The sequence below is a fragment of the Rutidosis leptorrhynchoides genome, chromosome 3 (assembly GCF_046630445.1).
Source record: "Rutidosis leptorrhynchoides isolate AG116_Rl617_1_P2 chromosome 3, CSIRO_AGI_Rlap_v1, whole genome shotgun sequence".
NCBI classification, from domain to species: Eukaryota; Viridiplantae; Streptophyta; class Magnoliopsida; order Asterales; family Asteraceae; genus Rutidosis; species Rutidosis leptorrhynchoides.
Window position 1 is genome coordinate 437,474,657 of NC_092335.1, and position 72,089 is coordinate 437,546,745.

General features: G+C 33.9%; 6 protein-coding genes and 1 long non-coding RNA gene across 8 annotated transcripts; 2 read left to right on the forward strand and 5 right to left on the reverse strand.

Annotated features, from left to right (window-relative positions):
* Positions 1–1,381: 1,381 nt before the first annotated feature.
* On the reverse strand, positions 1,382–2,722 carry LOC139901498 (malonyl-coenzyme A:anthocyanin 3-O-glucoside-6''-O-malonyltransferase-like). Its single transcript, XM_071884205.1, has one exon. The coding sequence runs from the start codon at positions 2,720–2,722 to the stop codon at positions 1,382–1,384; it is 1,341 nt and encodes a 446-aa protein (XP_071740306.1).
* Positions 2,723–3,741: 1,019 nt separating this feature from the next.
* On the reverse strand, positions 3,742–8,765 carry LOC139897906 (uncharacterized). The gene is made up of 11 exons (XM_071880619.1): positions 8,590–8,765; positions 8,104–8,237; positions 7,831–7,912; positions 5,590–5,660; positions 5,360–5,461; positions 5,177–5,266; positions 4,875–4,949; positions 4,694–4,726; positions 4,507–4,587; positions 4,343–4,402; positions 3,742–4,247 (listed from the first exon to the last, which is right to left on the reverse strand). Exons 1-11 carry the CDS (start codon positions 8,642–8,644, stop codon positions 4,086–4,088), a joined length of 945 nt encoding a protein of 314 aa, XP_071736720.1. The 5' UTR covers positions 8,645–8,765; the 3' UTR covers positions 3,742–4,085.
* A 1,672-nt stretch (positions 8,766–10,437) lies between these two features.
* On the forward strand, positions 10,438–15,913 carry LOC139897907 (probable lipid-A-disaccharide synthase, mitochondrial). Of its 2 annotated transcripts, none has more exons than XM_071880620.1 (9): positions 10,438–10,499; positions 11,225–11,462; positions 11,573–11,672; positions 13,246–13,351; positions 13,459–13,688; positions 14,090–14,159; positions 14,302–14,540; positions 14,981–15,207; positions 15,402–15,913. In XM_071880620.1, the coding sequence occupies exons 2-9, from the start codon at positions 11,236–11,238 to the stop codon at positions 15,589–15,591; spliced, it is 1,389 nt and encodes a 462-aa protein (XP_071736721.1). In that variant the 5' UTR covers positions 10,438–10,499; positions 11,225–11,235; the 3' UTR covers positions 15,592–15,913. The 2 variants fall into 2 exon arrangements, with proteins under 2 accessions (XP_071736721.1, XP_071736722.1); XM_071880621.1 differs by having other exon boundaries at positions 13,459–13,682.
* Positions 15,914–18,085: 2,172 nt separating this feature from the next.
* On the reverse strand, positions 18,086–19,539 carry LOC139898592 (uncharacterized). Its single transcript, XR_011777066.1, has 4 exons — positions 19,413–19,539; positions 19,241–19,315; positions 18,912–19,025; positions 18,086–18,151 (listed from the first exon to the last, which is right to left on the reverse strand). It is a non-coding gene; the product is annotated as an uncharacterized lncRNA (long non-coding RNA).
* A 21,763-nt stretch (positions 19,540–41,302) lies between these two features.
* LOC139901499 (malonyl-coenzyme A:anthocyanin 3-O-glucoside-6''-O-malonyltransferase-like) lies at positions 41,303–42,643 on the reverse strand. The gene has a single exon (XM_071884206.1). It carries the CDS (start codon positions 42,641–42,643, stop codon positions 41,303–41,305), a length of 1,341 nt encoding a protein of 446 aa, XP_071740307.1.
* A 1,019-nt stretch (positions 42,644–43,662) lies between these two features.
* Positions 43,663–48,687, reverse strand: LOC139897908 (uncharacterized). Its single transcript, XM_071880622.1, has 11 exons — positions 48,512–48,687; positions 48,026–48,159; positions 47,753–47,834; positions 45,512–45,582; positions 45,282–45,383; positions 45,099–45,188; positions 44,797–44,871; positions 44,615–44,647; positions 44,428–44,508; positions 44,264–44,323; positions 43,663–44,168 (listed from the first exon to the last, which is right to left on the reverse strand). Exons 1-11 carry the CDS (start codon positions 48,564–48,566, stop codon positions 44,007–44,009), a joined length of 945 nt encoding a protein of 314 aa, XP_071736723.1. The 5' UTR covers positions 48,567–48,687; the 3' UTR covers positions 43,663–44,006.
* A 1,672-nt stretch (positions 48,688–50,359) lies between these two features.
* On the forward strand, positions 50,360–55,575 carry LOC139897909 (probable lipid-A-disaccharide synthase, mitochondrial). The gene is made up of 9 exons (XM_071880623.1): positions 50,360–50,421; positions 51,147–51,384; positions 51,495–51,594; positions 53,168–53,273; positions 53,381–53,604; positions 54,012–54,081; positions 54,224–54,462; positions 54,902–55,128; positions 55,323–55,575. Exons 2-9 carry the CDS (start codon positions 51,158–51,160, stop codon positions 55,510–55,512), a joined length of 1,383 nt encoding a protein of 460 aa, XP_071736724.1. The 5' UTR covers positions 50,360–50,421; positions 51,147–51,157; the 3' UTR covers positions 55,513–55,575.
* The last annotated feature ends 16,514 nt before the right edge of the window (positions 55,576–72,089 follow it).

Here is a 72,089-nt window from a genome sequence, read left to right on the forward strand (position 1 = left end):
TTGTTTTCTTGGTTCGTTTAACAATCTATTGGGAATAAGTTCGATCAGAATGTGCCGAAGCTATCAAAAGAGAGGGGAAAAAACCGTTGGTAGATTGAAGGTGTACCTTCAATCGCAATTCACCCGGTACCAGGTCTCGCGCTTGGGGGGCTTGATTACCCGAAGTTTTACCTTCTATGGGGGAGCCAAGGTGCTCGTTCATAGTAGGGTTTCCTTGCTTACCAAAAAAAAAAAAAAAAAAAAAAAATGGGGTACAATAAGATTACAAAATGAACCGAGAAGCTGGAGGACATTTAGGTGGAAACCGGAGGTTGCAAGCCCAGATAAGTCATGACAAAAAAGAAACCGTCGTAAAAAACCAATCCTGCCCACAAGGCGGAAACCGGATCTCCATCGTCGCGTGAAACAACCCCGACGGTACTACCAAAAAAAAGACTGATCGAGGCATGAACACCAACGTTCACCAGCACCACCCGCTACACGCTCCGCCTTCGTTCTGGTCAGGTAGCACAGTTTAAGCCATTTCCATGATCACCACGTTTACGTTTCGACTACCGCAATCTATTTCACTCTTTACGAACGTGTACTCCACACTTCACCGAATCTGATTTAGAGTATCAATAGATTACTATAATCTCTACTTAGAAAATCCAATTACACCAAAATGATTCATTAAATCACACTAAAATCACGAACATAACAAAAATCTAGGCCCGGATATTGGGATGTGCAACCTGTGCACTTGCACAGGGCCCATTATCCGGAGGGGCCCAAAACAGTATAGTCAATAATAATAGTCCACTATATATCTATGCCCATTTAGTATTAGTTGTGCAAAATGTGAATGTAGTTTATTTATAAAATTATGAATATCAATCATAAGAAATGAAATCTCTATGTACCTTACATTTTTTCCTAACTCCACACGCATAATTTGTCTTACAGAGACAAACCCACCTCTTTTAACAAGAGAATACATATCTCATCTTCCGCTATAATGTCACGGTAAGCTGGAAGAAAACGTACCTCTTGAGTAGACAATAAGTCATGATTGTGATCTATCGCGCATTTTGTGCCTTTCCATTCTTCTGAAAAAATTTCATTAATTCTCCTCATTTTTATATGCATATGAACTTTGCAATCATATCTTATCGAACCTCGATTTATTTTTTATTTTTTTTGAGTAATCAACCATTTTAACCCTAGACTTTGCTTCACGGTGACGATAAAGTCGTGTCTGTCTTTTTCTCCTGTTTTATTCTCAAACCTTCCTTTACGAATTGAAAATCCAATCATTCTTGCATAATTTTTATAGAAAATAAATTCCTCCTCTTCACTAAGAAAATACTTGACAGATAGATTCAACATGATAAAGCAACAACTATATCTTCTCTTCTAATCCATCATTAAAGATGCGAGCAAAAGCTTGCATCTCAGTAGTCGAAAGACATATACCAAACTCCATATTTTCATTTGATTCTTTACAAGCATTCATTGATATTGATCCTTCATAATCGATCGAGATTAGTTCTTGCTTTTTGGGATTTCCCCATCCGAAATTCATGTTGTAAAAGTTCATTTTTGGTGATCCGGCGACACTCGTCTTCGTCCTTAACCTCACCTCGGATAACGGTGCCTTTGCCATCAACACACCACCCTCATTAGTTAACATTTTATGAAGCTCCTCTCCAATCAATTTAGCAATAGCAATAAAACTTCCATTTTTTAAAACAATGGTATCCAATCTGCATATACATGGCTTACCACAGTTGCCAAAGTAGGTTGCAGGGATAGGCGGATTCATACGCGCCCTGCAATCGATAGCAAAAACAAGCATTTCTAACTCACTTTTGCACGATTTAGCGAGACAACTCCAGATATAAGCACACGATACCGTAAAAGATGATACATAAGTTAGACTTGGCAAATGAGTTGAAACCAAACTCTTCAACCGAGTGATCTCACTTCGAGTCATGATAAATGTAGCCCTAACTTTATTGGTCGGTCCACAAAGGTGTGGAACGTGATACTCTCGGTTCATTAAAGATTCTACATTTGTTACTACAAGAGCCTCCACATCTTGTATTGGGTAACTAATCACTCTATCGTAAAAAGGGAACGTGTTTCTAGACAGAAATAATTCATCCGTACCAAATTGAGAAATCGATGCCCAAGCGTTTAAGAAACCAATCTGCGTGGAAGCATCGGCGAGACTATGATGAACAGTAAACCCTAATGAGAAACCATGGTTCCGAAAGAGCGTTACTTGGACAGAAAAAACAGGGATTTTTGTGTAATCATCATCTATTTTAGCACACGGTCCAAGTGAAGGTATAAGATGGTAAAACTTATCACAATTTCGAGGATGGTTACCAGTAAGATCGTTAAAATGAAGATTACATTCTGAATATGTGACATTGACATGATCACCTTGGACGTAACGAATTTCAGGTTTTTTAGTACGAGTTGGAAATATGATGAGATTACCTGCATAAGGGAAAAAGTATTGAAGGGTGGTCGATAGTGAAGTATTAAGAGTGGGAATGATAGTGTTAACGAAGTGATGCGTTGTGAGGTTGGTTACCTCGTAGAAAAAAACATGATGAATCGGATGTTTGAGTAGCCAGAAGATGTCAAAGAACGTTAGCGGTAGTGACTGGTTTTTTAAGGTGGAAGGTGGTGATACTTTGAACACTTGAACAACATTCAACATGGGAGACATTGTTGGTTTAGTGCTAAACTTTTTGAGCTCACGTTTGCACATATAATTAGATTTTTACAAGTAATACATGGATTTGGTTTATGTGTGTAACTTGCAGTTTACGTTGACTTAACTATCAAGTACAACCCTTGAAAATATAATATTAAATATTAATTAATAAACGCAAATAATGAATTGCACTAAAAATTTTAGATTAACAGCAAACATATTATTAATAGATCATAATTATCTAAATATACTAATCCAAAAAGTTAGTACTTTTCCCTAACTGTTCCCTTCGTCCTTAAAAGTCCTTTCACAATATTTTTGGATTTGGTTTATGTGTGTAACTTGCAGTTTACGTTGGCTTAACTATCAAGTACAACCCTTGAAAATATAATATTATATATTAATTAATAAACGCAAATAATGAATTGCACTAAAAATTTTAGATTAACAGCAAACATATTATTAATAGATCATAATTATATACTATTGCTTGAGCAAACCAAGGTACAAAGCAACCTATAAGTACAGCAATACAAGGAACAAACTGCAACGTGATGTATTAGACCAAAACAAAATCTACGCGGGTCAAGCCCAATACAACCATAAGAATAATGTACTACTCTAGAAAACATAGTAGGAATCGCGAGTCACTGTGGACAGGTTTTAGTTATAGAGCACATTTACTTTTTTTGGCTAAAAAACAAGCAACTTATATAGAACCTGGGCCGTTCAAAACAAAATACAACAGGATCTCAGACCGTTTCGCACCTAGACAGCATAGCAAAAAACCTCTGACAACCAACGAGAAAAACCTAAAACTATCTAGTATTTACCAAGGCGTTCCCATTATAGCAACACCAATGCAATATGACCAACTTCACAATGCAAGTCTAAAAGTTTTCAAGCGTAACGGACCAGCTACTCTAAAAAACATACTTCATACAATTCCGGCCAAGAAAAAACGGCATGGCATATAGTAATAGATGGTATAAACATAACGAAAGTCAATAATAAAAAGCATGTGAGGTCCTTCAGGTAGTTTTACAAAACAACTCCTGTGATATAGTTATACATAATTCAATTCAACTTAAACTGTTAAACATTACAAGAATCAATTTGTGTAAGGTTCATCATTCACAGTTCATATACAAATCTGATGACCATAATATTTTCATTTTAATTAATCTATTATTGTTCAGTGAGCTATATACCACCCACATTTTAGAAGTATTTAACTATGTTTGAAGCCCAATTTTATAGCTTGCAAATATAAACCAAAAACCAAACTTATGCATCATGTAGGGCACGAACAAATGAACGAATGCAACCAATGTTTGCAAGTTCAATAACACAAACTTTTAGGGGTTACAACCCTTTAACCCATTATATGTTTGGTTACTGATAGCCCCACTGAGTAAGGCCAGTGAAATGTTGATTCAGATTTATCGTGACCTTTATTTACCTTCGTACTCGTTTTGCTTAACACAGACTTCTCTTTTAGACCCAAATCATTGGTTTCTGTAAGAAACTGAAGACCCTGAATGATTGAAGTTGCACAATATCAACCGTGAAAAATGAACGATGAATGTATGAACTGTATGATGATAAAGCGTTTAAAGACTATTCACGAACCTTCAAAGAAGACTCCTCATATGTAATTCGCGATTGTTCTCCTATCTTACCTTCGATATTCTAACGCAAGTTGAAGAAACATAAATACCATGTATATTAAAGTTGACAACAAGATTAACAATGTCTCTCGAAGTTGGCATGGTTATCATAGATTAATATCTGACCTGAAAGTGCTTAGCATTTACGCCTTCGTTGATCCCTCCAGCTACTTGACATAAATAGTATAGACCTGAATTGGTCATATCCTGTTAAGCAAACCCAAGTATATGGTAAATGATTAATATTTAATTAGTCATATAATATAATGAACACATAAAAAACAACACGCAATCACAGTTGAACGTTTCTCACCTGCTTTCCTTCGATAAGATCTATTTTTCCTTCCTGTATATCAGTCATCATTTGTTACATTAGTAAAATTGGACAGAGAACAAAAAAAAAAAAAAAAAATTGAAATACATTACATTACTATTTCACTATTATAATTATGAATTATAAATAAATTATAATATAATAACAGTGAGAAACTTACCAACCCAGACACCATCTGATGGATCATATTTATGTCACAACCTATCTGATTAAGATTGGACTTCACATCATTTACCTGCATACAATTCAGATTTTGGAGATGTTTAAGCATCAACGATAATTTTAGATCACATATCAGTTACACTAACATAATATAATAGATCAGTTACACAGATAATAGTTAGTAAACATGGTTTTAAAAATTACCAAACACTTAGAATAAATAACATTTCTATACTATACCAATAATGTCCATTATTATAAATAAATAAATAATACTTGTAAAAGAAAAAGGTGGTTTACATCATCTGCAATCAGTTTACTTATTTCCTTCTGCTCATCGATTTTCCAGTCCAAGTTTTCAAGTCTCTTTGATAAATGTCTCTTTGTAGACTGCGATTTTCAAACAAAAAGAGAAGAAAGACAGAATTAACAAAAATAACGAGCATGAAAATAACAAGAATTTAACTATTTGGTATCACTCACAGCTAATGCATCAGACACATTCTCTAATTGTTTTGAGACCGATGATACAGCATTTGCCATATTGTGTTTAGTAACGAACATAACATCAGAAAATGACATACCCTGAAGATAAAAAGTATACGCAAAAATAAATGCAATGAAACATACATCAATTAGCTTAGGAAAAAATACATCAATTCAAGTAATGTATTGAGTTATGTATTGAGTTATACAAATAGTATGAGTGTTACCTTCCACCACAAATAACAATATCCCATTGCTCCTACTGCTGCAGCTGGTATCAAGTATGACGATAAACCCCCTGCATGACGATTTGTAAATAAGAAGGTGCTTTTTCTAAAACTTTGATGTATTTCATAGTTATTAAATCTGCCTCACTTCATATAAGTTATTAATAAATTTTAATTGCATCAAGAAAAAGATGATTGCATTTTTGGTATGCTCTGTAAAAGCCAAACCGAAAGAAAATCCCTGGAGAGCATAAAAACTCTCTACTTTCCGTATAAAAAATAATAATAAAAGAAATTTCAAAGCTAAACATATGACGTTTTCCTGGTTACGGACATGGCTGCAAAATAACGATAATCGGGGAGTAATAGGTCGAACCTTGGAAGGAGTAATCAGAAAGATAGGGATTAATCGAGGATTTATCGGATGTTGAGGAAGTTTGATTTCAACCAATTTTGGCCGATTAATCTCCAATTTATAAAGTAGACCGATTAATCTCCGTTGACTTGGTGTTGACCATTTTATTATCGGTTTTGATTAATCAGATAGACATAGAAGTATAGAAAATCCCCAAGAACCAAGTAATCGTTGATTAATTCCGAGTTTTACAACAATGGCTACGAATAACCGGGAGGGCAAGTGTTTTTACTCGGATGTATGCAGCTTATCTCGTGACTATTTGTTTTACTAGTTTAAATTCCAATACGATATTAATGGCCAGATAGATCTCGTCAACACTAATTATATCCACTTATACATCAGGAGTATACTTACGTACTTGATCATGATTATAGTTTAAATAGATCAATTTCGTTAAAAAAAACTCGGGTTACGAACATAAATCCAGAAGATGTCAAAGAACGTTAGCTGCAGCGACCGGTTTTTTAAGGTGGAAGGTGGTGATACTTTGGACACTTGAACAACATTCAACATGGGAGACTGAAATTGCATATATAATAAGATTACAAGTAATATATGGATTTGGTTTATGTGTGTAACTTGCTGTTTACGTTGACTTCACTATTAAGTACAACCACTAAAAAGATATAATATTACTATTAATTAACCAACACATTTACAAATACATATATATGACGCTAAAATCATATATGTAAGCAAAAACATATAAGTCAGATTGAGCTTTTGGTAAAGTGAAAACTAACCTTGATAGTATGGTTTGCCCAATCGATCGATAAAGAATTTAGTGATTCGACTTATGAGGTGGGTTAGGGTTTTGTAGAGGAGGGAATGACTAGTTTAGGGGAAAATATGTAAAGATATTTTTTTGTAATTACATGTATAGTATATCAATAATAATCTGGGTGATCTAAATGACAAATGGGAGGGAATCCGAAAATTTGGATAAATATTACCACGGAAAAATAATAATATAAAGTATTATTAATTTGAATTCAGTTTTGAATAAGGTTTTCGGTTTAACCGAATTCAATATTTTCAAAACAGAAAACCAAACCGAAAACCAAACCAAAAACCGAATTACAAATACGGTTCGGTTTTGATCAATCCGAAAACCGTGTTTTAGATTCGGTTGGTATTTTCCAGTTTGGTTTCGGTTTGATTGTCGGGTTAAACGGTTTGAAACCAAATCATGAACACCCCTAATAGGTAATGAGTAGACAAACTCTCCTGGAACACCCCTAATAGGTAATGAGTACGTTGACATCAATTTAAAAAGGAATGATAAGATGCAAGTGATGTGGTAGTTCTTAATAAGAAAAATGTATGTACATATTATGTTCATGTATCTAAAGATGTGTATGATGGTGCGATATAAAATATGATTGCATTAATCACAACTATAAAAAAAACTTACCGATTGCTCTAGTGTTTCACCAAATGTCAATAGTTATATAGAAAAATCAACTCAAACACTCAAGTATCTAAAGAGTAAAGAGACCCGAACTTACAAACTAAATAGTATTAAAGAGCTCAATAGGCACCTTTAGGCCAAACACTATTTTAGCATACGGTACTTGTTGACTTCCTCCCTAAGTTATTGATGGGTTAACAACATTTAACTAAAAATAAGGAGTGAATGCATGATAAGGGATATGTAGAAATGCAATTGAATCATATATGATGATCATTATTCAAAACTCGAACATAGATTCAATATTCAGACTTTCAAAGTACGTAATACTGTAAGTGTCTATCAAAAATAATCCTAAGATGAGCATGAGTAACAAGCACATAGAGGTATTTAACGAGGTTAAATGACATACCACTGGAGCTAGTATTTCCATTAAAAATGGTAACAGGCCGAGAGAGCGACAACTCCCGAATCTCTTGTGCCAATTGTTTAATCTGATGTGATGCCAAAGAAAGACATTAAAAAAAAAGGGTCCAAACATATAAACATTACAGCCTGGGTATAGACAATAGACCATAAAAAGTTTGTTTAATTGACTACTTGAAAGAAATTTGCTATTATGGATCTAACATCGGCAATAATATAACTATCACATTCAAAATTCTCCAAGTAGGTTTCTAAATACCTGCGCAGCAAGAGCAGCACTATCATATTTTCCCGGTTGAATTTCAATATCATTAACACCTTTCATCAACTCCTGAAGTTCTGATAATAAATCTGAGAGTTTTCCACTCCTCAATATGACAGAACTAGACAAACCTATTCAAATATACAAAAATACAACAAATGCAAGTCAAGCCACTATACAAAGAAAACAGAATACAGAATACACAAGAATGATATCAACATAGATACATACAATTCTACAATAGCATTTAACTTATACATATAGCATTTCAAATCAAATTAGGAAACCAAAATTAGTTACGATCACCAACAGCAGCAATAAAATCATATATATCCAACGATAAGTAACGGAACTGAATTACATAGGTGATCATAAAATTTGTAACATTTAAATTAATAGTAGATATATACTAATATAAGAAACATACGAATTCGAATTCTAGGGTTTGTAAATATTAAAATACAAAATTAAGATGCAAAAAACCTGCTCCAACTAGAATGAGAACTTTGGAAGTGCTAACTCCTGTTTGCATCGCCATTGCTAGACGATTTGCACTCTGTAGTTTTCTGGATCAGTCGGAAATTAACACGAATTTTAAGTTCTAGGGTTTTTTGATATCCTAATTGGGGACAAATATATGGTCACGTAAGATATTTTGACCAAATTCGAAGGAGGCTTTGTTTGAAGTCAACGAGGCCACGTGGGTATATAACGATTTTTAGTGGCACCAGTAAATATTTTATTTTATTTTTTACTAAAATCAATTATACAATACCGGCATATTTTAGAAAATTAACTAGTGAAACAACTCGTGGAACTATGGTTTTGTTTAAACGAAAGAGTTTAATGATATATTTTAGGTATTAAGTGAATGTAAATGCTAAAGCCATTTAGTTTAATGACCCGTGAAATCACAGAGTCCGACTAAGAAACTCGTCAGCCGAACATCTCATCAAACACCTAAAATGCATATTAAACAATCCTCATTCAATCATAAGAGATAATATTGATTGTTATTTTATTTTAAAATTATAAATTAAAATATAAATATAGAATTATTTCCTTCTGCCTAGCTTTTATACATTCTCGTACTTAATTCATAATAATTAATTAAAATAATTATTAATAAAATTTAATAATAATAATAAAATTAATAAGATTTAATTTTAAATTAAAATTATTTAGATTAATGACATCACCTATTATGCTTAGATTTTATTCTTTTGTTTTTTTTAATTTTTTTAACAAAAAAATTAGCCTAATAATGACATCATCATTATACAATTTTAATAGAAACCATAGATAACAATAAATCCAATGAATTTTTTTTACTAACAACAGTCTTGTTGTCATTAACATGCATTAAAATATTGTATTCGCATGTTTCAATAATCACTGTTACAAAGTTAATATGTAATCGTCATATACTATCATTTTAAGCAGATTAACAACAGCTTTTAAGGTTGTCGTTAGCAAAATTCATAGAAAACTTTTCCTTTTTTCATTTATCTTATTTAAATTAAACAAACCTAACTATATGTCACTATAAAGTGAATTTTTCTAACAACCGTCTTCGTAAAATATTTCATATTTTCATTCCAAATATTTATTTCTGTTGTTATGAACTTTTCATTCATGCTAGTAATGAAATCATCCCATGTTTCACGCTTGTACATTTGGTGATATGTAGTATTCCTATATCAATATTGCATAGTATAATGTTGAAATTATGTTATCCGAACAATTTTTGTGATGCTTGTATATTGTTATTGGGTGTGATTTTTAAGTTACAAAATAGTGAGATTGGAGAACAATATAGTTTAATGAAAATTTGATTTTTAATCAGATTCTAAACTATTTCTTGATTTTTAGTCGAATTCTGAAATTATTTCTTGATTTTTAATCAATTTCTGAACTATTTTTTTGCTTTTAAAACAAATTATATGAGTTGTTAGTATTTGAGGTGAGAAGGATGGAAAAAAAAAGTCGTCTGTATACATTGCAACGGTCTCGGCGTTTTAATAGCGCTAATATCAAATTCTGTTATTAATTAGTGATGATCTACTGATAGAAGACATAGGTGAGACAATCCAAGTCAATTTAAGTCATCAAATAAAGTTCAATGATCAAATGAATTAGGACAATCCTAAATTTCATTAATCTATTTGCAAATGCAAATTATCATTTTTTTTATATTATTAACGTAAAAAAAAAAAGTATGGGAAGTAAAATGTGAGAAAAATAAGTAATGGGATCAAAATCATAAGTTAGGTTAAAATTAAAAGACCGAGTTGAGCTTCAAATAGACATCTCTCCTTTCTTTGCTGCAACTGTGAAGTCGCCTGCCGTCGTTTACCCTAATCTCCGGCCAATCTCCGCCGGCATCAAATCAGGTACAAATCCTGTTTATTCACATCTTCATATTTTATCAATCAATTTACAACACTATGTACAGACATATATACATACTCTTACATATATAGTATCTCAAATTTTAGCTTTCATTTTCCAGATTGTTAGCCTAACCGAAAATTTAAACAAGAAATGAAATAAAATTCTGAGTTTTAAGGTAAATGTTAAAGTTCCGCGCCAGTTTGGTTGTTATGTGCGAGACATTTAAAATTGAAATTCTGTTAAATATTTTAAGTTTTGTGTGAGTTTTAAGATTTGTGCGATATTTTTACGCTTGGTGCTTTATTTTTAATAGTTGAGTACAGGGAGTAATATGAAGGTAATTTCTACCTGTAAAAAAATATATTTATTCTTCATATATGTTATGTTTTGAGTACATACATTGCAATATAAGGAGCTTAAAGATGAGTATGATATTAATGGTTATGGAGTAGAAATTTCTGATTATGAAAGTATGTGTAGATCAATAAATATATCAAGCAAAACTATAATAGTATGTGTTAATGTGTATAGTACTAGTTAACCGAAATTTATTATTACAGAATTAAGAGCAGAAAAAAGCATAATAATTTAGCTGTTCTTATTGTACATAAAGAAAATTTAGAATTGTCTACTAGGATCATTGTTATTAGTATTTTTCATTCAGTAAGTAAATATATGTGTTGTGCTGTGTTCAGAATTTTAATCAATTTGAGTTTATGTGCAGTGAACATCGAGATGCTTCTAAAGAGTATTCAGAGTTCAAATAAAAGAACATATTTGTCATCAGTAAGACGATTTTTCTCTACTTGTAGACAATGTGCAGTTGACGGGGCATCTAAAGATGGAGAAATGAGGATATTTTTGGTTGCAGGAGAAGTTTCTGGAGACGTTATCGGTTCTCGTCTTATAGCTGCTCTCAAGAAGCTTTCCCCATACCCTATACGCGTTGCTGGTGTTGGAGGGTAATGCATTTTAGCCATATATGTATTTGTGTATGCATTTTTAGTTGTGGTATTACTCTCACAATTTTCTTTAGTAAATAATCATAGAAATTGATTGTGTCATTTGTCAGATCTCTGATGTCAAAGCATGGACTGAAATCCCTTTTTCCCATTGAAGATATTGCTATCATGGGGATATGGGAGTTGTTGCCGCATCTACATAAGCTTCAAGTAAGCTATTACAACTTTTTTTACAAAGAAAAAAAGGCTCCATTTTTTATAAAGATGGGATACGTTGTGATTAAATTGTTGGAGAGTATATCCTGAACTTTTTCTAAAGAAAGGTAATAACTGTAACAAATCCGTCCAGATGTGTGAAATTCTTTCGTGAGAATACAACAACAACAATACCCAATTCCACTAAAGTGGAGTATGGGGGAGGTTAGATGTAGACAGTCTTTCCTCTACCCTAGAGTAAAAGGGCAGTCATTCCTCCCCCCACGGATACCTATCGGTCCGCGGGTAAAAGAAGTCGTCCCTCCCTATACTATAGGGCAGAGAGGCTGCTTCCCAAGGACCTCCGGCCAGAAGAACCATGAAATCCGTTAAGTGAAGTAACTAAATGCAAGTAAAGTAAAGTAGATAAAAGGAACCTTACCATGGAAAATGTAAAGGTAAATATGGCATGTAACAAAGTAAAGTAAAAGAACATATAAGTGAAAAAAGTAAGTGTCAAATATGCAAGTATAACAAGCCATGTAAGTTTAAAATGTGTATGTAAGCATGTAGGTATAAAGCATGTAGTTATAATATGCAGTATAAAACATATAAGTATACTATGTAAGCATAAAGACATGTAGCATGTAAATACGTGTAATTTAAATGCGATATAATGTAATGCAACATGTAACGGTATAGTGCAATAAGGCATGTAAATAAGTATAATGTAATGCACACAACATGTTGGGATATGCTACAATAAGTATTAGTATGTTAAAAAAAAAAAAAAAAAAAAAAATTATACCGTTAGTGTGTGTTTGGATTACATTATAAGTATTGGCATGTAAATAAGGAACCTCTTTCGTGAGAATAGAGGAAGTAAATAAATTAATAACTACTTAGTGTGTGTTTGGATGAAACTTGCTGGAGCTGGAACTCATGGACTAGAGCTGGAGCTTAGAGCTTATTTTTGAAGATGGTAGCTGGAGCTTATTATTTTATATAAGTGTTTTGTAAACTAGTTGGAGCTTATTTTTCAATTCATAAGCTCTACTTCATAAGCTACTATGAAGAGCTTATTTTTAAGAGCTTGTAAGTTTCATAAACTCTACTTTTATGTCTACCAAACAAAACTTATGACTTTGAGCTTATTAAAATCATAAGCTCAAGCTCCTATAAGCTCCCATAAGCTCCAGTAAGCTCTAATAAGTTGGTGCGCCAAACACACCCTTAAGCATGGTTGCAAACGGTGGTTGCGGCAGTTTGGTTACTAGCCCGTCCCGTTTTGCACAAAAACGTCTAATTAGTCGGTAAATGCTAAAAAGTCAAGTCAAAGTCGGTCAACTTCAGTCAAAAGTTAATAAATACTCAATAATTATTAAAAACATTATATAAGCCTATAGATCATTTAAACTAACACCACATCATCTTATGAGTTAATCATTTATTTATAAAATATGTAAGTTTAATATATTTTTACTTAAAAGTCAACGTTGGTTAACGTCCGTCTCGACCTTGTACATAATACATTATAAACATTCTATATTACTCAGAGCTACGTATTAAATTAATTATAATTTTCCAGGTCAGACTGAAGGAAACAATTGAGGCTGCAATTTCATTTCGTCCTCACGTTGTAGTCACAATCGATTCCAAAGGATTTTCATTTCGTCTTTTACAGAAATTAAAGGGTAATTCTCTTACATTGTTCCATAATTCAATGCAACATTTTTTTAAATTTTCTTTAAATCTATAATAATAACTATGGTGTAGGAAAATATGGGAATAATTTTTGCAGCTAGATATGGCGATCAAGAAGCTACAACTCCATTACACTTTCATTATGTTGCACCGTCTTTTTGGGCTTGGAATGGGGGTGAAGGAAGACTTAATGGACTTTCTAAATTTGTTGATCATATTTTGTGCATTCTACCGTTTGAGGAGGAAATATGCAAATCTCATGGACTAGATGCAACTTTTGTGGGCCATCCCGTACTAGAAGACGTACTAGAGCTTAATCCGGTACAAGTATTTGACCAATCTCATTTATATTCTTTCTTTCATGTTATACTTAAATGCAAGGTTTCAAAACTTGCTACTCGGGCAGTACTCGGTTGGGACTTCTTAAGGAGTACTTGGGAACTCGGGGAGTACTCGGATGCTGACCAAGTTAGACTTTGACCTATGTTGACCCATTTTGACCTCTTTTTCTAGAAATTCCAAGTTTGATTTGGTTTGACCTTTTAGCCACTTCTACCTTTAATATGTCCCGTTTGACATGCCGAGATAAAACCCAACTCAAATCAACTCATTTCAAATTTAATGAGTCGAATTTACCACTCTTGTATCTCGTAGTATTAAACTAAATATACAGTTGATTGGCCAAATGTCTAAATAGACCAGACTTTGACTTTGACTTTTATGTCCAGGCAATAGAAAAGGAATGGAAGGTGCACGGAAATGCTGACTTGTTCCGGAGTACATACGGAATTTCTTCAGGTGATTTTCATTTAAGCTAATTTTTGTAACCGTTTGACCCGTTAAAACTAAAACATAACCTGAACTTACACATTGATAATTATATGATCAACACAATTTGACACCTCTAATAATATTTTTCTAATGTGTATGTTTTCTTAAGGGTCAACAATCTTGACCTTGCTTCCCGGGAGCAGATTACAAGAAGTGACTCGTATGCTTCCAATTTACTCGAAAACCGTGAATCTCTTAAACAACTCTTTTAAAGACTTGACCACTGTAATTCACGTGGCACCTAATAAACATGTAGCAGACTATATTAATAGTGAAGTCAACGAGTGGTCAACACCTGTTGTACTCATTCCAGGTGGATCAGCACGCACCAAGTATGATGCATTTAGTGTAAGTGTTTGTTTTTGCAATTTCGTTACCATTTGATTACTGTCACACCATTAAAAATCTTATTGCTGCATCATGTTTTCAAAATTTAATACAATAAGCTTAATTAATTATCTCTTACATCGTCAAGATCTAAAGAAAATATATTATTTTCTGTCATAGTACAATCCATTTTATTGTGATAGTTTGTTCTTAATTATAGGCAGAATTGGTAAAATTAGACCTTCTTAAATGACTTAGGAGGTATTATGCTTTAAAAAAAAAAAAGGCTATGGGAGTTTCTTTACTCATTTGACCCATTTCCCACTAAGCTAATTTGATAAACATACATATGTAATTGGATCAAAATTGCAGCCTCTAGTTACATGAACGATTTAGCATTCAGTTTTGAACGATTCAAATTAAGAGGCAATTTCAGTAATAGAGTGTGAACATTTATGCAGGCAAGCACGGTAGGGTTATGTACATCAGGGACAGTAGCAATGGAGCTGCAACTTGCACGATTACCATGTGTTGTTGCTTATCGAGCCCATTTCATAACAGAATGGTTTATACGTTATAAAGCTAAAATACCTTACATATCTCTCCCCAATATTCTTCTAGATTCACCTGTGATTCCCGAAGCTTTATTTCGTGAATGCACACCAACCAGACTTGCACAATCTCTCATGTAAGATCTTCTTGGGTTTTCAGATGAAACGGGTTGGGTTATGGGTCAAAATAACTTTTCTTAGACTATACAACATGTGCTAATATTGGTACCAAAATAATCTACCTCTTACTAATAGAGCGATATAATATATGTTTCTTTTTATATATCCATTTGAATTTGATTTGATACAAATGAGTTATGGTTTATTTTAGGGATTTAATAAATAATGAAGTAGCTCGTGAAGAACAGATAGTTGCGGCTGACAAGGTTACACAACTATTATCTCCTCCATCGGCTTTTGTTATTAGTCGCAACTTGGATTGCAAAGATCTGAGGTTTGATAACACGTCGAGTTCAATAGCTGCTTTGACTATTTTATACCATCGAATCGGTAAGCTTTAACGTCTAAGGGAATGTTTCGTTAACACCTACAATTTTTTGTTTTTTATAAGTCAGTTGTTGTTTTAATGTAAAGGTTAGTATTGAGAGGGAGGACTTTCTCTACTCTTAGGGTGTTTCACTCTGGGTAGAGAAATGACTTTTCTTTATTCTAGGATAGAAGAAATATCGTCTACATCTTACCTCCCTCATACCCTACTTAAGTGGGATTGAGTTTTGTTGTGTTGTTAGTATTGTTACCTGTTAGTTACAATAGCGTTATTTTAATGTAAAGGTTGGTATTGTTTTTTTTATAAGCTTTATGAAATATGAAATATTTGTAGTTGCCTTCTACAAAGCTTTGTTAGTTCCATTTTTGGTTTCCTAATAGCATTGGTTTGTGATAAATCTACTTTAACTTTATCAATTAATTTATTTTTGGCAAACCGCATTTTCGAGCCGCGTTTTTGACGCGCCGTTTTTGAGCCGCGTGTTTTCGACGCGTGTTTTCGACGCATGTTCGGAAGAGATACATCAAAAAATACAAACAAGAACAATTTTACTAGCTCGACCCAACCCATCCGGGTCTTAACCCAACCCGACCTGGGGTCTCAACTCAACCCGTTCGACCCATTTTAATTCTGACACACCTATGACCCGTTTCGACTTGAACCCATTTGATCTTTGACCCAACCCGACCCATATCGACCCGTTTGTCAGGTATAGTACTATTGTTTGTTTTGATAATACCTAGCCCACCTCGATCCTTCAACTTACGAACAATTTTGCAAGTAAGCCACGTCTTTTGATTCAGAATTCAGAGACTATGGAGCGTTTTGCAACGCGATTGCCCAATTATGCTTATTTGGCGCGTTCACTTTTAGTACTAACTAGAAAAGTGGCCCGCGCGATGCCGCGGTGCTTTTCGGGTTACATAATCATATTCATAGTTAACGTAGCGTTATGTATTTACGGAAATAAAAACGCTTTGCTACGGGTGTTTTTGGATACACATCGTTAGTACCTAGTATATCTAATGGCATATGCATTTTTAACGTCGGGAAGATTGTGTAAAAAATAGAAACATCACCATCGATATGATGTAGGCAGTTTGGGTTTATTATAAGTGTATGGATATGTATTGAAGATAGCCCAAGGTGTTTAGCGTTTTTTGAGAAGTGTTCGTTTCGCTTGTAGTTAGTCCCGTTGGGTTCGTTAGATTTTTTCGAGTTGAACGGTGGTCTCGGAAAAATTTAACTCACACCGAGCGAGAAGATAGGGCCCGTTATAAATTTGGGTGGAATTAGTTTCTTTTATTTTAATAAAATTATATATTTACACTTTCTAACCCTGGAAAAGTGTAAACTTGAGGGACCGTTGTGTAAATTGAGCCGAAGTTGAGGGCCGATTGCAGTGTGAACGCAAACTAAAAACCACAATCTAAAACAATTGAAACGATAAAATTAAGGTGTGTTTTAGTATGTAGGTATAAATATAAATATAATATAATATAATATAATAATAATATAACTAGTTAAAAGACCCGTGATTTCACGAATTAGTTAAAGCAAACATGTAAATTACGAAATTTTTTAGCGACTTAAATAATATGTCTTAGTTGAAACATATAATTGAACCAACATGTAGATATTATATAAATGCACTGTATCTATAATATAATAAGTACGGAGTACGTAACTGTAAAATAAACGCGTCTGAAATTCATCAAACCCTGCCATTTAGTGCAAAAATAGCATCAACTGATATCCATTGATATCCATTCTTGCACACAAACTTTTCTTTTGAAATATACATACATGAGCAAAAAAAACTGTAAATGGTTATTTGAATATCCGAGCTTAAAAAAATACCCATATATTTTAATTGTTTAAATTTTTTTAGTGAGAACATTAAAAGAAGTTCATAAAAATTTCTGAATGATGGGTCAAGCTATACAGGAGTCAAACATGATTCCACATAAGTAGTATAGGAGTCAAACATGTTTCCACATAAGTCATAGAGCAGTCAAACATGGTTCCACAAAAGTCATATAGGAGTCAAAACATCTACACCTGCATATTTTAAAGACAAAAGATTGTGTTTAGTGAAGATGGTCATAACAGATGTCAATATACACTCAAATATTGAAAAAAAAAAAAAAAAAATTCTCATAACTATTCCAAAATAAAGGTTTTCAAACACAAATCCTATAGATAGTATTTCATATATTGCAATATGATTAAAAAAAAAAAATATTCAAAGTTGTTAATATTCACCCATTTCTAGTATCCCCAAACTCATGTTATACATCAAAAGAACAGAATATTTGTACATCACCACTTTTAATATTTGTACATCACCACTTTTAAATTGTAAAAAGAACATATGAAGAATGTAATTAGAGAAAAGCTTACCAAATGAAACTGATGAGGTCCTAGCCACTCCAATGACTTTAACTTTCATAGTTGGTACTATATAATTACAACAACTCACTACTTGATAGCTGATTGTATATTAACATACCATCATCTTCTCGAGTAAGTTTTACACCACACAACCTACGCTCCTCAAATCTTATTAACATCTACAGTTATCAACAAATAATTCAAAACGAAGTGAGTTTACATAAGTTGGTATAGAGTATTATTCAACAAAATAGCACATAACAACTTAAAACATGTATGTAACCTTAAAAGAAAGAACATTAGCTCTTTATCAAATAATAATTCAATACCATTGTATATATGATGTCCATTAGCTTTGGGACCAACAAATTTTTGTTCAAAACGTTCAACTAATAGCTAAAATTTAATAAATATAAAAAATAATACATGTAACCTCTAGTTAGGGATTCGATTTTCTCAACATTTTTGAAATATAGGAGCTCAATATGGGAAGTTAAGCTTCACATGGCTGCAATGTCCACCTCTAACTATGCCATATCATGACCCATGTGAACACTTGTTAAAATGTTTACCAACCTGTTCAGTGACTTAAAATTTGGGAAAATGGAAAGTAGTTTCATCATTGATAACTTTTGAAAACTTTTAATCAAGAGCACCTTAATATCACAATTCAACACACATTAGTGAATATGCAATTATTTCAAAACAAAAAGCTTCAATACAACTCATTAATTTAAAAATAGCATTTCCATGTAATACATATATAACTATAGCAACGATTATATAAGAAAAAGAACTTAATTTCCTAGGTACATCCCTACTCATCACATTTAATCTATTTCAACAACAGCTAATATAAATTTGATTAACACATTGTAACAGTTACAAAACAAAGTTAAACCAAAATCAGCTTATATACCAATAACAATAGTGAAATACCTTTTCCACTTAAGTTGTTGTATTCTTTTGCTTTATTATCACAAACCACCTGTTTCATATGGACGCCTTGCACCTTCTTATAATTATTTTCGCCTTTGTCATTTCGTCAAACACCTGGTGTGCACTCACGAAGTTGCATATTATTAAACCAAACACTATACTAACAAAATCATTTTTCATTCAAGCATTTCATCAAATAGTTTATATGCATGAAAGACCATACTCATATCAAAGTATTAAAACGCGAGTAACAACAAAGTTAAAAGTAGCGCTACATAACTTTTATTGTTTATGTAAATAATAAAGACAATATTATCTGCAAATATTACCTTAATCTGCTCCGAATTATTCAGTTTCATCCAACTGATTTTGTATAAATCCCCGTGAAAGCGGTTCACCAAAAGCTAAAGAAAAAAGCAACTGAAATTAGATAATCATAATCGAAACAAACATAACTGTGAAGTGAAAACTCTAAAGATTGTGTGGAGCAAACGATATTACTTGGAAGAATAAGAAAAATCATTGTAAGTTCATGGAGAAAGATAGTTTCACAATTCAATTGCATTGTACAGTAATAGTTTAGGGAATTAGGGAATGGAAACAGGACATATTTCTAATTTGATTTTTGAATTCAAAAGCATTTGGATAAGGAGTGGAATTGAATGCAAATGGAGTAGGAGTAGGAGTATGGAGTACCCCGTATTATTTTAATGACGGTGGTGAACAGCTCGAGGCTCGCGTGGTTTTTTGACAGAAAATTTTAAGTTAAGAATATTTTATCTTTTCAATCTAAAACTAGTTAAAGACCCGCAGTTTTACGGGGCTTTTGTATGGGACAAATCAAATATCTAATTCTCCTAGTAATATAATTAACGAATAAATAAAAAAACAAAAATTTGATTCAAATTAAATAAATCATCTCCGATATCATGATGTAGTTTTAGGCGATCGAATTAAAAATTGTAGATGGTTATCTCAGATTTCGTTGTATTTTCTCACATATTTGACAATGTAGTTATTCTTGTTAGATGATCATGAATTGTGAATTTGTCTTGTTGTTAGTACTTTGTGCATCCCTGATAAAGTCTTCTGTCATAATTCGTCAGCCTATAATGTGTTGAAACATTATATTTGTAATAAAATGCATAATATTATAATATTTTTTTAATTAGAAGATGTATGAAGTTAATGATTTAGTATACCTCATCCATAAAGTTGTGCATAATAGTAACATTTCCAACTAAAAATGACATAGAATTGTGATAACTTGACATTGCCGCTTCGTCTCCTTTATTCACAAAATCTTTCCATGTTAAAGTATTTGATATTGTGGCTTCTAAATTTCTAAAGTTTGTAGTAAGTGCAATATCTTCGTTCGTAATCTCATATGTTAAAGATTTCATTTTTTCAAGTTTAGGTCAAAAACTTCAATATGATTGTTGATTAACTGTCACAATCAAGATTAAGTTAATTTATATTAATCTCGAAATTGAAATATGAAAAAGTAGTTAATATAAAACCAATAATAATAAATAAGGTAAAGAAATAGTTTCATGTACTTGCTTGTAGCATATCAGTTGAAAGTAATTCACATTATACACCGCTGAGTAGGACACATCCAAGTACCATATGTAATACTAAAGACATCAAATTTAATAGCAAATTTTTTCATATTAAATAAGCTATAGAAATATGATAATATGTTTTCGATAATCGGTAAAATGTCATCTTCAATGAATTCTTCAATCAATCTTCTACATAGTTGTAATATACATTGGCGATGTTCAGCAAACCAATCAATATACTTTTTGCTAAAGTTAATCGGATCTTCAGGAAATATTTAAACAAAAACTTATAAGGTATACATAGTATTGTTTTATAAAAGATCGAAGTATATAAATTATATTAAATTAAGATGTACCACTATTGAGGTCTTGGTTCCTGGCAATCTGTAAATGTGATATAATACTTTAGCAATGTAATTGTAAATGGATTGAGAATTGAAAGTCATAAATTCGTATATTTTCTATTTTTTGGTGAATATGTATTAAAAAAGTACCTTTTGTAGTAGTTCGTTTTTTAGTTGTATTTCCCTGTTTAGTTGTATAACGTTTTCTTCCATTTTAGTGAAGTACGTCTACAATAAAAAATATATATAAATTGTACGTTAATTATAACAGTTTGACATTAACAATTACTATTGTCATTCTAACAATTGGAACCTGTTTTTTTTCGGTGTTTCATAACTGCTTCTCTATTCTTTGCTTTTTTCTTTTCTTTCAGCAAATTTTAAAAAATGAAAAAAATATATTACTTATATTTGACTCATGTAAATGTAGTTAGAATAAATTATTTTCAATTTTTGTAATCTCATACTTTATAAGTTAATAAAACATATTATTAATGCTTTTGTCCTTTCAGAACTTCTATCAGAGTAAATATTGTGCATATATATATATGTGGCCTCCTACATATTATGTACTAATACTCCTCCTACCGATCTTAATTTTCTGTCAGCAATTCAATCAACATATCTCGCTCCCTAAACACTAAACCCTAAACCTAAATCCAAAATCTAAGCCTTAAACATACTAAACCCTAAACTCTAAACCCTAAACAATAAACCCCAAACCCTAAACCCTAAACCATAAATTCTAAAATCTAAACCTTAAACCCTAACATGTAAACCATAAACCCTAAACACTAAATCCTAAACCCTATACACTAACATAGAATCAATCATTGTAACAGAGAACAACGCCTAACCTAAACCTTAAACACTAAATCTAAACCCTAAACCTAAACTTTAAACCCTGCACCCTAAATCTAAACCCTAGAAAACTCTAAACCTTAACCCTAAACCCTAAAGTATAAACCCTAGAATCTAAACCCTAAACCTAAACCCTAAATCTAAACCCAAAACCTTACACCCTAGAAACTAAACCCTAAACCCTAAACTCTAAACCCAAAAATTTAAACCCTAAACCCTAAATCTAAACTCTAAACCCTAACCTAAACGCTAAATCTAAACCCTAAATCTAAACTCTGAACCCTGCATCCTAAATCTACCCTAAACCCTAAAAACCCTAAACCCTAACCGTAAACCCTAAATATAAACCCTAGAATCTAAACCCTAAATATAAACCCTAAATCTAAACCCAAAACCTTAAACCTAAACTCTAAACCCTAAATCTAAACCATAAACTCCAAACGCTAAGATGAACAAAAAGTTAATTTCCCTACCTGATGTTATGCGAGGTGTATATGAAATAGCTTATATTTTACTAGGAAAAACTATTAAATATGATATAATTTTACACAAGATATTTATTTATTTATAGAATGGATATACCTAAACCTTGCTACAACACCTATAGGCAGTGTACCTAATAGTACAGTAGTGTAGTTTTTAGTAAGTCCGGTTCGTTCCACAGGGAAATCTTTTAAACAAAGCTTAACGCTATATTAGTTTTGAAATGTCCCGTTCTTATTGATTAAAAACGTTCCATATTAATTGATTTCGTTGCGAGGTTTTGACCTCTATATGAGACGTTTTTCAAAGACTGCATTCATTTTTAAACAAACCATAACCTTTATTTCATCAATAAAGGTTTAAAAAGCTTTACGTAGATTATCAAATAATGATAATCTAAAATATCCTGTTTACACACGACCATTACATAATGGTTTACAATACAAATATGTTACAACAAAATAAGTTTCTTGAATGCAGTTTTTACACAATATCATACAAGCATGGACTCCAAATCTTGTCCTTATTTAAGTATGCGACAGCGGAAGCTCTTAATAATCACCTGAGAATAAACATGCTTAAAACGTCAACAAAAATGTTGGTGAGTTATAGGTTTAACCTATATATATCAAATCGTAACAATAGACCACAAGATTTCATATTTCAATACACATCCCATACATAGAGATAAAAATCATTCATATGGTGAACACCTGGTAACCGACAATAACAAGATGCATATATAAGAATATCCCCATCATTCCGGGACACCCTTCGGATATGATATAAATTTCGAAGTACTAAAGCATCCGGTACTTTGGATGGGGTTTGTTAGGCCCAATAGATCTATCTTTAGGATTCGCGTCAATTAGGGTGTCTGTTCCCTAATTCTTAGATTACCAGACTTAATAAAAAGGGGCATATTCGATTTCGATAATTCAACCATAGAATGTAGTTTCACGTACTTGTGTCTATTTTGTAAATCATTTATAAAACCTGCATGTATTCTCATCCCAAAAATATTAGATTTTAAAAGTGGGACTATAACTCACTTTCACAGATTTTTACTTCGTCGGGAAGTAAGACTTGGCCACTGTTGATTCACGAACCTATAACAATATATACATATATATTAAAGTACGTTCAAAATATATTTACAACACTTTTAATATATTTTGATGTTTTAAGTTTATTAAGTCAGCTGTCCTCGTTAGTAACCTACAACTAGTTGTCCACAGTTAGATGTACAGAAATAAATCGATAAATATTATCTTGAATCAATCCACGACCCAGTGTATACGTATCTCAGTATTGATCACAACTCAAACTATATATATTTTGGAATCAACCTCAACCCTGTATAGCTAACTCCAACATTCACATATAGAGTGTCTATGGTTGTTCCGAAATATATATAGATGTGTCGACATGATAGGTCGAAACATTGTATACGTGTCTATGGTATCTCAAGATTACATAATATACAATACAAGTTGATTAAGTTATGGTTGGAATAGATTTGTTACCAATTTTCACGTAGCTAAAATGAGAAAAATTATCCAATCTTGTTTTACCCATAACTTCTTCATTTTAAATCCGTTTTGAGTGAATCAAATTGCTATGGTTTCATATTGAACTCTATTTTATGAATCTAAACAGAAAAGTATAGGTTTATAGTCGGAAAAATAAGTTACAAGTCGTTTTTGTAAAGGTAGTCATTTCAGTCGAAAGAACGACGTCTAGATGACCATTTTAGAAAACATACTTCCACTTTGAGTTTAATCATAATTTTTGGATATAGTTTCATGTTCATAATAAAAATCATTTTCTCAGAATAACAACTTTAAAATCAAAGTTTATCATAGTTTTTAATTAACTAACCCAAAACAGCCCGCGGTGTTACTACGACGGCGTAAATCCGGTTTTATGGTGTTTTTCGTGTTTCCAGGTTTTAAATCATTAAGTTAGCATATCATATAGATATAGAACATGTGTTTAGTTGATTTTAAAAGTCAAGTTAGAAGGATTAACTTTTGTTTGCGAACAAGTTTAGAATTAACTAAACTATGTTCTAGTGATTACAAGTTTAAACCTTCGAATAAGATAGCTTTATATGTATGAATCGAATGATGTTATGAACATCATTACTACCTTAAGTTCCTTGGATAAACCTACTAGAAAAGAGAAAAATGGATCTAGCTTCAATGGATCCTTGGATGGCTCGAAGTTCTTGAAGCAGAATCATGACACGAAAACAAGTTCAAGTAAGATCATCACTTGAAATAAGATTGTTATAGTTATAGAAATTGAACCAAAGTTTGAATATGATTATTACCTTGTATTAGAATGATAACCTACTGTAAGAAACAAAGATTTCTTGAGGTTGGATGATCACCTTACAAGATTGGAAGTGAGCTAGCAAACTTGAAAGTATTCTTGATTTTATGAAACTAGAACTTTTGGAATTTATGAAGAACACTTAGAACTTGAAGATAGAACTTGAGAGAGATCAATTAGATGAAGAAAATTGAAGAATGAAAGTGTTTGTAGGTGTTTTTGGTCGTTGGTGTATGGATTAGATATAAAGGATATGTAATTTTGTTTTCATGTAAATAAGTCATGAATGATTACTCATATTTTTGTAATTTTATGAGATATTTCATGCTAGTTGCCAAATGATGGTTCCCACATGTGTTAGGTGACTCACATGGGCTTCTAAGAGCTGATCATTGGATTGTATATACCAATAGTACATACATCTAAAAGCTGTGTATTGTACGAGTACGAATACGGGTGCATACGAGTAGAATTGTTGATGAAACTGAACGAGGATGTAATTGTAAGCATTTTTGTTAAGTAGAAGTATTTTGATAAGTGTCTTGAAGTCTTTCAAAAGTGTATGAATACATATTAAAACACTACATGTATATACATTTTAACTGAGTCGTTAAGTCATCGTTAGTCGTTACATGTAAATGTTGTTTTGAAACCTTTAGGTTAACGATCTTGTTGAATGTTGTTAACCCATTGTTTATTATAAAAAATGAGATGTTAAATTATTATATTATCATGATATTATGATATATAATATATCTTAGTATGATGTATATACAGTTAAATGTCGTTACAACGATAATCGTTACATATATGTCTCGTTTCGGAATCATTAAGTTAGTAGTCTTATTTTTACATATGTATTTCATTGTTAATACACTTAATAATATATTTACTTATCATTTAACATAATTAACCAAGTGTATCAATATCTTAATATGATTCATATGTACCTAGTAAGACGTTGTTATATCGATAATCGTTATATATATCGTTTTCGAGTTTCTTAAATTAATAGTCTCATTTTTATGTATATAACTCATTGTTAAAATACCTAATGAGATACATACTTATAATAAAAACATGTTAACTATATATATAATAATTTATATGTCATTGTATAGTTTTTACAAGTTTTAACGTTCGTGAATCACCGGTCAACTTGGGTGGTCAATTGTCTATATGAAACCTATTTCAATTTATCAAGTCTTAACAAGTTTGATTACTTAACATGTTGGAAACATTTAATCATGTAAATATCAATCTCAATTAATATATATAAACATGGAAAAGTTCGGGTCACTACAGTACCTACCCGTTAAATAAATTTCGTCCCGAAATTTTAAGCTGTTGAAGGTGTTGACGAATCTTCTGGAAATAGATGCGGGTATTTCTTCTTCATCTGATCTTCACGCTCCCAGGTGAACTCAGGTCCTCTACGAGCATTCCATCGAACCTTAACAATTGGTATCTTGTTTTGCTTAAGTCTTTTAACCTCACGATCCATTATTTCGACGGGTTCTTCGATGAATTGAAGTTTTTCGTTGATTTGGATTTCATCTAACGGAATAGTGAGATCTTCTTTAGCAAAACATTTCTTCAAATTCGAGACGTGGAAAGTGTTATGTACAGCCGCGAGTTGTTGAGGTAACTCAAGTCGGTAAGCTACTGGTCCGACACGATCAATAATCTTGAATGGTCCAATATACCTTGGATTTAATTTCCCTCGTTTACCAAATCGAACAACGCCTTTCCAAGGTGCAACTTTAAGCATGACCATCTCTCCAATTTCAAATTCTATATCTTTTCTTTTAATGTCAGCGTAGCTCTTTTGTCGACTTTGGGCGGTTTTCAACCGTTGTTGAATTTGGATGATCTTCTCGGTAGTTTCTTGTATAATCTCCGGACCCGTAATCTGTCTATCCCCCACTTCACTCCAACAAATCGGAGACCTGCACTTTCTACCATAAAGTGCTTCAAACGGCGCCATCTCAATGTTTGAATGGTAGCTGTTGTTGTAGGAAAATTCTGCTAACGGTAGATGTCGATCCCAACTGTTTCCGAAATCAATAACACATGCTCGTAGCATGTCTTCAAGCGTTTGTATCGTCCTTTCGCTCTGCCCATCAGTTTGTGGATGATAGGCAGTACTCATGTCTAGACGAGTTCCTAATGCTTGCTGTAATGTCTGCCAGAATCTTGAAATAAATCTGCCATCCCTATCAGAGATAATAGAGATTGGTATTCCATGTCTGGATATGACTTCCTTCAAATACAGTCGTGCTAACTTCTCCATCTTGTCATCTTCTCTTATTGGCAGGAAGTGTGCTGATTTGGTGAGACGATCAACTATTACCCAAATAGTATCAAAACCACTTGCAGTCCTTGGCAATTTAGTGATGAAATCCATGGTAATGTTTTCCCATTTCCATTCTGGGATTTCGGGTTGTTGAAGTAGACCTGATGGTTTCTGATGCTCAGCTTTGACCTTAGAACACGTCAAACATTCTCCTACATATTTAGCAACATCGGCTTTCATACCCGGCCACCAAAAATATTTCCTGAGATCCTTGTACATCTTCCCCGTTCCAGGATGTATTGAGTATCTGGTTTTATGAGCTTCTCTAAGAACCATTTCTCTCATATCTCCAAATTTTGGTACCCAAATCCTTTCAGCCCTATACCGGGTTCCGTCTTCCCGAATATTAAGATGCTTCTCCGATCCTTTGGGTATTTCATCCTTTAAATTTCCCTCTTTTAAAACTCCTTGTTGCGCCTCCTTTATTTGAGTAGTAAGGTTATTATGAATCATTATATTCATAGATTTTACTCGAATGGGTTCTCTGTCCTTCCTGCTCAAGGCATCGGCTACCACATTTGCCTTCCCCGGGTGGTAACGAATCTCAAAGTCGTAATCATTCAATAATTCAATCCACCTACGCTGCCTCATATTCAGTTGTTTCTGGTTAAATATGTGTTGAAGACTTTTGTGGTCGGTATATATAATACTTTTGACCCCATATAAGTAGTGCCTCCAAGTCTTTAATGCAAAAACAACCGCGCCTAATTCCAAATCATGCGTCGTATAATTTTGCTCGTGAATCTTCAATTGTCTAGACGCATAAGCAATCACCTTCGTTCGTTGCATTAATACACAACCGAGACCTTGCTTTGACGCATCACAATAAATCACAAAATCATCATTCCCTTCAGGCAATGACAATATAGGTGCCGTAGTTAGCTTTTTCTTCAATAACTGAAACGCTTTCTCTTGTTCATCATTCCATTCAAATTTCTTCCCTTTATGCGTTAATGCAGTCAAGGGTTTTGCTATTCTGGAAAAGTCTTGGATGAACCTTCTGTAGTAACCAGCTAGTCCTAAAAACTGGCGTATGTGTTTCGGAGTTTTCGGGGTTTCCCACTTTTCAACAGTTTCTATCTTTGCCGGATCCACCTTAATACCTTCTTTGTTCACTATGTGACCGAGGAATTGAACTTCTTCCAACCAAAATGCACACTTTGAAAACTTAGCGTACAATTCTTCCTTCCTCAATACTTCTAACACCTTTCTCAAATGTTCACCGTGTTCTTGGTCATTCTTTGAGTAAATAAGTATGTCATCAATGAAAACAATGACAAACTTGTCAAGGTATGGTCCACACACTCGGTTCATAAGGTCCATGAACACAGCTGGTGCATTAGTTAAACCAAACGGCATGACCATAAACTCGTAATGACCGTAACGTGTTCTGAAAGCAGTCTTTGGAATATCATCTTCTTTCACCCGCATTTGATGATACCCGGAACGTAATTCAATCTTTGAATAAACAGACGAGCCTTGTAGTTGATCAAATAAGTCATCGATTCTCGGTAGTGGGTAGCGGTTCTTGATGGTAAGTTTGTTCAATTCTCGGTAGTCGATACACAACCTGAATGTACCATCTTTCTTCTTGACAAACAAAACAGGAGCTCCCCATGGTGATGTGCTTGGTCGAATGAAACCACGCTCTAAAAGTTCTTGTAATTGGCTTTGCAGTTCTTTCATCTCGCTGGGTGCGAGTCTGTAAGGAGCACGAGCTATTGGTGCAGCTCCTGGTACAAGATCTATTTGAAATTCAACGGATCGATGTGGGGGTAATCCCGGTAATTCTTTCAGAAATACATCGGGAAATTCTTTTGCAATGGGAACATCATTGATGCTCTTTTCTTCAGTTTGTACTTTCTCGACGTGTGCTAGAACAGCATAGCAACCTTTTCTTATTAGTTTTTGTGCCTTCAAATTACTAATAAGATGTAGCTTCGTGTTGCCCTTTTCTCCGTACACCATTAAGGGTTTTCCTTTTTCTCGTATAATGCGAATTGCATTTTTGTAACAAACGATCTCCGCTTTCACTTCTTTCAACCAGTCCATACCGATTATCACATCAAAACTCCCTAACTCTACTGGTATCAAATCAATCTTAAATGTTTCGCTAACCAGTTTAATTTCTCGATTCCGACATATATTATCTGCTGAAATTAATTTACCATTTGCTAATTCGAGTAAAAATTTACTATCCAAAGGCGTCAATGGACAACTTAATTTAGCACAAAAATCTCTACTCATATAGCTTCTATCCGCACCCGAATCAAATAAAACGTAAGCAGATTTATTGTCAATAAGAAACGTACCCGTAACAAGCTCCGGGTCTTCCTGTGCCTCTGCCGCATTAATATTGAAAACTCTTCCGCGGCCTTGTCCATTCGTGTTCTCCTGGTTCGGGCAATTTCTAATAATGTGGCCCGGTTTTCCACATTTATAACAAACTACATTGGCATAACTTGCTCCGACACTACTTGCTCCGCCATTACTCGTTCCGACACCATTTGTTCCTTTCGTTCTATTAACCCCTGGTCCGTAGACCTCACACTTCGCCGCGCTATGACCATTTCTTTTACACTTGTTGCAAAATTTGGTGCAGAACCCCGAGTGATTCTTTTCACACCTTTGGCATAGCTGCTTCTGATTGTTGTTGTTGTTGCGGTTATTATTGTTGTTGGGATGATTGTTGTAGTTGCTGTTGTTGTTGTTGTTGTTGTTGTTGGGCCGTTTGTTGTAGTTGCGATTGATGTTGCGATTGTTGGGATAATTGTTGCGATTATTGTTGTAATTGCTGTTGTTGTTGTATTGGTGATTCTTATCACCGTTTTCCTCCCACTTTCTTTTGACTTGCTTCACATTGGCCTCTTCAGCAGTCTGTTCTTTAATTCTTTCTTCAATCTGGTTCACTAGTTTGTGAGCCATTCTACATGCCTGTTGTATAGAGGCGGGCTCGTGTGAACTTATATCTTCTTGGATTCTTTCCGGTAATCCTTTCACAAATGCGTCGATCTTCTCTTCCTCATCTTCGAATGCTCCCGGACACAATAGGCACAATTCTGTGAATCGTCTTTCGTACGTGGTAATATCAAATCCTTGGGTTCGTAACCCTCTAAGTTCTGTCTTGAGCTTATTGACCTCGGTTCTGGGACGGTACTTCTCGTTCATCAAGTGCTTGAATGCTGACCACGGTAGTGCGTACGCATCGTCTTGTCCCACTTGTTCTAGATAGGTATTCCACCATGTTAACGCAGAACCTGTGAAGGTATGCGTAGCGTACTTTACTTTGTCCTCTTCAGTACACTTACTTATGGCAAACACCGATTCGACCTTCTCGGTCCACCGTTTCAATCCGATCGGTCCTTCGGTTCCATCAAATTCCAAAGGTTTGCAGGCAGTGAATTCTTTGTAGGTGCATCCTACACGATTTCCTGTACTGCTAGATCCAAGGTTATTGTTGGTATGTAGCGCAGCCTGTACTGCGGCTATGTTTGAAGCTAGAAAAGTACGGAATTCCTCTTCATTCATATTCACGGTGTGTCGAGTAGTCGGTGCCATTTCCTTCAAAATAGTTAAATGGAACAAGTTAATCATACAGAATATTAAGAGTAGTTAATAGTATTTCGTAGCATAATATGAACTCATTTATAAAAGCTTTTTCTTCATATTAGCGTTTTATAAGTTTAAATTCGGGTAGTACCTACCCGTTAAGTTCATACTTAGTAGCTAATATACAATTCAACTACTACAATTCTATATGAAAAACTGATTATAATAATATTTTGCGTTCAAACTTTTATACAATATTTTACAAACTTACAATACCGCTTATTTTACATAAAGCATGAAATATAGCACACAATAACTTTGATACAAGATAGTTGTTAAGATAATTCTAGCTAGTACACAAGTCGTTCAGCAAAGGCAATAAAGACACGTAATTCATACGTCCAGAAACAAGTCATGCATTCTGGTTTTACTAGGACTACTTCCCATCCTTGGTCTTGTGCAACATAACCGTTATGTCCGTTGATAAGACAGCGTGTTGTAACGTCATCAAAGGGACGAGGGTTACGTAATGTCCAACAGTCCCGTAACAATCTAAAAACCTCATTTCTTATCCCAATTACCGACTCCGTCACTTGTGGAAACGTTTTGTTTAATAGTTGTAGCCCGATGTTCTTGTTCTCATTTTGGTGAGAAGCGAACATTACTAATCCGTAAGCATAACATGCTTCTTTATGTTGCATGTTAGCCGTTTTTTCTAAATCACGAAGTCCAATATTCGGATATATTGAGTCAAAATAATTTCTTAACCCATTGCGTAAAATAGCATTTGGGTTCCCCGCAATATATGCGTCAAAGTAAACACATCGTAACTTATGGGTTTCCCAATGTGATATCCCCCATCTTTCAAATGAAAGTCTCTTATAAACCAAGACATTCTTGGAACGTTCTTCGAATGTCTTACAAACTGATCTCGCCTTAAATAGTTGTGCCGAGGAATTCTGGCCGACTCTAGACAAGATTTCATCAATCATGTCTCCGGGTAGGTCTCTTAAAATATTGGGTTGTCTATCCATTTTGTGTTTTTAAACTGTAAAATAGACAAGAGTTAGATTCATAAAAAAATACTTATTAATACAAGCAATTTTTACATATATCATAAAGCATAAGCACACTATATTACATATATTACACCACACGAATACAACTATCTTATTCCGACTCGCTTGTTTCTTCTTCTTCGGTTTTGGGTCGTTTTGCCAAGTTTCTAGGGATATATGATGTTCCCCTAATACGAGCCGTCGTAATCCACATTGGTTTAGAAAAACCTGGTGGTTTAGAGGTTCCCGGGTCATTGTTACAACTTAAGGACTTCGGGCGTTGACGATACATATAAAGTTCATCGGGGTTGGAATTAGATTTCTCTATTTTTATGCCCTTTCCCTTATTATTTTCTTTTGCCTTTTTAAATTCAGTTGGGGTAATTTCTATAATATCATCGGAATTCTCGTCGGAATCCGATTCATCGGAGAATTGGTAATCCTCCCAATATTTTGCTTCCTTGGCGGAAACACCATTGACCATAATTAACCTTGGTCGGTTGGTTGAGGATTTTCTTTTACTTAACCGTTTTATTATTTCCCCCACCGGTTCTATTTCTTCATCCGGTTCCGATTCTTCTTCCGGTTCCGATTCTTCTTCCGGTTCCGACTCTTCTTCCGGTTCCTCTTCGGGAACTTGTGAATCAGTCCACAAATCATTCCAATTTACATTTGACTCTTCATTATTATTAGGTGAGTCAATGGGACTTGTTCTAGAGGTAGACATCTATCACATAATATCAAACACGTTAAGAGATTAATATATCACATAATATTCATATGTTAAAAATATATAGTTTCCAACAAAAATGTTAAGCAATCATTTTTAAAGAAAACACGGTCGAAGTCCAGACTCACTAATGCATCCTAACAAACTCGATAAGACACACTAATGCAAATTTTCTGGTTCTCTAAGACCAACGCTCGGATACCAACTGAAATGTCCCGTTCTTATTGATTAAAAACGTTCCATATTAATTGATTTCGTTGCGAGGTTTTGACCTCTATATGAGACGTTTTTCAAAGACTGCATTCATTTTTAAACAAACCATAACCTTTATTTCATCAATAAAGGTTTAAAAAGCTTTACGTAGATTATCAAATAATGATAATCTAAAATATCCTGTTTACACACGACCATTACATAATGGTTTACAATACAAATATGTTACAACAAAATAAGTTTCTTGAATGCAGTTTTTACACAATATCATACAAGCATGGACTCCAAATCTTGTCCTTATTTAAGTATGCGACAGCGGAAGCTCTTAATAATCACCTGAGAATAAACATGCTTAAAACGTCAACAAAAATGTTGGTGAGTTATAGGTTTAACCTATATATATCAAATCGTAACAATAGACCACAAGATTTCATATTTCAATACACATCCCATACATAGAGATAAAAATCATTCATATGGTGAACACCTGGTAACCGACAATAACAAGATGCATATATAAGAATATCCCCATCATTCCGGGACACCCTTCGGATATGATATAAATTTCGAAGTACTAAAGCATCCGGTACTTTGGATGGGGTTTGTTAGGCCCAATAGATCTATCTTTAGGATTCGCGTCAATTAGGGTGTCTGTTCCCTAATTCTTAGATTACCAGACTTAATAAAAAGGGGCATATTCGATTTCGATAATTCAACCATAGAATGTAGTTTCACGTACTTGTGTCTATTTTGTAAATCATTTATAAAACCTGCATGTATTCTCATCCCAAAAATATTAGATTTTAAAAGTGGGACTATAACTCACTTTCACAGATTTTTACTTCGTCGGGAAGTAAGACTTGGCCACTGTTGATTCACGAACCTATAACAATATATACATATATATTAAAGTACGTTCAAAATATATTTACAACACTTTTAATAAATTTTGATGTTTTAAGTTTATTAAGTCAGCTGTCCTCGTTAGTAACCTACAACTAGTTGTCCACAGTTAGATGTACAGAAATAAATCGATAAATATTATCTTGAATCAATCCACGACCCAGTGTATACGTATCTCAGTATTGATCACAACTCAAACTATATATATTTTGGAATCAACCTCAACCCTGTATAGCTAACTCCAACATTCACATATAGAGTGTCTATGGTTGTTCCGAAATATATATAGATGTGTCGACATGATAGGTCGAAACATTGTATACGTGTCTATGGTATCTCAAGATTACATAATATACAATACAAGTTGATTAAGTTATGGTTGGAATAGATTTGTTACCAATTTTCACGTAGCTAAAATGAGAAAAATTATCCAATCTTGTTTTACCCATAACTTCTTCATTTTAAATCCGTTTTGAGTGAATCAAATTGCTATGGTTTCATATTGAACTCTATTTTATGAATCTAAACAGAAAAGTATAGGTTTATAGTCGGAAAAATAAGTTACAAGTCGTTTTTGTAAAGGTAGTCATTTCAGTCGAAAGAACGACGTCTAGATGACCATTTTAGAAAACATACTTCCACTTTGAGTTTAATCATAATTTTTGGATATAGTTTCATGTTCATAATAAAAATCATTTTCTCAGAATAACAACTTTAAAATCAAAGTTTATCATAGTTTTTAATTAACTAACCCAAAACAGCCCGCGGTGTTACTACGACGGCGTAAATCCGGTTTTATGGTGTTTTTCGTGTTTCCAGGTTTTAAATCATTAAGTTAGCATATCATATAGATATAGAACATGTGTTTAGTTGATTTTAAAAGTCAAGTTAGAAGGATTAACTTTTGTTTGCGAACAAGTTTAGAATTAACTAAACTATGTTCTAGTGATTACAAGTTTAAACCTTCGAATAAGATAGCTTTATATGTATGAATCGAATGATGTTATGAACATCATTACTACCTTAAGTTCCTTGGATAAACCTACTGGAAAAGAGAAAAATGGATCTAGCTTCAATGGATCCTTGGATGGCTCGAAGTTCTTGAAGCAGAATCATGACACGAAAACAAGTTCAAGTAAGATCATCACTTGAAATAAGATTGTTATAGTTATAGAAATTGAACCAAAGTTTGAATATGATTATTACCTTGTATTAGAATGATAACCTACTGTAAGAAACAAAGATTTCTTGAGGTTGGATGATCACCTTACAAGATTGGAAGTGAGCTAGCAAACTTGAAAGTATTCTTGATTTTATGAAACTAGAACTTTTGGAATTTATGAAGAACACTTAGAACTTGAAGATAGAACTTGAGAGAGATCAATTAGATGAAGAAAATTGAAGAATGAAAGTGTTTGTAGGTGTTTTTGGTCGTTGGTGTATGGATTAGATATAAAGGATATGTAATTTTGTTTTCATGTAAATAAGTCATGAATGATTACTCATATTTTTGTAATTTTATGAGATATTTCATGCTAGTTGCCAAATGATGGTTCCCACATGTGTTAGGTGACTCACATGGGCTGCTAAGAGCTGATCATTGGATTGTATATACCAATAGTACATACATCTAAAAGCTGTGTATTGTACGAGTACGAATACGGGTGCATACGAGTAGAATTGTTGATGAAACTGAACGAGGATGTAATTGTAAGCATTTTTGTTAAGTAGAAGTATTTTGATAAGTGTCTTGAAGTCTTTCAAAAGTGTATGAATACATATTAAAACACTACATGTATATACATTTTAACTGAGTCGTTAAGTCATCGTTAGTGGTTACATGTAAATGTTGTTTTGAAACCTTTAGGTTAACGATCTTGTTGAATGTTGTTAACCCATTGTTTATTATAAAAAATGAGATGTTAAATTATTATATTATCATGATATTATGATATATAATATATCTTAGTATGATGTATATACAGTTAAATGTCGTTACAACGATAATCGTTACATATATGTCTCGTTTCGAAATCATTAAGTTAGTAGTCTTATTTTTACATATGTATTTCATTGTTAATACACTTAATAATATATTTACTTATCATTTAACATAATTAACCAAGTGTATCAATATCTTAATATGATTCATATGTACCTAGTAAGACGTTGTTATATCGATAATCGTTATATATATCGTTTTCGAGTTTCTTAAATTAATAGTCTCATTTTTATGTATATAACTCATTGTTAAAATACCTAATGAGATACATACTTATAATAAAAACATGTTAACTATATATATAACCATATATATGTCATTGTATAGTTTTTACAAGTTTTAACGTTCGTGAATCACCGGTCAACTTGGGTGGTCAATTGTCTATATGAAACCTATTTCAATTTATCAAGTCTTAACAAGTTTGATTGCTTAACATGTTGGAAACATTTAATCATGTAAATATCAATCTCAATTAATATATATAAACATGGAAAAGTTCGGGTCACTACAAGTTTTATCTTATAAAAATACAAATATATATAAGTAATATTATTATTATAAAAAGGGGGTTTTTTACCGTTTAATGACCGGTTTGTCGATTTTTAAAACTTTAGTCGCAGTTAAAACCTAATGTAAAATATTAAATAAATAAAAGACTTAATTTAAAGCGTAAAGTAAATAACGATAATGAAATTGCGATAAATAAAAGTGCGATAAAATAAAATTACGATAATTAAAGAGTACGAAAATTAAAAGTGCAATTAAATACAATGACAATAAATAAAAGTGCAATTAAATACAATAACAATAAATAAAAGTGCAATAATTAGAAGTGCAATTAAATATGAAAATAAAGGAATTATGCTTATTTAAACTTCCATAATCATGATGTTTGACGTGTTGATTTTAGTTTATTCCCATGGGTTAATTGTTCTTTGTCCTGGATTATTCAATATGTCCGTCTGGTTTTTGTCCATAACAGTCCATCAGTCATAAATATAAAGTGCGAGTGTCCTCGTCAAATTATCCTTATACCTGAAGTCAAATATTCCAACTAATTGGGGACTTAAACTGTAACAAGGTCTTAATACTTTGTTTAATAATTACACCAGGATATCGACTGCGTGTAATCCAAGGTTTTAATACTTTGTTAACAATTACGCCAAGTGTCCTTGTACATAATTTCACCCCTGTTTTAATAATTCTATAGACTATTAATCCATTCCCGTGTCCGGTTAAATGAACGATTATTCGTACATATAAATATCCCGCCCATCGTGTCCGATCGAGTGTATATGGTTATTTATAGGGACGTCCAATTGTAAATCTTTATATTAAAATTAACAAACTATCACTTAGTTAAACAAATATAAAGCCCATTAATAGCCCATAGTCTAATTTCCACAAGTGTCGTTCTTTTGTCCAAACCCCAATTATGGTACAAAGCCCAATTACCCAATTTTAATATTTTTAGTCAAACATCACGATTACTTCGGCATTAAATAAGCATATTAATAACTTAGCTACGAGACATTAATGAAAATAACATAAACATAACTTACAGTGGGTGTTATTAGCGTAGTGGTACACGGACAGAGTTTCGACTTACAAAACCTTAAAACATTCGACTAATCGATCCTTATTATTATCACTAACTTAAAATTAAAATTACAAATTGAGATTACGATTTGGAGTGATACTTGATACATAAAAAATGGGGAAAGAAAAATATATATAAATATAAAAGGTATATCAAAACCGTCGAATTGCATGGGCTTTTATAGAATTCTATGCTCCGCGAGTGCGGTGGATTTTACTCTTCAGAGCTCCGCGAGTGCGGAGCCCACAATTTCAGCTCACCAAACCAGGATCCAAAGCTGCCGACGGTTTTTATTATAAATATAATATAAATATATAATTTATATAATTAATTATATATTATATTATATTTATATACATAATTAATTTATAATTTCTGATCCGTTGCGTCGTACGTTGAAAGCTGGTTCATGTCTCAGTTCCGGATTTTTGAACGTCTTTTCGTATAATTTAATATCTTGTACTTTGCGTTTTGCGTCTTGTACTCTTGTAATTTTGAGACGTTTCTCATCAATAATTTGAACCACTTTGATTGTACTTTGTACTTTTGAGCTTTTTGGTCATTTGCGTCTTCAATTCGTCGAATCTGTCTTTTGTCTTCACCTTTTATTATTTAAACGAATATCACTTGTAAATAGAACAATTGCAACTAAAAGCTTGTCTTTCTTGAGGGATAATGCGATGAAATATATGTTTGTTTTTAGCATTATCACTACCCTAAGGGAAATTGAGTAAACCCTATACACTTGTTCATATAAGAACAAGTGCTGTAAACACTCACGAATCAATCATTGTAATAACTAAACACATACAAAACTTTGGAAAATAAACAAATGGGCACTAATTACCACCTAATTCTGGGATTAGGATATCAACAACGCAGCTCCATAATTTATTTTACTATTTTTCAAACTAAACTTTTCTAGAATTCTAGATAAAACTCAACACCATTTCTATAAATTTACTTGCGAAGAAGCATCAGACTGCCTACTGGTTTCTGATGGTAATCGGATGCAAAGCCTTGGCAACAATCTTCATGTTTGGTGTAAATCTGCCTCGTATTGAACACATAATGCTACAACGGTTGTCATCTGAGTATGAAGAGAAACATGAAAAATTAGGGTCTATTTATATTATTATTAACTCATGCAAACACATTGAAATATATTATAATTATAATCAAAATAGTATTGACAAACTAATTCTGTCTAGAGAGGTTTAAGAATAATATTGAAAGAAAACTGATTTGGGTCAAACCAATTTTGACCCGCTTGACCTGCCCATTTTGTCACATCTAGTAGTGTCATTAAACGGACCATACAACCGCTTTTGGAGGGTAGTCATTGCTTAACTTTGGAGCAACGCATTCCTTTACCCTTGTCTTCACTTAAATTTAGTGTTGCCTATAACAAGCAAATCATTATTAGGTATTTGATTAAAGTCAAGAACTCTTTGCAATATGGCACTAATTACCACCTAATTCTGGGATTAGGATATCAACAACGCAGCTCCATAATTTATTTTACTATATTTCAAACTAAACTTTTCTAGAATTCTAGATAAAACTCAACAACAAAATAAAAACAATACGATAACGAAACCCTAAATAATAAGACCACACAACGAAATAGATGATAACCTATCTAACCGAGATCATCGAAAAATAAAGAATAATCTAAAGACAAAAACTCTCAAATTGTGTTTGACGAAATCACCGAACATTTCCACCTCCTCTTCATGGAAATCTAATTAATTTCAGCGATATATCAGTACACCCTATATATAATCATCCCTATCATGTAACATTTTATTTATACATACATCCCAATCCCAACCTACTATCCCATGGCTTAATTGGCAACCCATTTTAATTTTTTCAAGTCAATATTCTAGTTTTTAATTTTGATATATGCTGCTCATTTAAGTTTGTAAGTTGGTAGCATTAATTTCATTTGTTATAATAAATTGCAAGTTCATGTTTGGTTAATTGTTGAAGTTTTGCAAGATTTTGTATTGGTATTTTGGTTCTTACAATAAATAAATGCAAGAAGATTAAGTTTTGTTGACACCATTTAATTTTTTTCTAGTTTACAACTAATATTCTTGTTTTTAGATTTTCCTTCTTCAATACCTTCTAGAAGTTGTTTGACCGAAAATTTGACTTGTCCTAATTTGTTGAAACCAAACAACCATTACTTCCTTACACCTAAGATTTTAATCTCGATTGTTGACTGGTTTCTTTGTAAGACATTTTCTTCAACAACAAATTCCATCGGCTGCTGGGGATCTGTAACTATGTTGTTTTTCTCACTGTAGACACTCGCCAACCAGGTACTGTTATAATAATCTTTTAGGATTATGTTACCGGTGAATGAAACGACGGCGTATGTCTCCCTACTTTTACCGAAAATCCTACTCTTGTTGTCTTTGAGTCCCTTTACGGAGATTAAAGTGAGATGCAAGCTTCTGTATTCGATGATTTTTGAGGTGGTTCTTGTAAGAAACATGATTGATTGATTTTTGATTGAGGAGGTATTTGTATCGATTTGATTTGATAATAATATGATGAACAGAAACAGATCAGATGATGATAACGTTTTTATAATCAATATTTGAAGAACAATCAAAGAAGAAACTTGAAGGAAACATCCATATGTGGATTGTATACACGGATCGATTGAATTGTCGATTGATAGATAGAACAGTATATAATAACGCGCTAAAATCGATCGATACATGTAAACTATAATTACGCGCAAACAAGAATCCTAATTTGAGCTGATTCCTAATTTAATTTGCACCTCGCATTTGATTTGATTGGATAAATAAATACTAATCTTTGGCCTACTTGGGCTTAGCTATTTGTTACTTGGCCTATCATTATTGATGGGCTACTTCTTTAATGGACTACTAGCAGTATTTTCATCCATATCACACTTAAACTCATGTTTATTATTTTTTTGAAGTGCACCAAAAACTTGTTAAAAATCACATTTAATCTTGGTTAAGCTTGTTTTCTTGGTTCGTTTAACAATCTATTGGGAATAAGTTCGATCAGAATGTGCCGAAGCTATCAAAAGAGAGGGGAAAAAACCGTTGGTAGATTGAAGGTGTACCTTCAATCGCAATTCACCCGGTACCAGGTCTCGCGCTTGGGGGGCTTGATTACCCGAAGTTTTACCTTCTATGGGGGAGCCAAAGTGCTCGTTCATAGTAGGGTTTCCTTGCTTACCAAAAAAAAAAAAAAAAAAAAAAAATGGGGTACAATAAGATTACAAAATGAACCGAGAAGCTGGAGGACATTTAGGTGGAAACCGGAGGTTGCAAGCCCAGATAAGTCATGACAAAAAAGAAACCGTCGTAAAAAACCAATCCTGCCCACAAGGCGGAAACCGGATCTCCATCGTCGCGTGAAACAACCCCGACGGTACTACCAAAAAAAAGACTGATCGAGGCATGAACACCAACGTTCACCAGCACCACCCGCTACACGCTCCGCCTTCGTTCTGGTCAGGTAGCACAGTTTAAGCCATTTCCATGATCACCACGTTTACGTTTCGACTACCGCAATCTATTTCACTCTTTACGAACGTGTACTCCACACTTCACCGAATCTGATTTAGAGTATCAATAGATTACTATAATCTCTACTTAGAAAATCCAATTACACCAAAATGATTCATTAAATCACACTAAAATCACGAACATAACAAAAATCTAGGCCCGGATATTGGGATGTGCAACCTGTGCACTTGCACAGGGCCCATTATCCGGAGGGGCCCAAAACAGTATAGTCAATAATAATAGTCCACTATATATCTATGCCCATTTAGTATTAGTTGTGCAAAATGTGAATGTAGTTTATTTATAAAATTATGAATATCAATCATAAGAAATGAAATCTCTATGTACCTTACATTTTTTCCTAACTCCACACGCATAATTTGTCTTACAGAGACAAACCCACCTCTTTTAACAAGAGAATACATATCTCATCTTCCGCTATAATGTCACGGTAAGCTGGAAGAAAACGTACCTCTTGAGTAGACAATAAGTCATGATTGTGATCTATCGCGCATTTTGTGCCTTTCCATTCTTCTGAAAAAATTTCATTAATTCTCCTCATTTTTATATGCATATGAACTTTGCAATCATATCTTATCGAACCTCGATTTATTTTTTATTTTTTTTGAGTAATCAACCATTTTAACCCTAGACTTTGCTTCACGGTGACGATAAAGTCGTGTCTGTCTTTTTCTCCTGTTTTATTCTCAAACCTTCCTTTACGAATTGAAAATCCAATCATTCTTGCATAATTTTTATAGAAAATAAATTCCTCCTCTTCACTAAGAAAATACTTGACAGATAGATTCAACATGATAAAGCAACAACTATATCTTCTCTTCTAATCCATCATTAAAGATGCGAGCAAAAGCTTGCATCTCAGTAGTCGAAAGACATATACCAAACTCCATATTTTCATTTGATTCTTTACAAGCATTCATTGATATTGATCCTTCATAATCGATCGAGATTAGTTCTTGCTTTTTGGGATTTCCCCATCCGAAATTCATGTTGTAAAAGTTCATTTTTGGTGATCCGGCGACACTCGTCTTCGTCCTTAACCTCACCTCGGATAACGGTGCCTTTGCCATCAACACACCACCCTCATTAGTTAACATTTTATGAAGCTCCTCTCCAATCAATTTAGCAATAGCAATAAAACTTCCATTTTTTAAAACAATGGTATCCAATCTGCATATACATGGCTTACCACAGTTGCCAAAGTAGGTTGCAGGGATAGGCGGATTCATACGCGCCCTGCAATCGATAGCAAAAACAAGCATTTCTAACTCACTTTTGCACGATTTAGCGAGACAACTCCAGATATAAGCACACGATACCGTAAAAGATGATACATAAGTTAGACTTGGCAAATGAGTTGAAACCAAACTCTTCAACCGAGTGATCTCACTTCGAGTCATGATAAATGTAGCCCTAACTTTATTGGTCGGTCCACAAAGGTGTGGAACGTGATACTCTCGGTTCATTAAAGATTCTACATTTGTTACTACAAGAGCCTCCACATCTTGTATTGGGTAACTAATCACTCTATCGTAAAAAGGGAACGTGTTTCTAGACAGAAATAATTCATCCGTACCAAATTGAGAAATCGATGCCCAAGCGTTTAAGAAACCAATCTGCGTGGAAGCATCGGCGAGACTATGATGAACAGTAAACCCTAATGAGAAACCATGGTTCCGAAAGAGCGTTACTTGGACAGAAAAAACAGGGATTTTTGTGTAATCATCATCTATTTTAGCACACGGTCCAAGTGAAGGTATAAGATGGTAAAACTTATCACAATTTCGAGGATGGTTACCAGTAAGATCGTTAAAATGAAGATTACATTCTGAATATGTGACATTGACATGATCACCTTGGACGTAACGAATTTCAGGTTTTTTAGTACGAGTTGGAAATATGATGAGATTACCTGCATAAGGGAAAAAGTATTGAAGGGTGGTCGATAGTGAAGTATTAAGAGTGGGAATGATAGTGTTAACGAAGTGATGCGTTGTGAGGTTGGTTACCTCGTAGAAAAAAACATGATGAATCGGATGTTTGAGTAGCCAGAAGATGTCAAAGAACGTTAGCGGTAGTGACTGGTTTTTTAAGGTGGAAGGTGGTGATACTTTGAACACTTGAACAACATTCAACATGGGAGACATTGTTGGTTTAGTGCTAAACTTTTTGAGCTCACGTTTGCACATATAATTAGATTTTTACAAGTAATACATGGATTTGGTTTATGTGTGTAACTTGCAGTTTACGTTGACTTAACTATCAAGTACAACCCTTGAAAATATAATATTAAATATTAATTAATAAACGCAAATAATGAATTGCACTAAAAATTTTAGATTAACAGCAAACATATTATTAATAGATCATAATTATCTAAATATACTAATCCAAAAAGTTAGTACTTTTCCCTAACTGTTCCCTTCGTCCTTAAAAGTCCTTTCACAATATTTTTGGATTTGGTTTATGTGTGTAACTTGCAGTTTACGTTGGCTTAACTATCAAGTACAACCCTTGAAAATATAATATTATATATTAATTAATAAACGCAAATAATGAATTGCACTAAAAATTTTAGATTAACAGCAAACATATTATTAATAGATCATAATTATATACTATTGCTTGAGCAAACCAAGGTACAAAGCAACCTATAAGTACAGCAATACAAGGAACAAACTGCAACGTGATGTATTAGACCAAAACAAAATCTACGCGGGTCAAGCCCAATACAACCATAAGAATAATGTACTACTCTAGAAAACATAGTAGGAATCGCGAGTCACTGTGGACAGGTTTTAGTTATAGAGCACATTTACTTTTTTTGGCTAAAAAACAAGCAACTTATATAGAACCTGGGCCGTTCAAAACAAAATACAACAGGATCTCAGACCGTTTCGCACCTAGACAGCATAGCAAAAAACCTCTGACAACCAACGAGAAAAACCTAAAACTATCTAGTATTTACCAAGGCGTTCCCATTATAGCAACACCAATGCAATATGACCAACTTCACAATGCAAGTCTAAAAGTTTTCAAGCGTAACGGACCAGCTACTCTAAAAAACATACTTCATACAATTCCGGCCAAGAAAAAACGGCATGGCATATAGTAATAGATGGTATAAACATAACGAAAGTCAATAATAAAAAGCATGTGAGGTCCTTCAGGTAGTTTTACAAAACAACTCCTGTGATATAGTTATACATAATTCAATTCAACTTAAACTGTTAAACATTACAAGAATCAATTTGTGTAAGGTTCATCATTCACAGTTCATATACAAATCTGATGACCATAATATTTTCATTTTAATTAATCTATTATTGTTCAGTGAGCTATATACCACCCACATTTTAGAAGTATTTAACTATGTTTGAAGCCCAATTTTATAGCTTGCAAATATAAACCAAAAACCAAACTTATGCATCATGTAGGGCACGAACAAATGAACGAATGCAACCAATGTTTGCAAGTTCAATAACACAAACTTTTAGGGGTTACAACCCTTTAACCCATTATATGTTTGGTTACTGATAGCCCCACTGAGTAAGGCCAGTGAAATGTTGATTCAGATTTATCGTGACCTTTATTTACCTTCGTACTCGTTTTGCTTAACACAGACTTCTCTTTTAGACCCAAATCATTGGTTTCTGTAAGAAACTGAAGACCCTGAATGATTGAAGTTGCACAATATCAACCGTGAAAAATGAACGATGAATGTATGAACTGTATGATGATAAAGCGTTTAAAGACTATTCACGAACCTTCAAAGAAGACTCCTCATATGTAATTCGCGATTGTTCTCCTATCTTACCTTCGATATTCTAACGCAAGTTGAAGAAACATAAATACCATGTATATTAAAGTTGACAACAAGATTAACAATGTCTCTCGAAGTTGGCATGGTTATCATAGATTAATATCTGACCTGAAAGTGCTTAGCATTTACGCCTTCGTTGATCCCTCCAGCTACTTGACATAAATAGTATAGACCTGAATTGGTCATATCCTGTTAAGCAAACCCAAGTATATGGTAAATGATTAATATTTAATTAGTCATATAATATAATGAACACATAAAAAACAACACGCAATCACAGTTGAACGTTTCTCACCTGCTTTCCTTCGATAAGATCTATTTTTCCTTCCTGTATATCAGTCATCATTTGTTACATTAGTAAAATTGGACAGAGAACAAAAAAAAAAAAAAAAAAATTGAAATACATTACATTACTATTTCACTATTATAATTATGAATTATAAATAAATTATAATATAATAACAGTGAGAAACTTACCAACCCAGACACCATCTGATGGATCATATTTATGTCACAACCTATCTGATTAAGATTGGACTTCACATCATTTACCTGCATACAATTCAGATTTTGGAGATGTTTAAGCATCAACGATAATTTTAGATCACATATCAGTTACACTAACATAATATAATAGATCAGTTACACAGATAATAGTTAGTAAACATGGTTTTAAAAATTACCAAACACTTAGAATAAATAACATTTCTATACTATACCAATAATGTCCATTATTATAAATAAATAAATAATACTTGTAAAAGAAAAAGGTGGTTTACATCATCTGCAATCAGTTTACTTATTTCCTTCTGCTCATCGATTTTCCAGTCCAAGTTTTCAAGTCTCTTTGATAAATGTCTCTTTGTAGACTGCGATTTTCAAACAAAAAGAGAAGAAAGACAGAATTAACAAAAATAACGAGCATGAAAATAACAAGAATTTAACTATTTGGTATCACTCACAGCTAATGCATCAGACACATTCTCTAATTGTTTTGAGACCGATGATACAGCATTTGCCATATTGTGTTTAGTAACGAACATAACATCAGAAAATGACATACCCTGAAGATAAAAAGTATACGCAAAAATAAATGCAATGAAACATACATCAATTAGCTTAGGAAAAAATACATCAATTCAAGTAATGTATTGAGTTATGTATTGAGTTATACAAATAGTATGAGTGTTACCTTCCACCACAAATAACAATATCCCATTGCTCCTACTGCTGCAGCTGGTATCAAGTATGACGATAAACCCCCTGCATGACGATTTGTAAATAAGAAGGTGCTTTTTCTAAAACTTTGATGTATTTTATAGTTATTAAATCTGCCTCACTTCATATAAGTTATTAATAAATTTTAATTGCATCAAGAAAAAGATGATTGCATTTTTGGTATGCTCTGTAAAAGCCAAACCGAAAGAAAATCCCTGGAGAGCATAAAAACTCTCTACTTTCCGTATAAAAAATAATAATAAAAGAAATTTCAAAGCTAAACATATGACGTTTTCCTGGTTACGGACATGGCTGCAAAATAACGATAATCGGGGAGTAATAGGTCGAACCTTGGAAGGAGTAATCAGAAAGATAGGGATTAATCGAGGATTTATCGGATGTTGAGGAAGTTTGATTTCAACCAATTTTGGCCGATTAATCTCCAATTTATAAAGTAGACCGATTAATCTCCGTTGACTTGGTGTTGACCATTTTATTATCGGTTTTGATTAATCAGATAGACATAGAAGTATAGAAAATCCCCAAGAACCAAGTAATCGTTGATTAATTCCGAGTTTTACAACAATGGCTACGAATAACCGGGAGGGCAAGTGTTTTTACTCGGATGTATGCAGCTTATCTCGTGACTATTTGTTTTACTAGTTTAAATTCCAATACGATATTAATGGCCAGATAGATCTCGTCAACACTAATTATATCCACTTATACATCAGGAGTATACTTACGTACTTGATCATGATTATAGTTTAAATAGATCAATTTCGTTAAAAAAAACTCGGGTTACGAACATAAATCCAGAAGATGTCAAAGAACGTTAGCTGCAGCGACCGGTTTTTTAAGGTGGAAGGTGGTGATACTTTGGACACTTGAACAACATTCAACATGGGAGACTGAAATTGCATATATAATAAGATTACAAGTAATATATGGATTTGGTTTATGTGTGTAACTTGCTGTTTACGTTGACTTCACTATTAAGTACAACCACTAAAAAGATATAATATTACTATTAATTAACCAACACATTTACAAATACATATATATGACGCTAAAATCATATATGTAAGCAAAAACATATAAGTCAGATTGAGCTTTTGGTAAAGTGAAAACTAACCTTGATAGTATGGTTTGCCCAATCGATCGATAAAGAATTTAGTGATTCGACTTATGAGGTGGGTTAGGGTTTTGTAGAGGAGGGAATGACTAGTTTAGGGGAAAATATGTAAAGATATTTTTTTGTAATTACATGTATAGTATATCAATAATAATCTGGGTGATCTAAATGACAAATGGGAGGGAATCCGAAAATTTGGATAAATATTACCACGGAAAAATAATAATATAAAGTATTATTAATTTGAATTCAGTTTTGAATAAGGTTTTCGGTTTAACCGAATTCAATATTTTCAAAACAGAAAACCAAACCGAAAACCAAACCAAAAACCGAATTACAAATACGGTTCGGTTTTGATCAATCCGAAAACCGTGTTTTAGATTCGGTTGGTATTTTCCAGTTTGGTTTCGGTTTGATTGTCGGGTTAAACGGTTTGAAACCAAATCATGAACACCCCTAATAGGTAATGAGTAGACAAACTCTCCTGGAACACCCCTAATAGGTAATGAGTACGTTGACATCAATTTAAAAAGGAATGATAAGATGCAAGTGATGTGGTAGTTCTTAATAAGAAAAATGTATGTACATATTATGTTCATGTATCTAAAGATGTGTATGATGGTGCGATATAAAATATGATTGCATTAATCACAACTATAAAAAAAACTTACCGATTGCTCTAGTGTTTCACCAAATGTCAATAGTTATATAGAAAAATCAACTCAAACACTCAAGTATCTAAAGAGTAAAGAGACCCGAACTTACAAACTAAATAGTATTAAAGAGCTCAATAGGCACCTTTAGGCCAAACACTATTTTAGCATACGGTACTTGTTGACTTCCTCCCTAAGTTATTGATGGGTTAACAACATTTAACTAAAAATAAGGAGTGAATGCATGATAAGGGATATGTAGAAATGCAATTGAATCATATATGATGATCATTATTCAAAACTCGAACATAGATTCAATATTCAGACTTTCAAAGTACGTAATACTGTAAGTGTCTATCAAAAATAATCCTAAGATGAGCATGAGTAACAAGCACATAGAGGTATTTAACGAGGTTAAATGACATACCACTGGAGCTAGTATTTCCATTAAAAATGGTAACAGGCCGAGAGAGCGACAACTCCCGAATCTCTTGTGCCAATTGTTTAATCTGATGTGATGCCAAAGAAAGACATTAAAAAAAAAGGGTCCAAACATATAAACATTACAGCCTGGGTATAGACAATAGACCATAAAAAGTTTGTTTAATTGACTACTTGAAAGAAATTTGCTATTATGGATCTAACATCGGCAATAATATAACTATCACATTCAAAATTCTCCAAGTAGGTTTCTAAATACCTGCGCAGCAAGAGCAGCACTATCATATTTTCCCGGTTGAATTTCAATATCATTAACACCTTTCATCAACTCCTGAAGTTCTGATAATAAATCTGAGAGTTTTCCACTCCTCAATATGACAGAACTAGACAAACCTATTCAAATATACAAAAATACAACAAATGCAAGTCAAGCCACTATACAAAGAAAACAGAATACAGAATACACAAGAATGATATCAACATAGATACATACAATTCTACAATAGCATTTAACTTATACATATAGCATTTCAAATCAAATTAGGAAACCAAAATTAGTTACGATCACCAACAGCAGCAATAAAATCATATATATCCAACGATAAGTAACGGAACTGAATTACATAGGTGATCATAAAATTTGTAACATTTAAATTAATAGTAGATATATACTAATATAAGAAACATACGAATTCGAATTCTAGGGTTTGTAAATATTAAAATACAAAATTAAGATGCAAAAAACCTGCTCCAACTAGAATGAGAACTTTGGAAGTGCTAACTCCTGTTTGCATCGCCATTGCTAGACGATTTGCACTCTGTAGTTTTCTGGATCAGTCGGAAATTAACACGAATTTTAAGTTCTAGGGTTTTTTGATATCCTAATTGGGGACAAATATATGGTCACGTAAGATATTTTGACCAAATTCGAAGGAGGCTTTGTTTGAAGTCAACGAGGCCACGTGGGTATATAACGATTTTTAGTGGCACCAGTAAATATTTTATTTTATTTTTTACTAAAATCAATTATACAATACCGGCATATTTTAGAAAATTAACTAGTGAAACAACTCGTGGAACTATGGTTTTGTTTAAACGAAAGAGTTTAATGATATATTTTAGGTATTAAGTGAATGTAAATGCTAAAGCCATTTAGTTTAATGACCCGTGAAATCACAGAGTCCGACTAAGAAACTCGTCAGCCGAACATCTCATCAAACACCTAAAATGCATATTAAACAATCCTCATTCAATCATAAGAGATAATATTGATTGTTATTTTATTTTAAAATTATAAATTAAAATATAAATATAGAATTATTTCCTTCTGCCTAGCTTTTATACATTCTCGTACTTAATTCATAATAATTAATTAAAATAATTATTAATAAAATTTAATAATAATAATAAAATTAATAAGATTTAATTTTAAATTAAAATTATTTAGATTAATGACATCACCTATTATGCTTAGATTTTATTCTTTTGTTTTTTTTAATTTTTTTAACAAAAAAATTAGCCTAATAATGACATCATCATTATACAATTTTAATAGAAACCATAGATAACAATAAATCCAATGAATTTTTTTTACTAACAACAGTCTTGTTGTCATTAACATGCATTAAAATATTGTATTCGCATGTTTCAATAATCACTGTTACAAAGTTAATATGTAATCGTCATATACTATCATTTTAAGCAGATTAACAACAGCTTTTAAGGTTGTCGTTAGCAAAATTCATAGAAAACTTTTCCTTTTTTCATTTATCTTATTTAAATTAAACAAACCTAACTATATGTCACTATAAAGTGAATTTTTCTAACAACCGTCTTCGTAAAATATTTCATATTTTCATTCCAAATATTTATTTCTGTTGTTATGAACTTTTCATTCATGCTAGTAATGAAATCATCCCATGTTTCACGCTTGTACATTTGGTGATATGTAGTATTCCTATATCAATATTGCATAGTATAATGTTGAAATTATGTTATCCGAACAATTTTTGTGATGCTTGTATATTGTTATTGGGTGTGATTTTTAAGTTACAAAATAGTGAGATTGGAGAACAATATAGTTTAATGAAAATTTGATTTTTAATCAGATTCTAAACTATTTCTTGATTTTTAGTCGAATTCTGAAATTATTTCTTGATTTTTAATCAATTTCTGAACTATTTTTTTGCTTTTAAAACAAATTATATGAGTTGTTAGTATTTGAGGTGAGAAGGATGGAAAAAAAAAGTCGTCTGTATACATTGCAACGGTCTCGGCGTTTTAATAGCGCTAATATCAAATTCTGTTATTAATTAGTGATGATCTACTGATAGAAGACATAGGTGAGACAATCCAAGTCAATTTAAGTCATCAAATAAAGTTCAATGATCAAATGAATTAGGACAATCCTAAATTTCATTAATCTATTTGCAAATGCAAATTATCATTTTTTTTATATTATTAACGTAAAAAAAAAAAGTATGGGAAGTAAAATGTGAGAAAAATAAGTAATGGGATCAAAATCATAAGTTAGGTTAAAATTAAAAGACCGAGTTGAGCTTCAAATAGACATCTCTCCTTTCTTTGCTGCAACTGTGAAGTCGCCTGCCGTCGTTTACCCTAATCTCCGGCCAATCTCCGCCGGCATCAAATCAGGTACAAATCCTGTTTATTCACATCTTCATATTTTATCAATCAATTTACAACACTATGTACAGACATATATACATACTCTTACATATATAGTATCTCAAATTTTAGCTTTCATTTTCCAGATTGTTAGCCTAACCGAAAATTTAAACAAGAAATGAAATAAAATTCTGAGTTTTAAGGTAAATGTTAAAGTTCCGCGCCAGTTTGGTTGTTATGTGCGAGACATTTAAAATTGAAATTCTGTTAAATATTTTAAGTTTTGTGTGAGTTTTAAGATTTGTGCGATATTTTTACGCTTGGTGCTTTATTTTTAATAGTTGAGTACAGGGAGTAATATGAAGGTAATTTCTACCTGTAAAAAAATATATTTATTCTTCATATATGTTATGTTTTGAGTACATACATTGCAATATAAGGAGCTTAAAGATGAGTATGATATTAATGGTTATGGAGTAGAAATTTCTGATTATGAAAGTATGTGTAGATCAATAAATATATCAAGCAAAACTATAATAGTATGTGTTAATGTGTATAGTACTAGTTAACCGAAATTTATTATTACAGAATTAAGAGCAGAAAAAAGCATAATAATTTAGCTGTTCTTATTGTACATAAAGAAAATTTAGAATTGTCTACTAGGATCATTGTTATTAGTATTTTTCATTCAGTAAGTAAATATATGTGTTGTGCTGTGTTCAGAATTTTAATCAATTTGAGTTTATGTGCAGTGAACATCGAGATGCTTCTAAAGAGTATTCAGAGTTCAAATAAAAGAACATATTTGTCATCAGTAAGACGATTTTTCTCTACTTGTAGACAATGTGCAGTTGACGGGGCATCTAAAGATGGAGAAATGAGGATATTTTTGGTTGCAGGAGAAGTTTCTGGAGACGTTATCGGTTCTCGTCTTATAGCTGCTCTCAAGAAGCTTTCCCCATACCCTATACGCGTTGCTGGTGTTGGAGGGTAATGCATTTTAGCCATATATGTATTTGTGTATGCATTTTTAGTTGTGGTATTACTCTCACAATTTTCTTTAGTAAATAATCATAGAAATTGATTGTGTCATTTGTCAGATCTCTGATGTCAAAGCATGGACTGAAATCCCTTTTTCCCATTGAAGATATTGCTATCATGGGGATATGGGAGTTGTTGCCGCATCTACATAAGCTTCAAGTAAGCTATTACAACTTTTTTTACAAAGAAAAAAAGGCTCCATTTTTTATAAAGATGGGATACGTTGTGATTAAATTGTTGGAGAGTATATCCTGAACTTTTTCTAAAGAAAGGTAATAACTGTAACAAATCCGTCCAGATGTGTGAAATTCTTTCGTGAGAATACAACAACAACAATACCCAATTCCACTAAAGTGGAGTATGGGGGAGGTTAGATGTAGACAGTCTTTCCTCTACCCTAGAGTAAAAGGGCAGTCATTCCTCCCCCCACGGATACCTATCGGTCCGCGGGTAAAAGAAGTCGTCCCTCCCTATACTATAGGGCAGAGAGGCTGCTTCCCAAGGACCTCCGGCCAGAAGAACCATGAAATCCGTTAAGTGAAGTAACTAAATGCAAGTAAAGTAAAGTAGATAAAAGGAACCTTACCATGGAAAATGTAAAGGTAAATATGGCATGTAACAAAGTAAAGTAAAAGAACATATAAGTGAAAAAAGTAAGTGTCAAATATGCAAGTATAACAAGCCATGTAAGTTTAAAATGTGTATGTAAGCATGTAGGTATAAAGCATGTAGTTATAATATGCAGTATAAAACATATAAGTATACTATGTAAGCATAAAGACATGTAGCATGTAAATACGTGTAATTTAAATGCGATATAATGTAATGCAACATGTAACGGTATAGTGCAATAAGGCATGTAAATAAGTATAATGTAATGCACACAACATGTTGGGATATGCTACAATAAGTATTAGTATGTTAAAAAAAAAAAAAAAAAAAAAAATTATACCGTTAGTGTGTGTTTGGATTACATTATAAGTATTGGCATGTAAATAAGGAACCTCTTTCGTGAGAATAGAGGAAGTAAATAAATTAATAACTACTTAGTGTGTGTTTGGATGAAACTTGCTGGAGCTGGAACTCATGGACTAGAGCTGGAGCTTAGAGCTTATTTTTGAAGATGGTAGCTGGAGCTTATTATTTTATATAAGTGTTTTGTAAACTAGTTGGAGCTTATTTTTCAATTCATAAGCTCTACTTCATAAGCTACTATGAAGAGCTTATTTTTAAGAGCTTGTAAGTTTCATAAACTCTACTTTTATGTCTACCAAACAAAACTTATGACTTTGAGCTTATTAAAATCATAAGCTCAAGCTCCTATAAGCTCCCATAAGCTCCAGTAAGCTCTAATAAGTTGGTGCGCCAAACACACCCTTAAGCATGGTTGCAAACGGTGGTTGCGGCAGTTTGGTTACTAGCCCGTCCCGTTTTGCACAAAAACGTCTAATTAGTCGGTAAATGCTAAAAAGTCAAGTCAAAGTCGGTCAACTTCAGTCAAAAGTTAATAAATACTCAATAATTATTAAAAACATTATATAAGCCTATAGATCATTTAAACTAACACCACATCATCTTATGAGTTAATCATTTATTTATAAAATATGTAAGTTTAATATATTTTTACTTAAAAGTCAACGTTGGTTAACGTCCGTCTCGACCTTGTACATAATACATTATAAACATTCTATATTACTCAGAGCTACGTATTAAATTAATTATAATTTTCCAGGTCAGACTGAAGGAAACAATTGAGGCTGCAATTTCATTTCGTCCTCACGTTGTAGTCACAATCGATTCCAAAGGATTTTCATTTCGTCTTTTACAGAAATTAAAGGGTAATTCTCTTACATTGTTCCATAATTCAATGCAACATTTTTTTAAATTTTCTTTAAATCTATAATAATAACTATGGTGTAGGAAAATATGGGAATAATTTTTGCAGCTAGATATGGCGATCAAGAAGCTACAACTCCATTACACTTTCATTATGTTGCACCGTCTTTTTGGGCTTGGAATGGGGGTGAAGGAAGACTTAATGGACTTTCTAAATTTGTTGATCATATTTTGTGCATTCTACCGTTTGAGGAGGAAATATGCAAATCTCATGGACTAGATGCAACTTTTGTGGGCCATCCCGTACTAGAAGACGTACTAGAGCTTAATCCGGTACAAGTATTTGACCAATCTCATTTATATTCTTTCTTTCATGTTATACTTAAATGCAAGGTTTCAAAACTTGCTACTCGGGCAGTACTCGGTTGGGACTTCTTAAGGAGTACTTGGGAACTCGGGGAGTACTCGGATGCTGACCAAGTTAGACTTTGACCTATGTTGACCCATTTTGACCTCTTTTTCTAGAAATTCCAAGTTTGATTTGGTTTGACCTTTTAGCCACTTCTACCTTTAATATGTCCCGTTTGACATGCCGAGATAAAACCCAACTCAAATCAACTCATTTCAAATTTAATGAGTCGAATTTACCACTCTTGTATCTCGTAGTATTAAACTAAATATACAGTTGATCGGCCAAATATCTAAATAGACCAGACTTTGACTTTGACTTTTATGTCCAGGCAATAGAAAAGGAATGGAAGGTGCACGGAAATGCTGACTTGTTCTGGAGTACATACGGAATTTCTTCAGGTGATTTTCATTTAAGCTAATTTTTGTAACCGTTTGACCCGTTAAAACTAAAACATAACCTGAACTTACACATTGATAATTATATGATCAACACAATTTGACACCTCTAATAATATTTTTCTAATGTGTATGTTTTCTTAAGGGTCAACAATCTTGACCTTGCTTCCCGGGAGCAGATTACAAGAAGTGACTCGTATGCTTCCAATTTACTCGAAAACCGTGAATCTCTTAAACAACTCTTTTAAAGACTTGACCACTGTAATTCACGTGGCACCTAATAAACATGTAGCAGACTATATTAATAGTGAAGTCAACGAGTGGTCAACACCTGTTGTACTCATTCCAGGTGGATCAGCACGCACCAAGTATGATGCATTTAGTGTAAGTGTTTGTTTTTGCAATTTTGTTACCATTTGATTACTGTCACACCATTAAAAATTTTATTGTTGCATCATGTTTTCAAAATTTAATACAATAAGCTTAATTAATTATCTCTTACATCGTCAAGATCTAAAGAAAATATATTATTTTCTGTCATAGTACAATCCATTTTATTGTGATAGTTTGTTCTTAATTATAGGCAAAATTGGTAAAATTAGACCTTCTTAAATGACTTGGGAGGTATTATGCTTTAAAAAAAAAAAGGCTATGGGAGTTTCTTTACTCATTTGACCCATTTCCCACTAAGCTAATTTGATAAACATACATATGTAATTGGGTCAAAATTGCCGCCTCTAGTTACATGAACGGTTTAGCATTCAGTTTTGAACGATTCAAATTAAGAGGCAATTTCAGTAATAGAGTGTGAACATTTATGCAGGCAAGCACGGTAGGGTTATGTACATCAGGGACAGTAGCAATGGAGCTGCAACTTGCACGATTACCATGTGTTGTTGCTTATCGAGCCCATTTCATAACAGAATGGTTTATACGTTATAAAGCTAAAATTCCTTACATATCTCTCCCCAATATTCTTCTAGATTCACCTGTGATTCCCGAAGCTTTATTTCGTGAATGCACGCCAACCAGACTTGCACAATCTCTCATGTAAGATCTTCTTGGGTTTTCAGATGAAACGGGTTGGGTTATGGGTCAAAATAACTTTTCATAGACTATACAACATGTGCTAATATTGGTACCAAAATAATCTACCTCTTATTAATAGAGCGATATAATATATGTTTCTTTTTATATATCCATTTGAATTTGATTTGATACAAATGAGTTATGGTTTATTTTAGGGATTTAATAAATAATGAAGTAGCTCGTGAAGAACAGATAGTTGCGGCTGACAAGGTTACACAGCTATTATCTCCTCCATCGGCTTTTGTTATTAGTCGCAACTTGGATTGCAAAGATCTGAGGTTTGATAACACGTCGAGTTCAATAGCTGCTTTGACTATTTTATACCATCGAATCGGTAAGCTTTAACGTCTAAGGGAATGTTTCGTTAACACCTACAATTTTTTTGTTTTTTATAAGTCAGTTGTTGTTTTAATGTAAAGGTACTCTGGGTAGAGAAATGACTTTTCTTTATTATAGGATAGAAGAAATATCGTCTACATCTTACCTCCCTCATATCCTACTTAAGTGGGATTGAGTTTTGTTGTTGTTGTTAGTATTGTTACCTGTTAGTTACAATAGCGTTATTTTAATGTAAAGTTTGGTATTGTTTTTTTTTTTTTTTTTTTTTTTATAAGGTTTATGAAATATGAAATATTTGTAGTTGCCTTCTACAAAGCTTTGTTAGTTCCATTTTTGGTTTCCTAATAGCATTGGTTTGTGATAAATCTACTTTAACTTTATCAATTAATTTATTTTTGGCAAACCGCGTTTTCGACCCGCCGTTCGAGCCGCGTTTTTGACGCGCCGTTTTCGAGCCGCGTGTTTTCGACGCACGTTTTCAGGGCGCATGTTCGGAAGAGATACATCAAAAAATATAAATAAGAACAATTTTACTAGCTCGACCCAACCCACCCGGGTCTTGACCCAACCCGACCTGGGGTCTCAACTCAATCCGTTCGACCCATTTTAATTCCGGCACGCCCATGACCCGTTTCGACCTGAACCCATTTGATCTTTGACCCAACCCGACCCATATCGACCCGTTTGTCAGGTATAGTACTATTGTTTGTTTTGATAATACCTAGCCCACCTCGATCCTTCAACTTACGAACAATTTTGCAAGTAAGCCACGTCTTTTGATTCAGAATTCAGAGACTATGGAGCGTTTTGCAACGCGATTGCCCAATTATGCTTATTTGGCGCGTTCACTTTTAGTACTAACTAGAAAAGTGGCCCGCGCGATGCCGCGGTGCTTTTCGGGTTACATAATCATAGTTAACGTAGCGTTATGTATTTACGGAAATAAAAACGCTTTGCTACGGGTGTTTTTGGATACACATCGTTAGTACCTAGTATATCTAATGGCATATGCATTTTTAACGTCAGGAAGATTGTGTAAAAAATAGAAACATCACCATCGATATGATGTACGCAGTTTGAGTTGTTTATTATAAGTGTATGGATATGTATTGAAGATAGCCCAAGGTGTTTAGCGTTTTTTGAGAAGTGTCCGTTTCGCTTATACTTAGTCCCGTTGGGTTCGTTAGATTTTTTCGAGTTGAACGGTGGTCTCGGAAAAATTTAACTCACACCGAGCGAGAAGATAGGGCCCGTTATAAATTCGGGTGGAATTAGTTTCTTTTATTTTAATAAAATTATATATTTACACTTTCTACCCCTGGAAAAGTGTAAACTTGAGAGACCGTTGTGTAAATTGAGCCGAAGTTGAGGGGCCGATTGCAGTGTGAACGCAAACTAAAAACGACAATCTAAAACAATTGAAGCGACAAAATCCATGTGTGTTTTAGTATGTAGGTATAATAATAATATAATATAATAATAATATAATATAATATCACTATTTCACTATTATACATTAAAAGAGAGTCTCGATTAGCTAATAAATGTTTTCAAAACCCCCTTAATTACCATTAGATTAAAAAATTACATTATAATACCCCTTGATCCAACGGTCCTTAATCATCCACTGATAATATTAGCTAATAAATCAATTTTAGATACTTTCATCCCTGAAATACCCTTTTACTAATTAAAAAAACTCGGAACACCTGCATTACTGTAACATCCCGCCTTTTTCCATTTACTTTTCCGTTATACTAATTTAAACTCCGTTATATGTTTATAACATCTCCCGTTGATACGCGTTTTAAATTATCTCGTTTAGGTAATTCCCGCACCCGAACGAAAGTTGAGGGACTAAACTTGACAAGGGATCAAACCCTTGACTAGGTCAAAGGGTCAAACCCCTTTCACCCATTCATTACCATCTCCCTATCTCTCTCTCTTTCTCTCTAGCAAGAACACACCCAATTTCCTTTCTCATTCATTCATCATCTAAATCCGGATTAGGGAGCTAGCAACCAAATAAATTACATATTCGTGATCCTCTCTTCATCCTCTTCGTTTTGGTACCAACTTCATCTCATTTGGGTAACTTTCTAAAATCACTAGATTTTGTGTTCTTGATGTTTTTAACTTATAAAAGTGTTAATTAGTGTCTATGGCTCAAGTCTAACATGAATATATGATTTATATGCTCGATCTCGTTGTTTTAGTGTAACTAGCATGAACTTGAATTTTGGTGTGTTATTCTTGAATTTTGGATGATCATATGTTGTTAGATGTTAAAAGTTGGTGTTTTAATTGTGTTACTAGCATCACTAGCTTCAATTTGATGTGTAGGTTGCCTTAGAAAACTTCATGAACTTGATTATTGATTTTGGTGAATTTGAGTTAGGGTTTGATGAACTTGAAATGGACTTTTGATGCATTGAATGACATGGAATGTTAGTTGTAAGTGTTAGGTTGTGTTGTATGCTTAATTACCTTCGAAACGGCATATTGTTCATGTAATTCGGTTGCCCGAATCATGAAATGCATATTTGGAACTTGAACTTTGATTATGGACGTTTAAATAAGGTTTGGGGTGTGTAAGTGTTGAATTGCTTGATGAAATGTGTATAGGTGTTTTCCTCGTCAAATTACCTTTCCGGTGATATAAAATGCATGTTCTAATTGTTTGCGGTTTGTAATTTGGGTTGGTTTGATTGTTGGTTCGTGCACTTAGAGTTGCAGCAAACAGGGCCTGGAAACCAACCAGGACGCCGTCCAGAAACTCAGGACGCCGTCCCAAACTTAAAACCGGGACGCCGTCTAGCTTATCGGGACGCCGTCCCAACCTTAAAAACGGGACGCCGTCTAGCAATTTGGGACGCCGTCCCATTGTGCTAAAACTGGCTGTTACCTTGGTCATTTGACATAAAAATGTTTGCTATGCTACGGACCTCCGATTAACATGAAATTTGGCCAACATGCTCATATATGATTATATAACTTAGAAAAATTGTCGGATACCCAACCCGACCCCGTTGACTTTTCTGTTGATTTTGACCCGACCAAGTTGACTTTTAATCAAACTTAACCAAATAATTGTGCAATCGTTCTAACATGTTTTTATACTTGTACCTTGCATGAAACATGACAATTTGATTCACATGCTATTATGACCGAGTCTTAACGAGCCATAGGACTAATTGAACATCTTTGACCTATCGTGTTTACCGTTATTGATACAAACCTATTGTTTAGGTCAAGACTAGCATTGTTCTTTGCACACGTTTACTTGTCGAAGTACTTTACTACTCGTGCACTCAAGGTGAGATCATAGTCCCACTTTTACTCTTTTTGAACTTATATTTGGGATGAGAAAACATAAACGATTCTTTTGAACTAAGTGAACACAAGAACGGGAAAACAAACATTCTACATACGAGTTTAGAACAAAATTCTCAATTCGATTATCATTAGTTACACTTGCCGGGTGTAAGCGAGAACTTATGTTATATGGCCATATGGGTTGACAACCCTCATCCTTGACGGTTCGCTACCGTCTACGGATGAAATATATTTTCGAGAATCAGTGTTTGTTCTAGCACTAAGTGATGGGGTATACAATGGAAGGAATGTTAAGCTTTGATAATTGGGTGCTCGTGAAACAAACTTTTGGAATGTATTACTATTATTTCATTGATGCAAATCTTGTGGTTCACTTGTACTTACTTACTTAAACCTATGATTTCACCAACGTTTTCGTTGACAGATTTCTATGTTTTTCTCAGGTCCTTGAACGATACATGATACATGCTTCCGCTCATTATTTTGATACTTGCATTGGATGTCGAGTATATGTGCATTTCATGGAGCGTCTTTTGACTTTACTTTAAACCGTGTCGCCTAGATTTCATTCGTATTATAACGTTGTAACTTAACTATTGGTTGAACAATTCTTGTAAACTTTGGGAACAATCTTTATTTTGAAATGAAGGCGACATATCTTTTGGTCAAACGTTGTTTTAAAGACTTATGACCACGTAACGGGACCTAAGTAGACGGCGCCGTCAATGACGATTTGGTCGGGTCGCTACAGATGGTATCAGAGCGTTGGTTGTAGGGATTTAGAGTTCATTAGTGTCAACCCCGAGTCATAGGGTACATTGATGAGTCTAGACTACAACCGGCATATAGACTTGAAGTAGGAATTACTTGACTACTTGTGCATTTATACTCGAACGCTTCTACTCATATCTACTCTTAGTTCATCTTAATCTCACGTTGTTTAATTTGATTGACACGCCACCTTGACTTTATAGAATAATGTCGAATGCACATATGAATCAGGGTAATATAATTTCCGGGATTATATTACGGTGACTCATATGAACGTTCCGACATTATGACATAAAGAATTTAAGGCGAGTCGAGGAAAAACTTCTCTTCATCTTTATTCTATATCACGGTTAGTATTATTGAGAATACTAATCAATGATATTCTTGTGTCTTGAAGGAACAATGGCTCCTCGTCGTGTACGCCGCAATGAAACTCCCGAACAAGCTCTCGAACGGATGATAGCCACCGCCGTAGATGCGGCCATGGCCGGTCACTCATCCAACAACAATAATAATAACAACCACAACAACAACAACAACAACAACAACAACAACAATGGAGCCGGAAACTCAAACGAGGGATGCTCCTATAAAGCTTTCATGGGGTGCAAACCTCACACTTTTGATGGAACCGGGGGACCGGTCGTGCTCACCCGATGGTTTGAGCAAACGGAAGCCGTCTTTAGCATAAGCGGTTGTCGGGACCAAGACAAGGTCAAATACTCCACTCACACCTTCGCCGGTGTCGCTCTTACATGGTGGAATACTTATGTACAATCGGTGGGTACCGATGAAGCTCATGCCCTCTCTTGGGCCGATCTAAAGGAAAAGATGATTGTTGAATATTTTCCGCGTGAAGAAACCCGAAAGCTTGAGGAAGAACTAAGAGCTTTGAAAGCGGTCGGAAACGATCTTAAAGCTTATAATCAACGCTTCGCCGAACTATCCTTGATGTGTCCTAATCTTGTTAACCCCGAATCTCAAAGGATTGAGCTCTACATGCTCGGTCTTCCAAAAAGCATCAAACAAGGGGTGATGTCATCCAAACCCACTACTCATCAAGCCGCTATGAACATGGCTCGCCAACTAATTGAAACGGTTGATGAAATCGTAGTTCCGGCACCTAAGGCCGAGGATAAATCGGGCGGCAACAAAAGAAAGTGGGAACCCTCCCAATCAAGCAACAACAACTTTGCTAAGAAGCCTTACACCTCCGACGGCAAGAAAGGTTATGCCGGGAACCTACCTCTTTGCAACAAATGCAACAAACATCACTTTGGCGAATGTAGTAAGTTAATTTGCCACCGGTGCCAAGGAATTGGTCATAAGGCCAACGATTGTAAAAGTGCCACTCCCGTCGCTCGAAAATGGCCCAATGCACCAAAGACGGGCACTTGTTATGAATGTGGCCAAACGGGCCATTATAGAAATGCATGCCCGAAGAGGAAAGATAACCCCAATACGCGCGGCCGAGCTTTCAACATAAACACCGAGGAAGCCCGGGATGACACTGAACTAGTCACGGGTACGTTTCTTCTCAACAATTCTTATGTCTCTTGCTTATTCGATTCGGGTGCCGATAAATGCTTTGTATCCAAGACTTTGACTCATTCTTTTAGCACTCCACCTCTTCCATTAGATACCACTTATACCATTGAAGTGGCTAACGGAAAACTATTAAGTGCCGACACATATTACCGGGGGTGTACGTTAAACATTTTGGGTAGGGAATTTGAAATTGACTTGATACCCATGGAATTAGGAAGCTTTGATGTAATAATCGGTATGAATTGGTTAGTCAAAACGAAATCTCACATTCTTTGTGATCTTAACGCAATCCGAATTCCTATCGAGAATGGTGAACCTTTGATCGTCTATGGCGATAAGAGTTGCACCGGACTCAACCTCGTTTCGTGTGTTAAAGTTAGAAAACTACTCCGTAAGGGTTGTTTTGCGATCCTTGCTCACGTTAAGAAAGTCGAGTCCGATGAGAAGCACATCGATGATGTGCCAATTGTAAGTGACTATTCCGATGTATTTCCCGACGAATTGCCGGGTCTTCCGCCTCATCGACCGGTTGAATTCCAAATCGATCTTATTCCGGGAGCCGCACCCGTAGCGCGTGCACCATATAGACTCGCTCCATCTGAAATGCAAGAATTGCAAAGTCAAATCCAAGAACTACTTGATCGTGGTTTTATCCAACCTAGCCATTCACCTTGGGGCGCTCCGATTTTGTTTGTTAAAAAGAAAGACGGATCCCTACGAATGTGCATTGATTATCGCGAACTAAATAAATTGACGGTTAAGAACCGATATCCTCTTCCTCGCATCGATGACCTCTTTGATCAACTACAAGGGTCTTGTGTATATTCGAAAATCGATCTCCGCTCGGGTTATCATCAATTGAGGGTTAAGGGGGAAGATGTCTCCAAAACCGCTTTCCGAACTCGTTATGGTAGTTATGAATTCCTTGTCATGCCATTTGGTCTCACTAACGCACCGGCGGTGTTCATGGATCTTATGAACCGCGTGTGCAAACCGTATCTCGATAAATTCGTTATTGTGTTCATCGATGACATATTGATCTATTCTAAAAATGAAGAAGAGCACGAACAGCATCTCCGACTTGTGCTTGAACTTTTAAGACAAGAACAACTCTATGCCAAATTCTCCAAGTGTGAATTTTGGTTAAAGGAAGTTCAATTTCTTGGTCATGTTGTAAGTGACCAAGGTATTAAAGTCGATCCAACGAAAATCGAAGCCATTAGCAAATGGGAGACTCCTACTACTCCTACTCACATTCGTCAATTTTTGGGTCTCGCCGGGTACTATCGTAGATTCATCGAAAATTTCTCTTTGGTTGCACGTCCTCTAACCGCATTGACTCACAAGGGAAAGAAATTCATTTGGGCAACCGAACATGAATCCGCATTCCAAATCTTGAAAACGAAGCTAACCACCGCTCCTATCTTGTCACTTCCCGAAGGCAATGATGACTTTGTTGTATATTGCGATGCCTCAAAACATGGTTTTGGGTGTGTATTGATGCAACGAACGAAAGTCATTGCTTATGCTTCTCGACAACTCAAAATTCATGAACGAAACTATACGACACATGATCTCGAACTCGGAGCCGTTGTCTTTGCACTTAAAATGTGGAGACACTATCTTTATGGAACCAAGAGTACTATCTTCACCGATCACAAAAGCCTTCAACACATTTTCGATCAAAAGCAACTAAACATGAGACAACGAAGGTGGATTGAAACCTTAAACGATTACGATTGCGAGCTTCGTTACCATCCCGGGAAGGCAAATGTAGTAGCCGATGCCTTAAGTCGAAAAGAAAGAGTGGTGCCTCTTCGTGTCCGAGCCTTAAACATCACCATCCACACAAACCTTAATAGCCAAATTCGGGTAGCCCAAGATGAGGCTCTCAAGGATGAAAACATCTCTCTCGAACACTTGAACGTCCTCACCTCTCGATTCGAAGTTAAAGAAACCGGACTCCGATATTTCGCCGGAAGGATTTGGGTGCCTAGTTATGGGGACCTACGAAGCCTTATTTTAGATGAAGCCCATAAGTCACGATACTCGATTCACCCCGGTGCCAATAAGATGTACCACGACCTTAAACAGCTATATTGGTGGCCGAACATCAAAAGGGACGTAGCTACTTATGTTTCCAAGTGTTTGACATGTTCCAAAGTCAAAGCCGAACACCAAAGACCGTCCGGACTACTTCGACAACCCGAGATCCCGCAATGGAAGTGGGAAAGGATAACGATGGATTTTATCACCAAACTACCAAAAACGACGGGCGGTTATGATACCATTTGGGTTATTGTTGACCGTCTCACCAAATCCGCACACTTCCTGGCCATGAAAGAAACGGACAAAATGGAGAAACTTGCACAACTTTACATTAAGGAGATCGTAGCCCGACACGGTGTACCTTTATCGATTATCTCCGACCGAGATGGCCGTTTCGTTTCTAGATTTTGGCGTACATTGCAAGAAGCGTTGGGAACGCGTTTAGACATGAGCACCGCATATCATCCTCAAACCGATGGACAAAGCGAACGTACAATTCAAACCTTAGAGGACATGTTACGAGCTTGCGTGGTTGATTTCGGAAAAGCTTGGGACAAGCACTTACCTCTCGCCGAGTTCTCTTACAACAATAGTTATCACGCGAGTATTAAAGCCGCACCTTTTGAAGCGCTATATGGCCGCAAATGTCGTTCACCTCTTTGTTGGGCCGAGGTAGGCGACGTGCAAATCACCGGACCCGAACTCATTCACGAAACCACCGAGAAAATCGTTCAAATCCGAGATAGGCTTAGGACGGCCCGAAGTCGTCAAAAGAGCTATACCGACAAACGACGCAACGATCTTGAATTTCAAGTCGGTGACCGAGTAATGTTAAAAGTCGCACCTTGGAAGGGTGTAATCCGTTTTGGGAAACGCGGGAAGCTAAATCCGCGGTATATTGGTCCTTTCGAAATCTTGGAGCGTATTGGAACCGTTGCTTATCGTTTAGATCTTCCACCTCAATTGAACTCCGTTCATCCTACCTTCCATGTATCTAACTTGAAAAAGTGTCTTGCCGAACCCGATATCGTCATCCCTCTCGAGGAACTTACTATTGATGACAAACTTCATTTTGTGGAGGAACCGGTTGAAATTGTGGACACCTCCGTCAAGACATTGAAACAAAGCCGAATCCCGATTGTCAAGGTTCGTTGGGATGCCAAAAGAGGACCCGAGTTTACTTGGGAAAGACAAGATCAAATGCAAAGGAAGTATCCTCATCTATTCGTGAATTCGGAAACGCAAGATCTCGAGGAAGAAACAATGACTACTACGCCTACTTAAATTTCGGGACGAAATTTCTTTTAAGGAGTAGGTAATGTAACATCCCGCCTTTTTCCATTTACTTTTCCGTTATACTAATTTAAACTCCGTTATATGTTTATAACATCTCCCGTTGATACGCGTTTTAAATTATCTCGTTTAGGTAATTCCCGCACCCGAACAAAAGTTGAGGGACTAAACTTGACAAGGGATCAAACCCTTGACTAGGTCAAAGGGTCAAACCCCTTTCACCCATTCATTACCATCTCCCTATCTCTCTCTCTCTTTCTCTTTAGCAAGAACACACCCAATTTCCTTTCTCATTCATTCATCATCTAAATCCGGATTAGGGAGCTAGCAACCAAATAAATTACATATTCGTGATCCTCTCTTCATCCTCTTCGTTTTGGTACCAACTTCATCTCATTTGGGTAACTTTCTAAAATCACTAGATTTTGTGTTCTTGATGTTTTTAACTTATAAAAGTGTTAATTAGTGTCTATGGCTCAAGTCTAACATGAATATATGATTTATATGCTCGATCTCGTTGTTTTAGTGTAACTAGCATGAACTTGAATTTTGGTGTGTTATTCTTGAATTTTGGATGATCATATGTTGTTAGATGTTAAAAGTTGGTGTTTTAATTGTGTTACTAGCATCACTAGCTTCAATTTGATGTGTAGGTTGCCTTAGAAAACTTCATGAACTTGATTATTGATTTTGGTGAATTTGAGTTAGGGTTTGATGAACTTGAAATGGACTTTTGATGCATTGAATGACATGGAATGTTAGTTGTAAGTGTTAGGTTGTGTTGTATGCTTAATTACCTTCGAAACGGCATATTGTTCATGTAATTCGGTTGCCCGAATCATGAAATGCATATTTGGAACTTGAACTTTGATTATGGACGTTTAAATAAGGTTTGGGGTGTGTAAGTGTTGAATTGCTTGATGAAATGTGTATAGGTGTTTTCCTCGTCAAATTACCTTTCCGGTGATATAAAATGCATGTTCTAATTGTTTGCGGTTTGTAATTTGGGTTGGTTTGATTGTTGGTTCGTGCACTTAGAGTTGCAGCAAACAGGGCCTGGAAACCAACCAGGACGCCGTCCAGAAACTCAGGACGCCGTCCCAAACTTAAAACTGGGACGCCGTCTAGCTTATCGGGACGCCGTCCCAACCTTAAAAACGGGACGCCGTCTAGCAATTTGGGACGCCGTCCCATTGTGCTAAAACTGGCTGTTACCTTGGTCATTTGACATAAAAATGTTTGCTATGCTACGGACCTCCGATTAACATGAAATTTGGCCAACATGCTCATATATGATTATATAACTTAGAAAAATTGTCGGATACCCAACCCGACCCCGTTGACTTTTCTGTTGACTTTGACCCGACCAAGTTGACTTTTAATCAAACTTAACCAAATAATTGTGCAATCGTTCTAACATGTTTTTATACTTGTACCTTGCATGAAACATGACAATTTGATTCACATGCTATTATGACCGAGTCTTAACGAGCCATAGGACTAATTGAACATCTTTGACCTATCGTGTTTACCGTTATTGATACAAACCTATTGTTTAGGTCAAGACTAGCATTGTTCTTTGCACACGTTTACTTGTCGAAGTACTTTACTACTCGTGCACTCAAGGTGAGATCATAGTCCCACTTTTACTCTTTTTGAACTTATATTTGGGATGAGAAAACATAAACGATTCTTTTGAACTAAGTGAACACAAGAACGGGAAAACAAACATTCTACATACGAGTTTAGAACAAAATCCTCAATTCGATTATCATTAGTTACACTTGCCGGGTGTAAGCGAGAACTTATGTTATATGGCCATATGGGTTGACAACCCTCATCCTTGACGGTTCGCTACCGTCTACGGATGAAATATATTTTCGAGAATCAGTGTTTGTTCTAGCACTAAGTGATGGGGTATACAATGGAAGGAATGTTAAGCTTTGATAATTGGGTGCTCGTGAAACAAACTTTTGGAATGTATTACTATTATTTCATTGATGCAAATCTTGTGGTTCACTTGTACTTACTTACTTAAACCTATGATTTCACCAACGTTTTCGTTGACAGATTTCTATGTTTTTCTCAGGTCCTTGAACGATACATGATACATGCTTCCGCTCATTATTTTGATACTTGCATTGGATGTCGAGTATATGTGCATTTCATGGAGCGTCTTTTGACTTTACTTTAAACCGTGTCGCCTAGATTTCATTCGTATTATAACGTTGTAACTTAACTATTGGTTGAACAATTCTTGTAAACTTTGGGAACAATCTTTATTTTGAAATGAAGGCGACATATCTTTTGGTCAAACGTTGTTTTAAAGACTTATGACCACGTAACGGGACCTAAGTAGACGGCGCCGTCAATGACGATTTGGTCGGGTCGCTACAATTACCTTCTCATATTTTTTGTGATAATACCAACCGATCCTCACCAAACCCTAACTAGATGTCGTTCCCTTCATCTTCTCATCTTTTTTTTTTTTTTTGTGATGATACCAAAACCGATCCTCACCAAACCCTAACTAGATTTCGTTCCATACGTCTGATGAATCTGATTTACTTGGCGATCTTCAAGGGAGAATTGGATTTGATGATTTTAGTTTAGATCTAATTTCTTAAAATCATACCTAGACAGCACCTGTTTACGTGTTGTCACGTGTTTCATCGATTCTCATTGTGTTATACATTTGTAAGTATTTGATTTGATGAATTTTAATTTTTTTTTATCCCCTTTCATGCTTAGCATCAATTTTCGATATTAGAGAATGATGTTATTTGGATGTTATCTGTTATTTTGAGTATGTTGTTTGAATTATAATCTGTTAAGTTTCTTGGGTATTATTTGATTGATTCGAAAATGTTATAATCGGTGTAGGCTTTTATTGCTTGCATTATTTTTCAGCGCCTTTGTTGAAACTAATGAGGTCATTTGTTCTGAATGTTTTGTTTTCTGTATACGGTAATTTTATTTGCTTGATTGATTAATAATTTTACAATTGTCAGTTGCATGTTCAAGAAAAAGTGGTGTTTAGGTAACGTTTGGAACTGATTTCAGCAGGAACAGTTAAGCATATATACACGAAATACTATGAATGTATGCATTTAACTTTTTGTAGCATTACCATTGGGAGAGCTTTATAAAAATAAAATAAAATTAATGGTTGATATCTGCTTCACATTGCTGACTTATATACAAAACATGTATATCAGCTCATATAGTAAACTTTTTTTTATCTACTTTATTAACATTTTTGACTTCTATATATTAGGATATGGGCTTCATATTTATTAAGTCAGCAAACTCAATGTGAATTTGCAGGTGCAGCTAATGCAATAGTCACAGCTGCAGTATTAGTCAATATTATGTACATAAATTTTGAATTTGAATTTATACTTTCCACTAATTCAATGGATTTTTTTAGTATTTAGAATAATTATGTTTACATGAATAATTGGAGGGTTTGATCAGTTCAAATCAATAGGTTTGACTTCTGTTTACATCAAGTATTAAGTGTATAAACTACATAATTTGAAGTGAAGACTATTTTCTTGCTTAATTCAATTTATTTATACCAAATTCTATATGCTGCTCCTAATTGTGTTTGTTCAAGAAGCATAATAAAAGTTGCATCAATAGGTAAAAGATAACAAATGGAACTAACAATGTTAAGGCCCATGTAATATATATACATCAATTTCAAATTAGGGTTCTTTGTTATCGAAGCATTCATCGAAATACAATTAGGGTTCATGTAATATGTGTGATGACCCGGAAATTTCCGATCAAATTTAAACTTAATCTTGATATGATTTCGACACGATGAGCAAAGTCTGTAAGGTTGAGTCACAAATATTTTAAACTGTTTCATATATACATTTGACCTTTGACTGTGTCCGACGATTCACGAACTACGATTTGTAAACAGATACATATATATATATATATATATATATATATTCAAATATATGAATATATATAATAATAATAATAATTTGAAATATAATTGGAAATAATATACGACTTTATTATTATAAATAAATATGTAAAATAATAAAATTTATTATTAAAACATATTTTATATAATATATCGAATATGGTTATTAAACAATAGTGACATACGTTTGTCATTCTGATTGTTATCAAATAAGTCTAATACAATTATATTCCTACCTTAAATATTAATTTGAGATATATCTTAATTGTGACTTTTATCTGCCACTGAATTACAACGAAGCACGAAACAATACCCGTATAAATTAAATGTCTACTAGGAAACTTACAAACTTTAAGGCTGCTAATTTTATTTATTAATCTATGTTTGCACACCTTATACTTGTGATCCACTTGTTTGAAATTAGAATTTCCATGTCAGACAAATAAAATTTCAAAAGTGACTATCCTAATCATGCTATTACAAATCTTGTTTCTTTGCAATTCACATGTTATTAGTATTATTATCTTATTATTTATTATTTTCTTTACAATCTAAAAAGAAGATTGTGTATCTATATTTATATGAGTATTGTTTCTACAAATCAAACGAACACCCTTTTTCTTCATGGCTGCTCCTTTTTAGATTACTATGCGAAACTGTGTATAATGGAATCAATTATAAGTACTGTGTTTGTTCATATGTGTTTGTTTAGAATGTGATATATCCCCACTAACTTCATTATATATATATTATTATACATATGCACATATATGTATAACTAGACAAACCACAAAACCAATCGTGAAACTTGCTTCCATATTCCTATCAACTCCTCATCCGAATAATGCTCCTTGATTTCTGTATCTAAAACTAGTACGAAACACGACTTATATCACACTAACATCCAAATTCAGTTGAGAGTTGTTATCATCCTTAATTTTTTATTTTCTTCTTTGTACCCGATGAACAAGTCTGTCGACAGCCTTTTCTTTAAACCCATCGAATTTTTGGAGGAACTCATTTAAGTCTTCACCTCCATGTGTTCTTCTTCTTCCTATGATAAAACACCAACACAACCAATGCTATTGCTCGTTGCTATTCCCGATTGTTTTCTGCTTACTTCAAACACCATGCGATCACCATACAACCTCACTATAACCGAATCATCTCCACTTTCTCCATGTTGACACCCACTCAAGAACCACCACCGAACCACCCTACAACCATCTATCAATCTCTCTTCTCTCTCTCCTATTTATGTTTGAAAACCTTCTGTAAATCGCCAATCCTTCGTTAATGTTTTCTTTCCCTTGTTCGAACAATATCTTCAACAACCCATCGAACGAACATTAATGCTCGAACTCGTTTCTGTTTCTAACTACGGTCACCTCAAAACAAACACACACATCACCTATACACTTCCTTTTCTTATTTGAGCCAAGATCCAAAAACCCTTCTTCTTTTGTGAAGATACCAAACCCAAACAACACCACTTGGCTTTTCTTTTTCTCGATTAATCAACACCTTCACAATCCTCAAAACCGCCACATCCTTGAAGTGAACAAGCAGGCACGTCCCTTACTCTCTCCCTCATCCTTTCTCTCTCTAATTTTTATACGAAAACATCTCTGTGAATCACCACTATGACCACCTGCTGTCGCGTATTTTCTTTCATATGTATTTATGTTTACGTTCAACAATGAAACATGGGAATTGTTTTTTTTGAGCTGTAAAAGTGTTAGTGGAAAGGCATGATCATAAAGTATCCAATTAGAAACACCCATGAATTGTTACTCCACTATATTTTGATTTAACGAATAACAATAATAATGGAATGATGAGCTGGAAAGATGGTATGGATCCTGGTCTGTTAATATTTGAAATACGCTATACCTACTATCTGTTTCTTATTCGTTCAATTGCAAAAGAAAGAAACAGGTTTAATTAACGGGCCGAGTATATATTTATGTTTCTGTTGGGCCTCAACGTTCCTTATAGTATTAGTGGGCTAATAAGGCTTCGTTTAAAAGCTTTGATCCATTCTAATTGTTTTGGGTTGACGTTAAACCAGTTGCTGCATCTTGTTGTTCCTGTTACAAGATTTATGATTGTAATGGTGATATCGAATCATAAATTAGGAATAATTACGGATAATATGATAGGAGAATAATAATATGTCAATATATAATGATAATTATAATAATTAAGATGATGATGGATTAGATTAAGTGATAAATACGATTATGATTTTATGTATGATGATGACTAAAATGGATGAGGATGTTGCGAGTGATAATGAAGATGATGATTAGGAGTACTCTGTAAACAATGAGGATAGTTATGGAGATGTTTTGGCATGAATGAGGAAGATAGAAAAGAAGGTAAAACAGATAATACGGATTATAAGTATATATTTGAGAAACTTAAACAGAAATGTAGAGTTAGAAAAATGGTTTGGAGTCTTGGGTAGAACCAGGAGGTCTCGAGTTCAATCCCTTACTGTGACGTTTTTTTTTTGTAAATAAGAAGAGAAGAAAAATGATGGATTCCAAGAAATAAATGTTGAAATGAATCAGGAAAATCTTGAGTGGAGTAATTGGTTTGTGTTGTGTGTGGTTAACGAGAAGTCTTGAGTTCGAGCCCGAGCATGGGCATTATTTTTAGGCCAAATTCTTTGAGGTAGTTATCTTTATTATTATTATTATTATTATTATTATTATTATTATTATTATTATTATTATTATTATTATTATTATTATTATTATTATTATTATTATTATTATTATTATTATTATTATTATTATTATTATTATTATTATTATCATTATCAAGATTTTTATATATCATTATCATTATTTTTTTTTACTATCAATACTATTAGTTATTATTATTATTATTAGTATTATAAAAATATTACAAATTTCCTATTACTAATACCATTTTACCAAGTAAAGTATTAATGATATAAAAACACAATTTAATATAATCATATATATTAATATAATTTCTAATACATTTAATTAAGTTATTAATGAAACACATAATCTATTAAGATAACATTTTTTATATATAAATATGTTAGATTACAAATTAGAGGTGTTAATATTTACACTTGATATAGGTTCGTGAATCCAAGGTCAACTTTACACTTGTTCAATGATGTTCTATGTATTTTTACTACAAAATACAATACTGTGAGTTTCATTTGCTCCCTTTTACTCTTTACGTTTTTGGGCTGAGAATACATGCAAATGCTTTATTAACTGTTTTACAATATTTATATGCGTGAGTTTCATTACTCCCTTTTTAAATGCTTTTGCAATATATATTTTTGGGACTGAGAATACATGCGCTGTTTTTATAACTGTTTTACGAAATAGACACAAGTAATCAAAACTACATTATATGGTTGAATGATCGAAATCGAATATGCCCTTTTTTATTAAGTCTGGTAATCTAAGAATTAGGGAACAGACACCCTAATTGACGCGAACTCTAAAGATAGATCTATCGGGCCCAACAAGCCCCATCCAAAGTACCGGATGCTTTAGTACTTCGAAATTTATATCATGTCCGAAGGAGGATCCCGGAATGATGGGGATATTCTTATATGCATATTATGAATGTCGGTTACCAGGTGTTC

Bases quoted from the DNA above. Each gene is read 5' to 3' on its own strand.
- LOC139901498 (XM_071884205.1), bottom strand. From the start codon at position 2,722: ATGTCTCCCATGTTGAATGTTGTTCAAGTGTTCAAAGTATCACCACCT.
- LOC139897906 (XM_071880619.1), bottom strand. From the start codon at position 8,644: ATGGCGATGCAAACAGGAGTTAGCACTTCCAAAGTTCTCATTCTAGTT. The intron at 8,238-8,589 runs GTTTTTTGCATC...ATATTTGAATAG, and splicing joins TCTCATTCTAGTTGGAGCAG to GTTTGTCTAGTTCTGTCATA. The intron at 5,661-7,830 runs GTATGTCATTTA...ATCGTCATGCAG, and splicing joins TGGAAATACTAGCTCCAGTG to GGGGTTTATCGTCATACTTG.
- LOC139897907 (XM_071880620.1), top strand. From the start codon at position 11,236: ATGCTTCTAAAGAGTATTCAGAGTTCAAATAAAAGAACATATTTGTCA. The intron at 13,352-13,458 runs GTAATTCTCTTA...TAATTTTTGCAG, and splicing joins TCTTTTACAGAAATTAAAGG to CTAGATATGGCGATCAAGAA. The intron at 14,541-14,980 runs GTAAGTGTTTGT...ACATTTATGCAG, and splicing joins CCAAGTATGATGCATTTAGT to GCAAGCACGGTAGGGTTATG.
- LOC139901499 (XM_071884206.1), bottom strand. From the start codon at position 42,643: ATGTCTCCCATGTTGAATGTTGTTCAAGTGTTCAAAGTATCACCACCT.
- LOC139897908 (XM_071880622.1), bottom strand. From the start codon at position 48,566: ATGGCGATGCAAACAGGAGTTAGCACTTCCAAAGTTCTCATTCTAGTT. The intron at 45,189-45,281 runs GTGAGTGATACC...TGAAAATCGCAG, and splicing joins ATGTGTCTGATGCATTAGCT to TCTACAAAGAGACATTTATC. The intron at 44,324-44,427 runs GTCAGATATTAA...AACTTGCGTTAG, and splicing joins TAAATGCTAAGCACTTTCAG to AATATCGAAGGTAAGATAGG.
- LOC139897909 (XM_071880623.1), top strand. From the start codon at position 51,158: ATGCTTCTAAAGAGTATTCAGAGTTCAAATAAAAGAACATATTTGTCA. The intron at 53,274-53,380 runs GTAATTCTCTTA...TAATTTTTGCAG, and splicing joins TCTTTTACAGAAATTAAAGG to CTAGATATGGCGATCAAGAA. The intron at 54,463-54,901 runs GTAAGTGTTTGT...ACATTTATGCAG, and splicing joins CCAAGTATGATGCATTTAGT to GCAAGCACGGTAGGGTTATG.